This window comes from Pinus tabuliformis, chromosome X (genome assembly GCF_031772625.1).
Source record: "Pinus tabuliformis cultivar Carrire ecotype Pingquan chromosome X, CPIR1, whole genome shotgun sequence".
Taxonomy (NCBI): Eukaryota; Viridiplantae; Streptophyta; class Pinopsida; order Pinales; family Pinaceae; genus Pinus; species Pinus tabuliformis.
In genome coordinates, this window is record NC_142308.1 from 1,261,107,186 (window position 1) to 1,261,179,274 (window position 72,089).

Genomic DNA, 72,089 nt, shown 5'->3' on the forward strand with positions numbered 1-72,089 from the left:
GATCAGATTGCCAATACACAGACAATTAAATGGAAAGACAACAGAGAAATATAGTAAGAAATACAAGAACACAAGCAATTTAATAAGGAGTTCACCCCATCCTCCAGGGCTACATCTCTGGTCTAGCTTTCAGTGGTGGCCTTATTTTATTGTGTCTTTAAGCAGAGAATTACAATGCAGGAGCTCAATATGAGTCACCTGAAACAGATATGCTTGGCAGGGTGGTTCTTGGATTCCCCAAGCCACTTGAGTACACAGACTTCTTCTTCCTACCAGCTTTGTGACCTTCTGGTCTACAGTGGAAAGAGCCCAATGTGGTGCTCAGTCCGGACAGATCCTCTATGGGATGGCTTGGATCTCTCAAGCCTCTGGTGCTTGACGCTGCCTCTAGTCAGCTCGGCCCTCTGTCCTCTTCTGCTTTTGCTTCACTGTCTTCTTTCTCTGTGTTCCGTCCTCCTCTCAGGATTCTGGTCTCTCTCTATGTCTCAGAGGTTCTTTGTCCCTCTCGATAACTAAGTGACTGATTGACTGTGTATTATGTCTTTTTTCATGGCTTTTAGGCCATTCGTTTCCAAGACTGTTCGGTTCCTCTTCCACCTCTATCGATTCACCTTCTACATCTGCGCTTGGAGTTCCCTGTTCAGCGTCATCATCATCGCTCAGGGAGTGGCCACATGTCCTCCTCTAACTTGTGTCAGCCTGCTTTGTCGGTTGATTTCTTCGGTTATGTCGTGGATGAAGTCTTTCTTCCACCGTGGCGGTCAAACGGATTCCAAGTCTTTACAAATCGCGGCGTATTCCCTCATCGATTCCGCTTCCTCCTTCGGGCGCAATCTCAGCCGTCCGATCTAGGTCCCCCAGATCCAATGCCATACGCATGTTTCATGTGGTTGACTTGCTCGACCGATAGCACGCGGTCAACAGCGGTTTTCTCTCACCTCTGCTTGCCACGTGTCGATCGTTGAGTGGGATCGCTCCACTTTCATCCAAAACCGCTTACTGTTTGAGGGCACCCTGATCAATACCACCAGTTTTCCAGAGCACGGGTCCTGCCTTTGTCCTTTAGTGTTTTTCACCTTTCACCCGCGGTTCTCCGGCTCCCCATGTGTCCGGGTGCTCAGGCTTCCTCCATTTTGGCCCTGTTCGCCCAGCGCATCAAAATTCACCTCTGTTTCCCGATTCGGGCCTCCCAGGGGCTACTTTGACCTCCCGCGCAGTCTCCATGGGCCTCGATCAGCGCGCTTTGACTGAGGTCATTGTCGTTCCACGATGGCTGCCATTGCCACTGGTTCAGGGTGTTTTTTTATCATTGTTTTGGAATTCTTTGAGTTTGTCCCGACCTGATACAGTCATGGTTCCTTTGACAGTTCTTTATGGATCCAATTCGGATCACGGCCTTCCCACTGAAAAAGCTTTTGGACCACCAAAAGTTGGTTTTCAAGCATCGACTAAGTGAGGGTATTGTTTTCTCACTTGTCCAATCTCAATCCACTTTGCACTGCTTGGCTTTGAACCTTTGAGCCCAATCCTGAGGTACTCAACATCTCCCCTGTGCATTTTCCTCACCTTCCTGTCCAGCATTGTGTCTTCCTACAACTCATTAAGATATTCAGGTAGCAGGTCATCAATAGAAGGCAATTGACTCTGCTCTTCAAGGTCCTCAATCATTGAAGGTTCAAACAATCTCAGCCAGTCTGCATTTATGACTAAGTAGATGTGCATGTAAGCTAGTAGATCAAGGCAAAAAGCATTTTCACCAATCTTCTCAAGTATCCTAAAGGGACCATACCTGATAGGCTTTAGCTTTTTACCTTCACCTTGCATCTTGTCCTTGCTGATATATAGCCAGACTTGGTCTCCAACTTGAAAACTATGCTCCATCCGATGCTTTTCATGCCTAGCCTTATACTTGGCTTGGCTCTTTTCCAGATGTTCCTGTACTACCTAGTGGATCTCATGGATCTGTTCAATGAACCTAGTTTCCTTGTCCACATCACTATGTCCTTCAACCATGGTATCTTTACCAAAGACAAAATCCAAAGGAGACCTTGGTGTGAAACCAAAACAGGTCTCAAAAGGAGATCTGTGTGTAGAAGAGTGTTTTGCTCTGTTGTAAGCATGTTGCACATAACACAAGTGTTCAACCCAAAACTTAGGATGTTTGCTACAATAACCTCTCAATAACTGGATCACTGTCCTATTTACTACTTCTGTTTGGCCATCAGTTTGTGGATGAAAAGTTGTGCTTTTCTTCAATTTGGTGTCCATCAGTTACCACAGACTCGACCAAAACTTCCTCACAAATCGGGTGTCTCGATCAGATACAATGGAAGTGGGTAATCCAAAATGAACCCATACATGTTCAAAGAACAATTTTGTAGTCTGTTCAGCTGTAATATGTTTACTACAAGGTATCAAAATACACATTTTGCTGAACCTATCCACAACAACATATAAATAATCATGACCCTTCCTAGATTTAGGAAATCCTCCAACAAAATCCATGGAAACACTTTCCCAGGGGTGAGAAGGAACTAGTAATGGAGTGTACAAGCCTAGTTTTCTATTGTTGGGCTTTCTTTTAGCACACATAGCACACCCTCTTACATATCTAGAAACTGTCTCATTCATTTTCGACCAATAGTAGAACCTTTGCAGCTGTACAACTGTTTTACTTACCCCAAAGTGACCCGATATCAGAGAAGTGTGTGCTTCCCTAATTATCTTTATCCTCTCAGTTTGTGGAATGCGGAGTTTCCCACAATGGTATAAGAGTTGGTCCTTCATATGATAGTCCAATTCTTCTACTCTTTTGCCTTGACTCAGAGTTTCATATACATCTTTAAAGTATATATCCTAAGCATATTGTTCTATGTAGCTTTCATGTAGCAGAGAATTATGCTTAAGTATGGTAGATGCATTTATAATCGGTCTAGATAACATGTCTACAACCTTGTTATGTATGCCCTTTTTATATCTGATGACTAAATGAAATTGTTGTAGAAAACCCATCCATCTATAATGTCTTGATTGCTGCAACTTAGTTTGGGAGCGAAAATATTGAAGTGGTTGATGATCAATATGTATTATTGTCTCTTTGCCCATTAAATAATGTTTCCACTTTTTCACAGTCTGAACTAATGCATACAATTATTTATCATATGTAGGATAGTTAACTACTGCAGGATTAAAAGTCTCATAATGATAACATATGTGTTTATCGTGCTGTGTCAACACTGCTCCCATGGCATAGTCACTGGCATCAGTTTGGATCTCAAATGGTCTTTGCAGATCTAGCAGTGCTAGTATAGGTGTTGTACTAATATTTTCTTTCAAGGTGTCGAAGGCATTTTGATGTTTGCCTCCCCACTGAAACACCTTATTCAATCTTGTTAAAGCATGTAAGGGAGCTGCAATTGGGGAAAAGTTAGAAATGAACTTCCTCTAGTATTGTGTTGTTCCTAAGAAGCTTCTCACTTCTGTAGTAGACCTGGGTTGAGGCCAGTTCACAATGACTGCCACTTTTGAGGGATCTATTTTCAATTCACCTCCCCCTGCTATATGACCCAAGAAATTTAGAGATGTTTTGCAAATTCACATTTTGAGAGTTTAACATAAAGTTTTTCTATTTTCAAAACATCTAATGTCTTCTTAACATGCTTTAAATGTTCTTCCCATGTTTTACTAAAAATCAGAATGTCATCCAGGTACACAATAAAAAAATCATCAAGAAAATGTCTGAGTACATCATTCATTAATCTCATGAAAGTAGCAGGAGCATTAGTTAAGCCAAAAGGCATAACCAGCCATTCATACAATCCTTGCTTTGTTTTGAAAGTAGTCTTCCATGCATCTTGCTCTGCAACTCTGACCTAATGGTATCCACTGTGCAAATCTAGCTTGGTGAAATAAACGGCTTCCTTTAATTGATCTAAAATATCATCTAGGTGAGGAAGGGGATAACAATTTTTTATTGTTATCTTATTCAATGCTCGGTAATCAATGCACATTCTCCACGAGCCATCTTTCTTTCTCACCAAAACGATTGGTGACCCACATGGTGATGTGCTAGGCCTGATGAACCCTTTCTCGAGCAACTCCTGCACCTGCAACTTGATTTCAGCATTCTCTAAAGCAGACAACCTGTACATCCCAACGTTAGGCAATGGAACATCTTGCTGTAAAATAATATCATGTACTATTCCATTTTTGGGTGGCAGACCTTTAGGTCCTTGAAACAAGACATCACACTCTGAAACGACCTTTTCTATATCAACTTGTTATTCAGCATTACAGCCCTCAAATACATTGGTTTTATCAGGTTTCTTTTCCTTCACAACCATCAGTAAGAATTGTTTGCATGAATTTATCATTCTTTTCATCTACCCTGAGTTTATGAGAGTATAATTATTCTTGAGCTTATGAGCTCTTACAAAGTATTCGATTCCATCTTTAACAAGTAGATGCTTGTTCTCAACTCTATAGGAAATAGCCTTCCTATCATACAAGTAAGGGCTTCCTAAAACAATTCCACATATATCCAAAGGAATTATGTCTAACTCAACCTCATCTACAAATACTGACCCAAAATAAAACTTAAGTTTGCACTATCTAGTCACTTGTAGTTGTGCTTTATCATTCAACCATCCTAATGGGTATGGTTTCTTGTGAGGTGTAGTTGCTAATCCCAATTTCTTTACAATTGCTTCAGAAATCAAATTTACTTGTGAGCCACTATCAAACAAAGTATCAATCTTTTGATTTTTGGAAATAACTCGAATATGGAAAAGCTCATGCCTTTTTCTCTCATTTTCTTCCTCAATAACAGATTGAGCAAAATTACTAGTAGATGCTTCAGAATTATTACCTTTTATACCTGTGGCTACTATAGTTGTTTCATCTCCTGAGTCTGATCCCAAATCTTTCTGAATAGGTGCAATAGTCTTCTTCTTCTTGCCCTCGGACTTCTTAGGTCTTAGCTCTGGATGCAGAATCCAACAATGCTCATCAACATGCCCATCCTTTTTACAGTGAATGCATGAAGCTTTGCTTTTCTTTGCAGTGTTAGCCTTCCTTGCTTTCCACTTCTGCTTTCTTTTCTCCTTGCTCTTTCTTACAGTGGGTTGGGATGGTCCCCCAACTTCTGGATTTCCATTCTTTCCTCTAGCTTCTAGATGAGTAGCTTGTACAGATACCTCATCTATACTAGTGGGATTGAACATGAGGATGGTATGCCTCATGTAGCTGTGTAGACCACCAATGTACTTCAAAAAAGTCTCTAGTGAGTCTAATGAGATACCCAACATCAATGCTCTCTTTCTAAATTCGTGAGTACACCCTTGCACACTTTGCCCTTTCAACTGTCAAAGAGTTTGCCAACTGATCATGGCTTGTTACATGTAGGCCAATGGATAGAACTGCTTTTTGATTACAGAAACAAATTCACTCCAGACAGAGATGGTCTTACCATGTCTTTTCATATCATCTTGGGTTCTGCCTTCCCACCAAACGAAGGCAGTGCCTCCTAGGCATAGGCTTGCCAGTTGAATCTTACTCTTGTCTGAGTCTATGTTCTGTACCCTGCAATACACATCAATTTGTCTAATCTAATTGTCCAACTTTTCAGCATTTAGCTCTCCATCATATATAGGAAAATCAAATTGAACATATAACTTGATCAAAGATGCTTTCTTATTATGCACAGGGCTATTAGGAGGTGTGAGAAAGCTTTCCTCTTTCCCTTTTCCTTTGGAATGGTCATGGAAGTGAGACTCATCTTCTTCTTTATCTTGTTTAGAACCTGAGGAGTCTTCAACCTTATGCTTTCTAAAGTCCCTATACATTTCTTCTACCATAGACTTTATAGCTAGGAAACTTTCTATGAATTGAGGGTCTGGCCCCACAGAACCTTCCTCTGACATTGTCTTCCGAGGATAGACTCTCCCAATTTCAGAATTAGTTTCCACCAACTCTCCTTCTTCTAATTTGAGCTTTGATCTTGTGAGCATTCACAGCTAAACCAACACAAACTTGTCTAACCTTACAGCCTAGAGCTCTGATACCACTTGATCTAATAATCACCCTATGAGTGACATCAATTAAAGATTTATTGTTTAAAGGTATTATAGACTCATGTGCTGGTTTGTGTTCTATGTTATTGAAGCAACAGATTGATCAGATTGCCAATACACATACAATTAAATGGAAAGAAAGCAGAGAAATACAGTAAGCAATACAAGAACACAAGAAATTTAATAAGGAGTTCACGCTATCCTCCAGGGCTAAATCTCCATTCCAACTTTTAGTGGTGGCCTTATTTTATTGTGTCTTTAAGCAGAGAATTACAATGCAGGAGCTCAATGTGAGTCACCTGAAACAAATATGCTTAGCAGGGTGGTTCTTGGATTCCCCAAGCCACTTGAGTACACAAAATTCTTCTTCCTACCAGCTCTGTGACCTTCTGGTCTACAGTGGAAAGAGCCCAATGTGGTGCTCATTATGGACAGATCCTCTATGGGATGGCTCAGATCTCTCAAGCCTCTAGTGCTCGATGCTGCCTCTGTTCAGCTCGGCCCTCTGTCCTCTTCTGCTTTTGCTTCAATGTCTTCTTTCTCGGTGTTCCGTCCTCCTCTCGGGATTCTGGTCTCTCTCTGTCTCTCAAGGGTTCTCTGTCCCTCTCGATAAGTAAGTGACTGATAGACTATGTATTCTGTCTCTGTTCATGGCTTTTAGGCCATTCGTTTCCAAGACTGTTCGATTCCTCTTCTGCCTCTGTCGATTCACCTTCTACAGCTGCGTTGGAGTTCCATGTTCAGCGTCATCATCATTGCTCAAGGAGTGGTCACATGTCCTCCTCTAACTCGCTCCAACCTACTTCGTCGGTTGATTTCTTCAGTTACGTCGTGGATGAAGTCTTTCTTCCACCGTGGCGGTCAAACGGATTCCAAGTCTTTACAGATTGCAGCGTATTCCCTTGTCGATTCCGCTTCCTCCATCAGGCACAATCTCAGCCATCCAATCTGGGTCCCCCAGATCCAACGCCATATGCACGTTTCACGTGGTTGACTTGCTCGACTGATAGCACGCAATCAACGACGGTTTTCTCTCACCTCCGCTTGCCACGTGCGATCTTTGAGTGGGATCGCTCTGCTTTCATCCAAAACTGCTTACCGTTTGAGAGCGCCCTGATCAATACCACTGGTTTTCCAGAGCATGGGTCCCGTGTTTTTCCTTTAGTGCTTTTTGACTTTCACCCGCGATTCTTCGACTCCCCATGAGTCTGGGTGCTCGGGCTTCCTCCATTTTGGCCCTGTTTGCACAGTCTACGTGATCACGCATTAAAATTCACCTCTGTTTCCTGATCCGAGCTTCCCAGTGGCTACTTTGACCTCCCACGCAGTCTCCATGGGCCTCGGTCAGCGTGCTTTGACTGAGGTCCTTGTCGTTCCACAATGGCTGCCATTGCCACTGGTTTAGGGTGTTTTTTGATCGTTGTTTTGGAATTCTTTGAGTTTTGTCCTGACCTTATACAGTCATGGTTCCTTTGATAGTTCTTTATGGATCCAATTTGGATCAATAAGGTTGACACCACAACAATTGGAAGGAAAAAGAGCAAAAAGGCTTTGTTACAGTTGTGATAGCAAATACACTAAAGGTCATAAGTGTGCTGAGAAGAAATTATTCTACATAGATTGTGAAGAGGAAGAAGAAAAGGAGCAAGAAAGGTCAAAAGAAGAGGATATACTCCAGGAACAAAGCCTAGATAAAGAAGAAATGAATCTGACCATATCTTGTAATGCATTGGCTGGAATTACCACTCCTTAAACCATCAAGATAGAAGGACAAATCAAGAAGAAAAAGGTAATAGTGTTGATTGATTCAGGAAGTATCCACAATTTTATTCAATGTAAGGTAGCAAAAGAATTGAATTGCTTCCTATATCCAGCACCAGAGTGTCAAGTGATGGTTGCAAATGGAGGAACAATAAATTGCTCTGGAAAGTGCCATAATATCAAGCTATCCATGGGAGAATATGTATTAACTAGCCCAATGCTTTCCATTCCAATGGGAGGTGTTGATGTTGTACTAGGAGTCCAATGGCTATAATCCTTGGGTACAATAGCTTTTAATTTTCAAGAACTTTTCATGAAATTTTCCATGGAAGGAAAGGAAGTTGAATTAAGGGTTATTGCAGGGAAACTGGGAAAGATAATCAGCTCTAACAGTATGACAAAGCTTCTAAAAAAGGAACAAAGAGGTGTAATTGCACAATTATGTTCGCTAGATGTTTCCATATCGAAATCATCTATTTCTCCAGATCTCCAAAAAGTCTTGGACAATCATTCCAAGGTATTTGAGACTCTCAAAGGTCTCCCACCTATTCGTGATCATGATCATGCCATTCATCTGATTCCAGGAAGTGTTCCTCCAAACATCAGGCCGTACAGATATCCCTATGCCCAAAAGAGTGAAATTGAACGTATGGTTGCAGAAATGCTAGAGGCTGGTATAATTCAACCTAGTCAAAGTTCTTTCTCTGCTCTAGTAGTATTGGTGCACAAGAAGGATGGATCATGGTGCATGTGTCCATATTATAGGGAGCTCAACAAGCCCACTATTAAAGATAAATTTCCCATTCCTGTCATTGATGAATTACTGGATGAATTGCATGGATCAATTTACTTCACCAAGTTGGATCTTCATTCAAGATATCATCAAATTAGAATGAAGACTGAAGACATTCCAAAAATAGCATTTAGAACTCATGAGGGTCATTATGAATTTTTGGTCATGCCTTTTGGCCTTACCAATGCACCTTCTACATTTCAAGGTTTGATGAATTCCATTTTCAAACCCTTCCTTAGAAAATTTGTGTTAGTATTTTTTGATGATATACTAATCTACAGCAAGTCTTGGAAGGATCATATTGAACATGTTGACAAGGTGCTACAACTTGTTGAAAATGCAACAAGATGATGGAGCTTAGTGAAAAGGAGTCGCCTTCACTAAGTGGGCCCGTAGGCTATTTTTGGCACAAAGTCTATTTTTAGACTATGTCTATTTTTAGACATATGGATCATGGTCTATGAGTTGCAAGATGTTGTTTATGGATGATTGATCATGTTGGGAAAAATAGATGGACTTCTATTTTTGGTTCACAGCGGAGTGATCAGAGTCTATTTTTAGACTGCCGAGCTAAAAATAGAAACAGTCAAATATTATTAGCCCTTAGTAATATTTGGACTCTAAAAATTATCTTATTCTCTTGGAGCACTTCAGTTCGAGCTATGGATGTGGCACATGCAACTGACAAAAGGAATCACGTGGTTTCTTATGTTTTAGTTGAGCTATTGCATGGAGGACTTCAGTTCTGTGGAGTTGATGGAGTCGTGTTCAGTTTGACTTAGTTGAACTAGTTGTATTTAGTCTAACTAAAGAATACACTAGTGATGAGTTGTGTGAATTGATTGCTAATTAATTCACTAATTATTAACTCATAAAGAAACTGAAGAATACATCAGTTAACTAAGTGCATGGACAGTTCAACAGAGACAAGTGTTTGAGGTAAGTGAAAGGGTGAGTTGTGGTGCATGAGATTTGCACATGCATGTGATTTGAGTAATGCCAATGAGGATTGCGCAGTGTGGGCCAATATCAAGGCAATTGTAGCTTGTGCTCATGTGATTTTCACTTGGGATTGTGCAGTGGAGGCAGGCAAAGCAGCGGAGGAGATTTGAACCTGTGACTTGTTCGGATCTGTGCTAGTTTTGTGTGTAACAGGTGGAGATAGTACTGAGTACTTGTGAGGAGTATTGTACTATGTATTGTTACATGTTCTCAATCATTATAATATACAGATAGTGTGGGGTTTTCAACTGTATGCTTTCCACGGGTTACATAATGTGTTAATGTGCGCATGTGATTGATGTTTCATTGTTTTTAATGCTGCTAAATTGATGATCAATGTAGAGGAGGTTATGTATTATGAATGTATTCCGCAATAGTGTATAATCAGGATAATCTCTGTGAATAAGTGTTTATTATTCAAAATTTCTACACAACTATTAGAGGAGAAACAATTATATGCAAAAAGATCCAAATGTTTCTTTAGAGTACAAGAGGTGGAATATCTGGGTCATATTGTATCTCATGAAGGAGTTAAGGTAGACCCTAGCAAAATTAAAGCCATTAAGGAATGGAAAATCCCCACATCCATAAAGCATCTGCGAGGATTTCTCGGGTTGACAGGGTATTATCGCAAGTTTGTTAAGAATTATGGGAGTATAGCAGCACCTCGAACTTCATTATTGAAGAAAGATGCATTTTCATGGACTCCAGAAGCAACAAAGGCCTTCGAACATCTTAAAGAGGCAATGTGCCAAGCACCGGTCTTAGCTACACCGAACTTCACAAAAACCTTTATTGTGGAATGTGATGCTTCAGGAAATGGAATTAGTGCTGTTTTAATGCAAGATGAAAGACCCATTGCTTTTGAAAGTCGTCCAATCAAGGGAAATTTTTTACACAAAGCTATTTATGAGAAGGAAATGTTGGCAATACTACATGCACTTAAGAAATGGTGAGCCTACCTAATGGGAAGACACTTCAAGGTAAAAACGGATCGTGATAGCCTTAAATAATTTTTAGAACAGAGATTATCCTCTGAAATGCAACAAAAGTGGGTCACAAAGATGTTGGGTTATGACTTTGAAATCATCTACAAAAAAGGGAAGCAAAATGTGATGGCAGATGCACTCTCAAGAAAGGATGAGGATGTGGAAGCATTGTTGTGCACCATTTCTATTATCCAACCAAATTGGATAAACGAAGCAAGGGGAGAATGGAAGAATGATGAAGAAGTGTGGGCACTTATTCAAAAGTTACAACAAGATTCCAGTACATCTGATGCATTTAGTTGGAAAAATGATTTGTTATGGTACAAAGATCGCTTATACCTCTGTAAGAATTCCCAACTCAAACAAAAGATTCTTATGGAATTGCACACTTCTCCCTTAGGAGGGCACTCAGGATTTTTAAAAAATTACCACAGGGTTAAGAAGGAATTTTTTTGGGATGGCCTTAAATCAGATATTCAAAAGTTTGTGGTGGAATGTTTGGTTTGCCAACAAAATAAAGTTGAAACAATTAAGACCCCAGGTCTATTACAACCTTTATCCATTCCAAGCCAACGTTGGGAGGAGGTTTCAATGGATTTTATCACAGGTTTACCCAAGTTTGAGGGAAAGAGTGTCATAATGGTGGTAGTTAATAGACTTACCAAGTATGCACACTTTTGTGCATTATCACATCCATTTAAATCCAGTACAGTTTCTACTGCATTTATGGAAACAATTCAAAAGCAACATGGAAACCCAAAGATTATTGTAAGTGACAGAGATCCCATTTTCACTGGAAATTTTTGGACAGAATTATTTTCTTGTCTCGGTACTCAGTTAGCTCATAGCTCATCTTATCATCCTCAATCTGATGGGCAAACTAAGATAGTAAACAAATGTTTGGAAGGATATATTCATTGCTTTGTATCTGATAAACAGACACAATGGGTCAAATGGTTGCCATACAGCAACAAAAATGACCCCATTTATGGCACTTTATGGATATCAGCCACCATCCATCACATCATATTTAAGAGAAAATTCTAAGGTTCAAGCAGTGGAACATCACATCGAGCATCGACAACAAGTCCTCCAACTCTTAAAGGATAACCTTGTGTTGGCGCAGAATAGAATGAAACAACAGGCAGATCAACATCGCAGCGAAAGAAGTTTTGATGTAGGTGATTGGGTATTCCTACGGCTACAACCATATAAACAAATGTCCCTCAAGCAAGCTAAGAAGGATAATAAATCATCACCAAAGTATTATGGTATGTACAAGGTGTTGCAAAAGATTGGTACTATGGCATACAAATTGGAGCTTCCTGCAGCTTCTCGAGTGCACCTAGTTTTCCATGTTTCATGTTTAAAGAAGGTTATAGGCGACAAGCTCCCAGTTTAAACAATATTGCCAGAACTTGACGAGGAAGGAAAAATTATATTGGAACCGGAAGTAGTCACAGAAACAAGAACTCGACAGCTACGAAATCGATCAATTTCAGAGTATCTCATCAAGTGGAAGAACTTATCCACTGAAGATTCCACATGGGAGCATGAGAATTTTATACAGAAGCATCCAGAACTACTCAAGCGTTGAGGACAACACTTTTTTGAAGGAGAGGGGCATGTTAGGTCCCTATAATACGAGTGATTACCCCATTACTATTGTAGTTGTATCCCTTATTAATATTGTTGTGCCCCTATTGTCCCCATATTGTTATTACTGTGCCCCATAGAATCCCTCTATTGTTATTTTTGTCCCTTTATATTATTATTGTTAGGTCGGCTAGGTTATACTGTGACTCCTTAGACTCCTATATATAGAAAGGAGGTTTTTTCATTTGAATCTTCAAAGAATCATTCATTTGTGTAATGTAAAGGAAGTTTCCCCCTCGAAGAGGTTGAATTCTAAGGCATTGATCTATATTTTCTATATTTTTGTGAGTTGGTTTCATAACATATATTCATTCCATATGTTGTATTCAGTTCTTGGGTCCTTCATGGGCAACATTATGATCACAATAATTTGTCATCACAAACACTTCCATATTGACATCAATGACAACCTTGATTAACAGCCCTCCTATAACTAAGCTAGAATATTTCCTCATAGTTTTCCAGGAATTCATCAGGTCGAAGAGTCATTCTAAAGATTTCCTCTTTGGTGTCTTTGGACCTACAATAGTCCTTGTACTTGTTGTTAAAGGCTTGCTGCATTTAAGCCCAAGTAGTGATGCCATCCCTAGGTAGACCCATGAATGAGCGCAAGGTTGCATCCTTAAGGGTAGATGGGAACAACTTGAGCTTCTGGTCATTAGAGGTATAGTCATAAGTCCTACAGACAACAACAAACTCAAACATAAAGAAATCAGGGTCCTCAGGCGTTAAGCCATGGAAGTGAGGAAGGGTAGAAGGGCTAATATTCTTCATCCTAACATCTCCATTAGTTTCTCTAATAGGAAAAACCTCTTCATTCTTATTTTCAGCCATGGTGTGGGTATGTGGAATGGGTTCTTCTTCTTCCCCAATAGGTTCTTCAAAAATCTCAGGTTTTTCACCTAACGGGTCTTCTAACTCCACTGTAGTGAGAGAGGGAAGTTGACAGTCACCAAAGAAGAGTGAAGGTTGACTGTTTGATGGTGTGGGGGTGTTTGGCAAGAATTTTCCTAGAGTGTCTCTACTCCTACGAGACATGAAAGAAAACTTTTTCTTCCTTTATATGATTTTTTTCAAAATTACATACAAAACAAAAAGAAAATCAGAAATAACATCTACCTAGACACCTCCCCAACAACTGCGCCAAAAAGTGGTCAGCCCTGGTATTGCACCAAGAGTGTTGCAACTCCCAGAGGCTCCTCAACTCTATTTACCAACCCAGGGTCTGGACAAACTTCGAGGTGATAGTGTTATATACACTATAGATGGAATTCTACTCATGCCATCCTCAACTAGGTCATTTGATCATTAGGGATACAAGACCATTCTTCTACTGAACTAGGGGAGATTAACCATTAAAAGCATTGTTCAAAAGTTAGTCCAAGTGCATAAAAAGTAAATGTTGTTCAAATCTAACTTGTAAATGTTGTCAACTTGTAAATTCTACTCAACCAATCCATGAGAGAACACAAGAATTATGCTAACTGCAGAAAGGAAAGATACACTAATTACAATCAATCATCTAGATATAAAATTCACTTGAAAACATAAGATTATTATGCCAATTCACAACTCAAGAATTCATGCATCATTCATCTATTTCACACTTGCAGATTAAGTAATGCCCTGTTTTCCAAATCTGTGATGAAGGAACTAATGTTATTTTCCCTTGCATTGAAGGAAAAGGAATGGAGGGAATGGCCTATGTGGTACCTCTAATAATGGAGTCCAATCCGAGGGGGTTAACCTACTCCTATACTAAGCTACACTAACATTACAGGTCAAAACAGGGGCAAAATAGGTTGCTACAGGTGTGCTACAGGAAGTTGCTACAGGAAGTCCTAAAATGCTATAGGAAGTTTGTCGAGAGGGTTTGGAGGGTACAAATGATGGGATAAATTGATGGTAAGATGGATGAAGGTTGTGGGAAATGTATGGAAGGTTACCAACACACCTAGTCAAACCCAACACTTTAGGAAGGCCAGCTCTAGGTTAATAGGGTTGCTCATGGTGACCTAAAAACAGAGATCAAGAACATTGGTTGTAATTAATCAAAAGGGAGTGGAGAAGCCCTAGATGGAGGTCGTGAAGATATCCCTTACCTGCAGATCCAACAATCCTGCAACATCACATGCACCTATTCTTCTTTTCATTTGCAAACTATTACAAACAATGGTGGAAAAGATGAGTTGAATTACTGATGCTAAGAACTTGATATATGCAATGAATTAAATTCTAATCTACGATAATCATATGTAAAGCAAGACAAAAAATGTAGAATTTTCCAAGAAATCACACAATTTTTTTTTGGTTGTGATGGTGGAGTCCTCTAATCATGCTCCCATGAGAGAGATGAGATAGAGGCCACAGTCACAGACTTTTTGAGGAACTATTCTCTACTGAAATGCAACAACTAATCAAACATTATAAGCTAAAAGAAGTATAAATACATAAGAGGGACCTAGGCTACTTGGGTTAGGCCCAAACCTAAGAACTTCAGCCCTTTGGACTATCTCAGTGACGGATCAAAACAAAACTTCTCATTATCGTTCCAGAAATGTCAAATACATCATCAAAAATAGTAGCACAAGTGCTTGAGCTCAATAACCTCTTAGCTACAACAAAAATTTGAATCCTAATGAGTTCCTTAGCATGTTTATTTATACTAAAGGGTAGCTACCAACAAATACCTAGAAAATAGATATGTTTGTCTCCCAAAATCGAGAAAGGTGGATCTAGATCTTCCTTGAACTGCACTCGCTTGGCTGCTAATGACCTCGGCCTACTTGGTTACCAATGACCTCGAGATGATGAGAGATAGAGTGGTGATATTTGACTGATTAGAGGAGTTAAGGAGGTGGAAAACCTCCTAGAATTTCTCCTTGTTATCTACTCCGAGCTCCTGCACTCAAATTATCTCAAAATTGTTCCAATTCCTGCATTTAAGACATATTAGGCCACATGACATAGCAACACATATTTTACTCCTCACATTAAGAATAATATAACAAAAGTTGTAAATAAATGTGAAAAAGAGATTATTTTAAAGTTGGAGGATGGCATTGTGACCCTTATGATATACCTATTAATGAGCCTCATCACTAGGGTCGTGTCTTAATGTGAACCACCAATACATATCCAACACATTTGGGTAAAAAACACTTGGTTATAGTCTTTTGGGAAAACATAAGGCTCCATAGCTTCATGCCACGTATTTCTAGAGTTGACAAATATTAGCCCACTATCGTGATCTTCCTTTACATTATTCCAATCAAAGGTTACCCACCACTTGCATCTAAAAATATAACATTGGAATGAAGAGAAGTCCACTTGAATGATCTCTTGTATCTATCCAATGTAATGTAATATCCCCTACATTAGGTTTTGATCACGGTGGATAGCGCGACTAGATTGGTCGAACTCGACTTCCACTCCACAGTCTTGTGTCATGCATCCATCATCAACATCCTCCATGAAAAACTTACGTCCATATGTACACATGGATGGGAACAAATGCACTAATAAAAAAGTGAAAAAATCACCATGTCATGTGTTTAATAACCCGAACATAATTAAAAATAATATATATATTACAATTCAAAGGTGTAGTATGAAGTTAAAATTGTACAAAAAGAGATTATAATTACTGAGTTGCTGCATCTAATCCCTATGTTTAGAGCATCCTCCTCAGCACTTAGGTAATGGCCAAATGCATTGTATTTCTCTCTGACTTGATCAGCAACCCAACTATTAGGGCACGTCATTGGCATATTTTCTTTTAAATTATCAGGATAAGGCATGCTTCTACCATTCATCCATTTGAATTATTTCATGTCACTGTCCCATTTCCTCCTCTTCTCTTTGTATAATGCGACCCATAGTCGTGTCACTTCCAAATTGTAAAAAATGAATTTGTTGATGGATTCAAATTCTAAATTCGTTGATGAAATCAAACCAACTTATATATATATATATATATATATATATATATATATATATATATATATATATATATATATATATATATAGTGTGATATCAAAATATGCATTAATATCAGTGTGAATATTTATTGTGTATTAATTTGACAAATGATAAGCATGCACTTAATCTTTATCATGCGCCTCATTCCATTCGTTTTGAGAAGCTCCCCTTCTCCTTTGTCTCCATCCCTTTCCTCGTCCCAAATCATTAGACCTAGTGAGTTTTCGATCTGCTTGATGTACTCACTAGAATAATAGAAATACTCATATGATATATACCCCTCTGCCATAGGCTCCTCGGGTTTTTCCATTTGTTGAACAAAACATTTCAATTTCTTCATGCACCTCTCTAGGAAGAACATCCAACGACAAGAAACAACCCTAACTAATTCAACCTCATCTACTAGATGAATTATAAGATGAACCTGCAAGTCCAAGAAACTCGTTGGTAGTTCCTTCTCAAACATATAAACAATCTTAGTTATCTCTTGACGCCACTATGGAATTCTAGCCATATGAATCTCCTTTGATGTGATCCAACGTATAAATACAGATAATTCAGATATAACACATCGTAGATATTGGTGGAAGTTAGGGTTCACACATCCATGCACGAGCAAAGGATAATGACACTTCACAGTAAATAGTACATTATACAAAACTTAATTATAAAATATCCCATTACATAATAATAATAATAATAATAATAAATGTTTTTGACGTACGTATTCTTAGAAGGTTCAATTGGCCATGCGATTTAAACCTCGACAAACAACCTTCCACAGTGAAGCAATGTCATAGTGAAGACCCATATAAAGAAGGCACCCTCACACTCATTATTACTTCCTTTGCCAAAGAAATATCATCTTTCTTTAAAATCCATGTGACATCACCTTCTTTGAAAGACCAAGAGGGACCAACCTCTCCTCGAGTTTTTTGTCTTGGCTAATGTTTCTTTTAGTTTTTGAAGAAATAAGATCTCTCCTAACAACCAATGTGTCAATTTATTTTGATGATATATGCCTCCATAAAGAAGATGAAACATTCTTAAATATATGCATGGGATCTAGTAAGTGGGTAATCTTAAGATGCTCCCAATATGGGATCTCATAAAAGATAGTTTTTCATCCCAATGGGAAATTTCTCAACATAGGTGTCGAAAAATTCTGGATCATCGAACATAGGCTTTGCATTTGAATCGAAATTTTCTACAAACTCCCTCTCCTTCTCTCTCATATGTTGTAAGCCATTCAACTGGTGTCATTATTGCATGTCTTAATTGAGTTATCTCTGGTTTACCATTGAAAGTGGATGTTTCTCTTTTTTAAGGGTGTTCTTCTAGGAGGAATACCCTAGAGTAATCATACACTGGATTTCGTAGGTGTTCAAACCACCTAGCCTTCAAAGAAGGTCCAAAACATTTACATCCATGATACCCTTTTGTTACAAGACTTGTGAATTACTGTATACAAGCTGACATGTTAGCAACCATAAAGATATGAAAAATTGCAGTGAAATAAATTAATATGTGAAACAATATTGTTGTGTATATAAACAAATCAATAAAAATGTAATTTACCAGAGCAAACTCCTAATCTTGGATAATCATGTATGGTGTAAGAACATATGTCACACAAACTCCTCTTTATTGTGATGGGTCTTGATACATCGTACACATGTATCCCTCCCATAATTCCTTCAATTCATCTTCTAATGGTTGTAAATAGACATGCATATTCTTCACTTGTCTTCTACCAGGGGCTATGAGAGCTAACATAAGATGTTCATTCTTCACATACAACCATGGGGGTATATTTTTATTGATCACTACTACAGGCCAAACATAATAGTTGGTGTTTTGGAGGGAATATGGGTTTACGCCATCCATGGCTATGCTGATTCGTATACTTTGTTCTTCATCTTTGAATTTTTCAGGCCATGAATCCTTTATATGCTTCATGGATATTGAATATGTTGGGATTCACATATCTCCTAAGTCGCTTATGTGTGAGGCACGTCATCCCTGTAACATAGCTGATTATTTGGAACGAAAGAGTATTTGAATCATTGGGATTATAGGCATGTGCCTCGATATCTTGAGAGGAGGAGCATGTGATTTACACTTTTTTTTTTTAATTATGATACCTGTCATGCCCACATTTTAGACATATCTCTTTATCTACATATTTTCCTCTATATAGAATACAATCATTCAGACATGCATCACAATCACTCAACACCCAACATTTTCAAAAACTACTTTGCCACTTCACAGCTACATGGAAAGACATTATCGCTTGGAAGAACCTTATCTTTGAATATCCTACAGTTGGTGGGGAATATAATTCTACAATGTCAATATCTAACATTCATAAAATTGACCATTTTTTATTTTGATTTTGTGACCAAATATAAGGAACTTGATCAATCATGCAAGTCAATTACTTCAATATTATCAAGAAACATGCATTTGACATGCCAAACTTTGCTTTCACATTGTATAGCAACATCATTGTCCCGAACTGAGTAGACTTTGACTTGCTGCCAGGTCCAAAGAGAAGAGTGGTGGAAACATATTTTAGGCTTTCAAATAAGGTATCAGTGATATGAACACCATCCCCTAGCTCATCATTCCAGAATGCATACATTTCCTCCATGACAGTCGTATCCTGTAAGTAATCATCCATACCAATGTTTATTTTATTGCCTCCATTGCCTACTTGTGATGAAGAACTACTATTGTTGTAGTCATTCCTAATTGATGAATCTAGAAGTAGTGGGAATTGAATAGGTGGTTGATTCAACCATTCTTTGTATGCTTCCTCTCTCAATCTTTCTCTTAGTGCAACCTTCTCTTGAGTTGACATTGTAGTGGGGTGCACGGAGGATGGTAGGTGAGTCGCTCATCATCACTAGAATCCTAATTTCAAAAAATATTGAACGTCATTAATACAATATCAATGATATTAGTAAGCACGTCAATGCAATTGGTTTATTGAAATTAAAGTATACCAAAAAATTATTACTATCATTGAACGAGGATTGTCGTTGGAAGATGTCATGTTCCAATTAGTAGGGTGAAGAGGTTGTTCATTTTCATATACCAACTGCTTTCGATATGTTGTTCCTTCCAACATTTTTGAAATGGAGGAATATTTTATGCATCTCACATTAGGGGAATTTTGAGGTCTAAAATGGGTTTCCTAAGGAAATTATAAAATAATAGTGGAAAAATCAAATAAGATTAGATTACAACATCAAATTTTAGAGAGAAAAAATAAAAAACTATTTTTCAACTCGTATTTTCAACTTATCTCCCTATGGGTTTTCTCAAATTTCAAGCGGAAACACTCATTGAATGCAGAATTTGATTCCTCATGCAAGGAGTACCCATGTTGCATACTTTCGATGGATCCTGCTACATGAAAAATGAGAAATACATGAAAAAATGTGATTGCAATAACGTTTTTTCATGTATTTCTCATTTTTCGTGTAGTAGTGTCCATCGATTGTTTGCAACATGGGTATTTCTTGGATGAGGAATTAAATTTTGCATCCAACAAGTACTCCCACTCGAAATTTGAGCAAAAGCTTAGGGAGATAAGTTGAAAATATGAGTTGGAAAAGTAGTTTTATTATTTTATTACTTTTTAATCTTTTTACATTTTTACTCCAAAAATGTTGAATCATCCCTCATGGTTGACATAATCATCTTGAATTATATTGATTCTTATAAAGTTTATTTTGGTTGTACATTTTTCTTAGGAGGCCCATTTTAGACATCAAAATTCCCCTAATGACTCAATTCTGAATCAGGATCTTGTAAATTTGGATACATTTTTATTCAAATTGACACGGATTCAAAAAAATAAAATCAATTAGATAATCAAAATATAAATAAAATATGATTACTAGAAATGGAAAGGGAGAACTCCGTGAAGGACTTTGATCTACAGTATAGAACAAGCTAGAATTTGAAAAATTAGCCATTTGAGAGATTTTGTCCCTGCATTTGAGAAAAATCATAAAGAAAATTTTGTATGCATATCTAAAATTAATCTCGAAAACCATATAACCACAATTTGAATTTCAATATAGTTTTCAAATCATTTTTCAAGAATAAGGCGACTTTAAGAAGAAAACATATACTATGAACTATTGTAATTCATGTGGATGCATCCTAAAGGATAATTTGAGATTAATATGTCATTTTATGTGAAAATAAAATTTCAGATAGCTTTTAAACCTAAGCGGAGTGCTTATCAGAACAAAGCGCACCAATGCGCTTAAAAAATAATAACATCAGGACTTTCAAATAATACCCGCACTGCTTTCAACAACGTAAACTTTGAAACGGGAACTGGTACTGTTACCCGTTTCATAAAGATAGCAAAAAAGTGACCCGATTTTGAAAAGGAGTGATGCAGAACACATATTTTTTTAGAGCATAGTTTTTGGCACTTTAAATAACCAATATGATTACCCGTTTCGTAGAGGTAGCAAAAAAGTGACCTGATTTTGAAAAGTGGAGATGCAGAATACACTTCTTCTTTTTCGGAGCACATTTTCGACACTTTAAATTTTCTTGTGTATCAAATATAAATATTTGTTTTTAAATGTTAGTGATTTTCATGCTGACTTTGAAACATGTTGATGCAACACATTTTTTTTTAGAGGGCTTATTTTTTACACTTTAAAATTTATTATGTCCAATTTTTTTGAAACCATAATTACTTAACGAATTTTCAAGTTGTTTTGTTTTTCTCTTTTTAAATGTTGATTACTTTAAAAAATAAATATAAAAATATATATATAAATATATATATATATATATATATATATATATATATATATATATATAGATATATATATATATATATATATATAAACCATAAAAAAAATTGGAAAAAAAAAAAACAAAAAACAAAAAACAAAACAAAATTAAAAAAAACTAAAAAATTAAATAAGTAAAAATAGAAAAAAAAAAAAAAAAAAAAAACATTAACAAAATTTAGAAAAATAAAAAAATAAAAAATTTAATAAAATTAAAAATAAACTACACTAAAAAAAATTAACAAAAAAAATTAATAAACTACTAAAATTAAGGTTAAAAACATTTTAAAAAAAATGAAAATTTAACATACATATATATATATATATATATATCAAATTAAAAAAACAAAATAAAACAAAATAAAACTATTTAGAAATTTTATTTAAAAAAACAAAAACATTTCAAAACCATTTTAAAAAAATATAATTTTTTTCAAGGCCCGCTGCCTCGTCGCCGGTGTTGGCGCGGCCATGGGCGAAGGAGGTTGCATGCAGCATCTCCGCCCATGGCCGCACCACCACGGGCGGCCAGGAGAGTCGATTTTTTTTTTGTTTGCTAAATAAAAACAAAATTGTTAAAAAATTAATTTTAAAGTTTATTTAAAAAAAATCATAATTTGTTTATTTTATTTTAAATGAAAAACTATTTTTTTTAAATGCTTTTGAAATGTTTTTTTTTTTTAATAAAATTTCTAAATAGTTTTATTTTTTTAAAACAAAAAATATATATTTTGTTTTAAATTTAAATTGTTTTTTTTTTTTTTTTTTTTTTAATTTGAAAATGCATATATATATATATATATATATATATATTTTTTAATTGTTTTTGTTTTTTTTGTTTTTTTAATTTGAGTGTATTTTTGTTTTTTAATGTTTTTAATCTTAATTTTAGTATATTTTTTTGGTTAATTTTCAAAAAAAAAAAAAAAATTAAATCTAGTTTGTTTTTAATTTTCCTTTTTTTTAGATTTTTGTTAATGTTTTTTTTTTTTTTATTTTTACTTACTTAATTTTATAGTTTTTTTATTTTTTATTTTTTTCCATTTTTTTCATGGTTTACAAGATTTATTTATTTTTTACATTTTTTCAAATATGTTTTTCTCATTATTTATTTGTTTATATTTTTTAAATTCTTTTTAGTTTTTTAATTCTTATCTTTTTATAGGTCAGTTTTTGTTTTTTTTTTTTAACATTTTTATGATTTTTTTTTTTTTTTTTTTGTTTTATATTTGATGTTTTTTGTATATATATATATATATATATATATATATATATATATATATATATATATATATATATAAATTTTATGTGTTAATTTACTTTTTGTTATTTGAAAAAAAAAAAAAAATTGTTTTGTGTTTTTTCATTGTTTTAATTTTTTATTTTTATTTTTATGTTTTCATTATTCTTTTGAAATTTCAATGTTTTTTGCAGTCATGATAAAAAAATTTACGACATTATTTTGAAATGTTGAAAATTTTCCCTTGAAAAAAAAAGGTGTTATTCGAGCATCAACACTTTTCGTTTTGAGGGTTTTTTTTGCACAAAATCTATTATTAAAAAAAAAAGTGTTATTTGAACATCAACACTTTTCGTTTTGAGGGTGTTTTTTGGACAATTTTTGCACAAAAAATTGGTTTTCACCGCCATTTTTAAAACATGTTGAAAATTTTACATTGTTTTTCCAGAATTCTGAAAAAGTGTTATCATATCAGTGCTCTTCTATAAAAACACATTGATGCAATTAAGTAAAAAACAACACTGCTACACACCTGTTTCTATATTTTAAAAAATAAAAATTAATTTGTTATAGCAGCTACAACCGCCCTCCAAAATTTTTCCTTAACTTCGTGTTGCGATGGAGTCCCCTGGATCAGTTCTGGGCTTAAGATAACCCAAGTTTTGTTGTAATTTTTGTAAATTCTTCGCGATTGGTGGATGTGGAGCGCGTAGATGGTTAGGAATAAAAGGGGTTTTAGCATCTTGTTGTAAAATTTGAGTCAGTTTTGAGATCCACCCATGGTCCACGGACCATGGGATTGTATGTAAAAAGCTATAAATAGGCGTGTCTTAGAGAGTCTAAGTCATGTCTATGAGAATGATCTCAATGATGGGTCGATAGAAGAGAAGTCTTGGCGCGGAGAAGTGGGTCAGATCAGAGAGAGGCTCTGCAGCTGATTGCGTAGAGGCCTAGGTAGAGTCCACAGCTGAGTGCAGACACCTACAGCTGAGTGCGCAGGGAAGTTTTGAATCTGTATTTTGAACTGGAAATCAATAAAGAGTTGTTTTGGAGAAATCTTGTGTAATGATGTTTAATTTTGTCTATGACATATGTTTTTGATGAATAATATGTTTATGGAATATTGATCTAATGATGCGCGATTCTATTGAATAACTGTTAGATGATGTACGCAAGCATGTTTATGTAATTCCGCGAAGACCTTGATGAATTATCTAATGTTTAGTAATAACACAAGCTTATCTACGCGAGCCCTAATCTAGAGTTATTCTATGATGTGCATAAGTGGATAAATCAACTGATAAGGGTCCGCAAAAGCCGATCGTAGACCTTCGCAAAGGTATGGAGGCTGCTTTAGTAGAGTTGCAGTACTGAGCCCTAAGGGCTTATAGATCTGTGCGAAGGCATATCTAGGGCAGTAAAAGTCATCACACTGATCTCTGGATGCGGAAACTTAGTTCCAGCATCCCCCAATACTGCTTCGAGTGAGACTGCAGCCTGCACTACATGGGTTTTTCCCAAAAGGACCAGTAGTGTAGGGTTTTGTTGGTTTGCGCAACTAACTCTGAACCTGGGTCAGGACCCCCCAAGCCAACAAATGGTTTCGTTGTCGGGACCGGGATCTAGTTGAAGGAGATGTGTGATGTTGCATCATTGGAATCTGATGAAGAAAGAAATTGAAAAGTGGCAGGATAGAAAAATTCACGAATTCGTAGCGCAGGAAAACAGGAATCCGCACATGTCAAAGGAACAGTGGTTGGATAGGTATTTGTATATGTAGATACATGAAATTTTCTTCTGAACGTTCCCGATCGAATTATAGGAGTGGTTATCTAAGTTGGCAGATGGTCAAGGAACGTGGAAGCTTGACGGTCCAATATTGTGGACTCCAGAATTGGTATGATGATTAGAAGCCTCTGAATACAAAATCGTGCAGGTTGTCAATCACTGGCTCGATTGAATTACAGGAGGATTTGATACAGAATTCGCAGTTGATACCTCAGTCAGCTACAACGAAGCAGAGCCGAGATTTTTCAAGGGGCCACGAGGTAACTATTTAAGATCTATGAATACCTAGATTAAAATATTGTTATGTGAAAAACAGGTTATGTCATTGCCTTGATGTTTCGAGCTATGTGAAATGGAAAACTCTTTAGGGATCAAGAGAAATTAGGTCGAGAATATAGCCCATTGATCGAACCTCCTTCGAGCGATGACGAGGGAGCGGTACAGGCCTCACTATGGAGTGTTGTCCAGATGATAAGACAAGGTTTTCTGCGGACACATCATCCATCCACGCCACCTCCACCTCCACCTCCACCGCATACACCTTCGCCCACACCTCCGCCACCACCACCGTTTAACATGTCAAACACAATGAAGCTGCCAATTTTCAAAGGCATAGGGAGCGAAGATACGGATTAGTTTTGGTTTGTTGCAAATGTTGTGTGGATAGCGCAGTAGATTACTAATAACAATATAAAGAAGGTGCAGCTAGTTATCACTTTGCAGGATCGCGCGCTAACTTGGTATATTAAGTATTGTGCTGATAATCATCTGGCATCACTAGTAGATACTAAGTATGCTTTAAACCAGGAGTTTAGTAAGCCTAAGTCTGACTCACAGTCAGTAGTTGGATTTAAGGAGATCACGGTGAGGGTTGATGAGACACCGTGGGAATTAGATGAAAGGTTGAAATGTGTGATTCGAGAAGCTAACATGCAGCACATAGATGGTCATCATCGCGAGTAGTTTATAGTTTCTCTTCTGCCCCACCTGAGGATTGCTCTGTCGCATCAAAAGATATGAACTCAGGTAGAAGCCCTGGAAATCATGATGAGGTTTCATGAAACACCCATTCAGGATGCGACCTTAGGGGTACAACAGATTCATTCTCAGTTACAGAGCCTCTGCTTATAATTCTGAAGCTTGAAGAAAGACAAGGAGACTAAACAAAAGGTGTGCGTGGAAGTATGGTGTCTAAATTGTAAGGGCCAGGGGCATGATAAATACCATTGTCTCGTATTCGCAAATTATATCACAGGAGGGGGACCAATTCCCCTAAGGCCAGAAGCTCCAGCAAGACCGAGTGTAGGGGTCGCGCTATGGTGCACTATTTGTTAGGGTGCTGACAACATGTGACGGATAATTGTCATTTGCTTCAAAAGTTAGTCTAGGCACCGTAGCAGTTGTTTTATAAATTTTGCGCCACCATTGCAATTATGACCTGATGATGGAAAGATCACCTACCTACTGGATGCAAGCAGAAACTCGGCCTCTAGATCAGGGCGTCGAAGGAGCGCGCAGAGGATATTAGGGATGAGGACGAGGCTGAGGAGGAGGAGGAGGACCTAGTAGAGGTCGCGGTCAGATCATCTGTTACAACTTTGGAACGCCAAGGCACTATGTGCGAGACTGTCAGAATCAGACGCACCCGTTGTGTCAATACTGCAGCCAGTTTGATCATACCATAAAAGAATGCCCAGTGTTGATAGCTAAGATGTAGGAGAAAAAGGTGCAGCCCCAGCAACCTACGCAGAACCTATAGATGATGAGAGTTGAGCCCTGCAAGGAGGATCAGAGCGTGAATGTAGTGCTGAGAAGCGAAATAACAACTGGCGAGGATAAAGGAAAATAGCCTGAAGAGGATGGCCAGGTTCGTAAAGCCCTAGAAAAGAAAGTTGGTTTTGATCTAAAGCGTGATAAGGAGACTTATATGGAAGCCTAGAAAAGCTTCACTGAGGCATCCATCTCAGGAAGTCAGGATAAGCTGCAAGAAACTAGCGCACCTATAGAGGTTGATCCTTCTATTCTTACTACGTTTTTGGAAACCTGCATAAAGCTGTTGCATGATAGAAAATTCGTGGAGGGTCTGTAGGAGTTCATAAACAAATGTGCCAGTAAGTAGAAGGCCATTGATGGGCACTGCGTAGTTAGGAACATTGGTAAATACAAGGCTAGAACAGGGCGTGAAATGAGGCTCATGGCACAGATAGGAGATTATGAGATGGACCAGGTCATCTTGGATCTGGGGTCCGATGTGAACGTTTTTCCAAAACAAACATGGGAAAGAATGGGGAGACCTATGCTATAGTGGTCTCTGATCCAGCTTAGAATGGAAAACCAACAGAAGATCATCCCTATGGGATGATTATATGGAGTAACTGTTGACATCGAAGGTACGAGCGCGATGGCTAATTTTGAGGTGATAGAGATCATTGATGACAGTAATCCATACCTTGCGCTCCTGGGAATTGACTAGGCCATTTACATGAATGGGTTGATCAACTTGAAGAAGCGGACAATCTCGTTTGAAACGAAATCACTTTGAGTTGTAGTGCTTTGGACCCTGTAGAAGGGGCGCGCTACACTGAACCGATCAACGATTATGAAGAAAGTGAGGATGAGCTAGATCATATTTACAAGATAACAACATGAGACCAAGATTGGATCAATCCAACAGCAGATGGATGGATTGCATCGGAATAGGAGAGTTCTTGCACCTTTGATTCAGATGAAGAGTTGGAGGATTGGCATAATCGACTGCATGAAGTATCTACACTGCGTTGCAATATGATGACTAAATCGTTGCATTGTGTTTCATTGGAGGTAAGGAACATAACTTATTTTTATGGTTTAACTGACATAGACGAGTTTTTGGATGCGTTTGAGCATGAAGTCCCGGAGAATCACCGCTTTTAAGCATTAGATTTGGCACTGCGCGCTACACCCGCACAATGGTGGGGTACGCACAAGGATAGCTTTGATGGATGGTGGGACTACAGAAGAATGATGAGATTGCAATTTGGGTGTCCTAACATTTAATTGGCCAAAAAATATGATGGGAGGGATGATCCACGTGATCACCTAGCAAAATGGACTAAAGCGTATGGAACGGAGCCATAGCCAGAATGGGTACACTTATTTTGCCATACTTTGGATATAATCCCCATGAACTGGTATTTGGAAACAGAGCTTCGCCATGGGCACTGTGGAGTAGGATATATTAAGGGAAGGATTTGTATTAACCTTCATCTTTGAAGATGGTTTCGAGAGAATTGATGAAGCTCTGCAGCAGGTTAAGGCAGTTATCTTCAGAACGCCACAAGAACCCCTGGAATGGGTCTAGCCAAATTGGGGCACCCAGCTGCACCATGCGTTGGAATGTTATAATGTGACCACTGAAGAGGAGGATGACAATCCAAGAAATATCAACATTCCAGAGGTTGAAGTACATCACGAAGTCAAGGGCCCACAAATAGACAACCCGGACATCACCGCATTGTTGAAGACAAGGCAAGTAAACATTGGAACTGAAGCATAACTGAAGTTTGCAAAGATTGGTGATTATTGGGATGATGCCATTGCAGATAAGGTTGTTGAATTACTCCATGAATATCAGGATTTGTTCCCTACCAAGTTTTAGAACTTAAAAGGCATAATTGGTGACTTGGGCATTATGAAGATCACTCTGAATCTAGACATGAAGCTTGTTAAGCAGAGGTCGTATTGCCTAAATCCTAAGTATAAGGAAAAGGTTTGTTTGGAGTTGGATAAGATGCTAGAAGTAGGCATCATAGAACCAGTGGAAGAATCTGATTGGGTGAGCCTGATGGTGGTTCAGGAAAAGAAGTAGAAGGGTGAGATAAGGATTTATGTAGATATTAGGAAGCTTAATCATGCATGTGTCCATGATCCCTTCCCGACGTCATTCACCGATGAGGTATTAGACAATGTTGGAGGGCAGGAAGCCTATTCGTTTACTGACAAGTTTTCGGGGTATCATCAGATTAAGATCACGCCTAAGGATAGAAGCAAAATGACCTTCAAGATGGAATGGGGATGTTTTAATACACTGTAATGTCGTTTGGACTAAAAAATGCGCCTGCAATATTTTCTCACGTAGTCATTGCAACATTTAAAGAGTTCATTCATAAGTTCTTGGAAGTATACTTTGATGACTGGATAGTTTTCGGATTAGTGAAGCGCCATGTAGCAAGTCTGCCCTTGATGTTGGATACATGTCACAGATAGCAGATCGCGTTGAACATGAAGAAATGTGTATTTTGTGTTCCCTTCGGGATCTTGCTGGGTCATGTGATGTGCAAGCAAGGGTTGATGGTGGACCCTGCTAAGATTGCAGTGATAGTGAATCTGGAGGACCTAAGGAACGTAAACCAGTTGCACGCAACATTGGGACATACGGGATATTACAGAAAGTTTATCAAAGCATATGCTCAAATTACCATGCCTATGGAAAAGCTACTAAAGAAAGATGCAACATTTTGTTGGAATGACGAATGTCAACACAACTTAGATGTTCTGAAAGAAACGATGGTCACTACGCCAATCTTTGTATTCCCGGATTGGAAGAAGGAATTTCACGTGCATGTTAATGCCTCTTGCATTGCATTAGGTGCAGTGTTAACGCAAGCCAGTGAAGGAGAAATGGACCACCCTATAGCCTTCGCTAGTGGGAAATTATCGAAGGCCAAGAAGAATTACTCAACAACAGAGTGCGAAGGATTGTCCAGGGTACATGCATTGCAGAAGTTCAAGAACTATATGTTAAGAGGGCATTTCAAGATGGACACAGATCATTCTGCCTTGAAATACCTAGAACATAAGCCTGTGTTGGGGGGGAAGATCTGCAGATGGTTGCTACTATTCCAGGAGTATGAAATTGAGATCATTATTAAGCCAGGGAGGTTGAATGCAGGACCTTACCATCTCTCGCGGATCGAAACAGGAGAGGATCCTAGTAATTTAGAGGAAGGGTTGCCAGATGCGCAGCTCTTCGTGGTGCGTGTAGTGGATAATCATTTTGCAAATAGTATTCACTTTTTTTACTACGGGGATGGCACCAAAAGGGTATACAAGTCAGCAAAAGAAGGAGCTAGTAGTGCACGCGACAGACTTTTCAGTGATTGCGGGACATCTGTATAAGATGGGTGCAAATGAGATATTGCGAAGATATGTCCCACATTTTGAGAGGAGTAGCATTCTCGTTGAAGCTCATGGAGGGGTTGCTGGAGGAAATTATGCAAGAAAGGCGATTGCACGGAATATTTTGCGCGCAGGTCTATGGTGGCCAACATTGCAAAAGGACTCCAAAGCGTATTATAAGGCATGCGATGCATGTTAGAGAACTGGCAGACCATCGCGAAGGGATGAATTGCTATTACAGCATCAAGTATCCTTGCAGCCATTTGAAAAATGTGTGATTGGTTTTGTTGGGCAAATTAAACCCCCAGGAAAGAAGACAGGTGCGCACTATATCATCACCGCAATGGAGTATCTGACCAGATGGACAGATGCATAGTTGGTTAAGGATTGTACACGAGCTACAGCCGCAAAGTTTTTGTTTGAGTATGTCTTAACTAGATTTGGCTGCCTGAAAGTGTTGATAATCGACAGAGGTACACACTTTCTAACGAAATGATTAGCGCACTAATAGAGGAATTCCAGGTCTACCATCAGAAGAGTACAACATATCACCCACGGGCCAATGGAACTGTGGAATCATTCAATGAGATTTTGGAAAACACACTAACGAAGATCTACAATGCGCAGCAAAATGACTGGGATGTGCACGTACCTGCAGTACTATGGGCGTATAGGACTACTGGATAGGACAAACACCGTTCAGATTGGTCGATGGCGTAAAATTTGTGATGCCTATGGAATATATTGTGCCTAGTCTGTGCATAGCAGCTCTCATAGGTATGACAGATCGCGAAGCCTTGGACGAAAGGCTTGCACAGCTGATGGAGCTTAAAGAAGACTGATTCTTCGCTAGATTCCATCATCAAGTTCAAAAGGAACGTGAAAAAGCTTGGCACGATCGTCACATCAAGCTTTGCACGTTCAAGGTAAATGATCTTTTCTTGTTGTATGATAGCATATTCATTAAGTTTCAAGGAAATTTCAGATGCATTGGTTGGGGCCATATATTATCAAAGAAATTATAGATGGAGGCATAGTTCATATTGTGAAGTTGAATGGAGAACATTTTTCCAGGAAGAGTGAACAGAAGCTGAATGAAGCTATATATAGGGGATTTTGCACAATGACTAATGGCAGCAGGATAATCTTAGTGCTCCAGGCAGTTGCAAGGGAGTGACAGACTATAAACTACACTGCCAGGGTCAGAGGACTACGCAGTAGGCAGGGTGCGCGGAAGATGGTGAAGTTGCAATATATGAATTTGCGCTATGAAGGGAGGTATTGCAGCACAGCTAAAAAGTGACAGTTAGAGTCACTATTCATGACTTGACAGCCATAAAACAATTAAGGGGAGTAGTCTCGCGTCATTTAAGGCATAAATCTTTCAAGATCTACCACCAAAAAATCATGAATTGTCAGAATTGGGGGGAACATCGTATTTGAATTCAAAAACCCTTATAAATTACGTGTGTCAGTCCAACAGAGAACACTCTTCACACTTGGAGTTTTTGTTGAAATTTTCACACTTGTGAGCTGAGCGTTTTGGGAGGAATTTATGGAGAGGATGACTGCTACCAACCCCACTGAGGCTTTGAGTTTAGAAGCACTTGTATATGACGCCTGAGGACCTGAAATATCTAGTGTTAAAGCTACGCCTACGGTGCCCATGGCCCCAAGTTTTCCAAGGCCAAAACAATCCATGGCGAAAGAAAAGAAACCTATAACACAGGAAAAGCAAAAAAAGTTGGTGTAGGTCTGTGCTTCCCAAGGAAGCATACCGTGACACCAACACAGAAGAAGGACAAGCATCCATCAAAAGGAAAACAGAAGGTTGTAGACCTAGAGGAGGAAGAAGGCCAAGGAACGGAGGATATTGACACTGAAGGCACAGAGGCCATAACAAAGCTCCCTGGATATATCCCTCCGAGAAAGGGGAAGGTAAAGATCACCAAAAACCCCGACTCGGATAAATTCACCATCTCCACACCCCTACTACCTGAGCAGGTGCCTTTTGAAGGTCCGCATCTTGTGCGAGTCCCGTTATTGAAGATGGAGGACTGGGACCTAGCAGATCATGCTAAGTTCCCATACTTAGCGACAGACAAATTCATGAAGCGCATGTATTATGAAGAAACAGGTGTGATAGCGCTGGAAACGGAGGAATGGGCCCGTGGTGTTGAGCAATTCGGGTTGCTCAACTTGTTTTGGGTGCCACATTACCACCGCACCCCCATTAACACAATCTGCATACGCCAGCTACTCACTTTGGTGCATGATGGGTGTTTATGGCTAGTAGGGCCTATACCCATCACATATCTGCTTATTCACATGATTACACACCTATTGCGTGAAGGTTTGAACCCGGCTAGGGAGTTTGGTGGAAATACGGGGGAGAAGGAGCTTGCAGAGTGAATGAAGAAAGATTATGAACTGGTAAATATGTTGCATTGGTACTCCATTTTGTTTATCTCAAACCCCGTAATTTAGTTGGCCGCACAGATATTGGTAGGAAAGGTGATGAGGAAGTGCTATGCAAATGAAGTTTCGGCGCCCATAGTGTCCCTCATTGCTCAGTGCATGAAGGGCGTTTTGTTCAACTGGTCCAGGTACTTGTGCCAAAACCCAGGATGAAACCAAATTGTTTCATTACACTTGGTTACTTCTGTCCATTGTATTAGTTTCATGGGAACTGCCAGAGGATACCTAGATTCCTCTGCTGGAAGAAGGATTACTGGAGGCAACATAGTTCACCTATTTGTGGGCTACGAAGGACCCCACACAGATCACAGAAACAAAAATATTTTGGGTCCTGATGGAATCCAGTCTCCGCATGGTGATTAACCATGGCCCAAGGTTGTCCCCAACCTTGTACATGTAGTTGTTAGCCTACGCAACCTTCAAGGCTGACTTTCACAGAGTATATATCCAGGTGCGAAAGGATCCAGCACAGGCATGGAATAACTTGCCATACTTGGTAACAGAGACTGATGTGTAGGAGGTAGTGGCACGCTGGCCATCCAAGTGGTGCACTGGCCAACCAAGTGGCGCGCCCCTTCAAATTTAGTTGTTGGGCTAAGCACAGGTGCAGAGAGTGCGGCCACAAAGAAAAGGAAGGAGGCAGCTAAGCAGGTTGTGAAGAAAAAGAAGGATGTTGTAGAGAAGGCTCGGGTCTAGAAGGAATGTGCTGCCAAGGATAAAGCATAGCAGGAGCAGCGTGAGACTAAAAAAGGTGATAAGTCACATTTTCCAGCAACAGAAACAAAAACAAGGCAAGGTGACGAAGGTGAGGAAGGGTAGTGCACCCTCTTCATTTTGAAAAGATGAGAATTGGAACAAGAATTTGGATCGAGGAAGAATCGGAAGGCTCAGGAAACACAGGTTGATCCCCTGGTGCTCACCGAAAGTGATCTGGATGAGATCGGTGATAAAGTCAGGGACGTCGCCACAAAAGTACTACAGCAGTTGGAGCAGCAGTACATACAAACATTGGGAGGAGTCTAGAAGGATCTTCGAGAGTTGCAACTCCAAGCAGATGTCAGGAAAGTGAGCGATGCAGCAAGAATTTCGGCGCGACGTCAAAGTATAGGTGCAGAGATAATCTCGTGGCCGTCGCAGGATGTACGAGTCTTCCCCTTGCCTACAGGTTCAGTCTACGCCAACACCGAGGAACAACGCACTCTCCTTGATAGAATCCCAAAGATGGGACTGAACCTTGCCACGATGCAACTGGAGTCGTAACATGAACTATTACAGGGAGTCGAGGAGGAAATTTGCTTCCAGGAACAATAAGCACTCAGTGTTGTTAGTGAAATCAAGGTTAATAATTAGCAGTTGTTCATCGAGAAGACGTAGGTTCTACAGGAAAAGGAGGCACTCCATGCACACAGTTCACGACTAGAGTTAGTAGTCGTAGAGGCATGAAAAATAGTACCTGAGCTTCATATTGCCAAGGACACACAGCCAGAAGCGAAGATCATGAAGTTAGTTGCTGTTGTGCGTGAAGCAAAGGCAGAGGTTGGCCGAGTTCAAATTGAACTCAACATGAAAATAACTGAGCTGCAGTTACAGTTGCAACCCATGACTCCACTCGAGGTCTAGGAGTAGCGTGGAGACGCAATAAATGAAGGATTTCTCACCATGGATGCCACAGTTGCAAACTACATAGCAGTATTTGAATAGGCCATGGAGTTGGTAACCAATCTGCAGGAAGATCCAAACCTACAAATATTGAGTACTAAGATCAGGGAGCTATAGCAGCAGTATGATGAGTTTAGGGTAATGGTGCACTCTATTCCACCAGCGCAGCGCTTAGCCAAATTACTCGAGGGGAAGATGCTCCTCATGCAGGTAGAAGTAGCACAGAATAAGGAGGCCTTGCTTAAGGCCAAGCTGGAGCCTTGGTTAGAAGAATCTTATCAGATCATGACTACCGTTTAGGATAAGCTCAAGGGCTTGTAGCAGATGCAACAAACAATGAGGTTAACCATAGAAGGACCAGCTACAAACAAATTAGTCGAAGAGGTCAAGCAGACAGCTACAAAGAGCACTACTGAATTATTGTAGTTCAGGTGGAGTTGGGGGATCTTCACAGCAAGATCACCGTGCCAACCGAGTGATTCAAGGGCGAGTCACGATCTTTGTGTTGGGGGGTTGTTGGGATGGGGACCCCTGGATCATTTCTGGGCTTAAGATAACCCAAGTTTTGATGTAATTTTTGTAAAGTCTCCATGATTGGTGGATGCGAAGTGCATAGATGGTTAGGAGTCAAAGGGGTTTTAGCCCCTTGTTTATGTAAAAGTTGAGTCGGTTTTGAGATCCACCCATGGTCTGCGGACCATGGGATTTCATGTAAAAAACTATAAATAGGTGTGTCTTAGAGAGTCTATGGCATGTCTATGAGAATGATGCCAATGATGGGTCGATAGAAGAGAAGTCTTAGTGCAGAGAAGTGGGTCAAATAGGAGAGAGAGGCTTTGCAGCTAAGTGTGTAGAGGCCTAGGTAGAGTCTGCAGTTGAGTGAGAAAACCCCTACAGCTGAGTGCGCAAGGAAGTTTTGAGTCTGTATTCTGAACTGGAAATCAATAAAGAGTTGTTTTGGAGAAATCTTGTGTATTGTTGTTTAATTCTATTTATGACATATGCTATTGATGAATAATATGTTTATGGAATATTGTTCTAATGATGTGTGATTCTATTGAATAATTGTTAGATGATGTACACAAGCATGTTTATGTAATTATGCGAAGACCTTGATGAATTATCTAATGTTTAGTAATAACACAAGCTTATCTATGTGAGCCCTAATCTAGAGTTGTTCTTTGATGCGCGTAAGTGGATAAATCAACTTATAAGGATCCACAAAAGCTTATCGCTTACCTTCGCAAAGGTCTAGAGGCTGTTTCAGTAGAGTTGTAGTATCGAGCCCTGAGGGATTATAGATCTGTGTGAAGGCAGATCTAGGGCAGTAAAAGGCATCGCACTGATCTCTGGATGCGGAAACTTGGTTCCAGCATCCCCCCATACTGCTTCGGGTGAGACTGTAGCTTGCACTACGCGGATTGTTGCTGAAAGGGTTAGTAGTGTATGGTTTTGTTGGTTGGCGCAACTAACTCTGAACCTGGATCAAGACCCCCTAAGCCAACACTTCGTTTTGGAACCTCCCTACTGACCATCCTTAACAACATGTATTGCACTATCAAGCACATTAGCTTCAATTGTTTCATAGATTCTTGTCAGCCTGTGCATGCAAGTTTGTTTCACCCCCATTCACAGGTTGCGTTCAGACTTAGTATCAGTTGTTGGCTGAGCAGCTCCCTCTCGGAATTGCGCGATTCTAGAGGGGAGCCATCCTTCCCTCTGGAAATTGCGCAAACCCAACTGGACACCCAGTTGGGCTCTAGAATTGCACAATTTTTCCTGACATTCTTCCTCACAAAAATTGCGCAATTCATCCCAGGACAATTGCTCATCCCAGAAATTACGCAATTATGGACAACAGTCACCTGTTGCTCCCAGAAATTGCACAATCCCTTTGGGATAGCCAGCCTAGCAGCTAGCAAAAATTGTGCAAATCCAGCCAAGTAGCCTGTTGGGCTTAGAAATTGCGCAATACAGTGAGACAGGCTTCCTTGGGAAAATTACGAGGTTTGACCCAGGACAACTACTCAGCTCAGAAATTGCGAGATACAGTCAGAAAAGCTTCCTTAAGAAAATTGCAAGGTATGACCTAGGACAACTTCTCAGCTTAGAAATTGCGAGATACAGTCAGACAAACTTCCTTCAGAAAATTGAGAGGTCTGACCCAGGACAGTTGCTCAGCCCAAAAATTGTGCAATCCTGGGAGACAGTCACCTGTTCCTCTTAGAAATTATGCAATCCCTCTGGGATATCCATCTCTGCTCAGCCCAGAAATTGCACAGATTATTCATCCCAAGTTCGCAGACGATGAATGTGCCTTGAGGTTGACCAGTTCTCTCTGAGATCAAGCAAAACTGATTTGCATGCATGAATGCTTCTACCAAGGCAGCATGCAAAGGCATCCATTGATTCAGGGATATGTTTTTAGCAGCTGGAGGTTACATGCAAGGATCATTTCATAAACCTCCCACCAAGTTTCTCTTTTCCTAGATTTATGGCATGTGTGTCACAACCTCAATTTTATCAAAACTCATCAACCAGGCACTACAAAGCTCATTCCTCACATCAACCTTGCAACTCTGACATCCCACATTGCATCTAAGAGTCGTCAGCACATTCAAATCAGTTGTCTCGAGGTAAGCCCGCTTCACATGTGTCGTGTTGTGTTTCTATCGCTTTCTATTTACCTTTTACTATAAGGAAGAAATGTAATTTTTTCACATGACAAGAAATAATATTATTGATATTACATTATGTTTAATTCATTCTATGTTCCATTTACATGTGATATTTAAAACAAAAAATATTCTAGTGTCAATTGTAAGTAAAATATTTCAATGTCCTTATTAAATAACATAATTTTATAGATACTTTATATAGAGAAAAATAAAGTAATTTAAATTAAATTTTTTCTTCTATTTTCACTTTAGTGAAAAAGAATGAGAGAATTCTTATTCCATCAAAAAATAAGTAAAAAATATCTTAAGTGAAAGGGAAGGTTGCCCTCCCATATCTTACCACATGTAATCTATCTAAAGCCATGCAAAATTGTCACAAAAAATGTTAGACCATCTAATGAAACGTGGCACCTAAATCAAATAATCAACATAATACAAAAGAGGGAAACTAACGCACTGCCCATCACTACTAGAGTGTGCAATGGTGGTGACTAATAACGAGAGTCATCTAACCTCCTTTATAGTAAAAGAAGAAATTTGTCATTGTTCACCACGAACCTGAAATTCTGATGGACGGACTGCATGAGGCTCGACATATATCCGAGTGTAGGCAAGCTGAGTCTCGGCTGCAACCGCATGGGAGACATCAGGGAACTGGGGAAAATCCTCCCCTCTCAAGATAGGCAAGTGATAAATTATATGTCCTCCTTAGTGGGCCTATACCACACCCTAGGACCGACATGGGAAGCCTACTCTTGGGCACTCCATCGGTGGATCAGATGCGCCAATAAGACTGAGTGTGCCTTTAAGGATGTAGCCTCCTCATAGTACTTGATGAGGCCTACATTCATTAAGAGCACTCGGGTCACTGTAGTAATAAGGTGAGGATATAAATCCCTCTCCCTCTCTCTCGCCTCCCATGGTCAGACCATATTGTATGGGTCCACCTGTTGCTACATGATTGACATATAGAATACATCAACCTCATACATAAAATACATTTATTTATTTATTAAATGAAATATGTATTTATTAATATGGAAACATAACTTTCAATTTAAAAAAAAAACGTTGGTGCACTCAAAACGCAGTCATGCACTGGCTCCGATGCACTTTCAACTATAACTACACCAATATCGATGTGCACATAAGTATGACACATTTTTCTTGGTTCAAAAATTTTAATTTCCACATTGGTGCATCACACTTGTGCTCCGATGTGTACATATAACCTTTTCACACTGGTACATAATGTTCAAGTTATCGAGCGCATCGAGCTATAGCTATATTTTTAAATATTATTTTGTAATGCATTTGGTAAATATGAATGCACTGGGAGTGACGCACCAATGAAAAATTTATCTCTTTCTAGTTGCATTTTCATTTACAAAATGCACTGCAACAACCATGGTGCATTATGTTCATGCACCAAAATGTTGTGCACCCTGTAAATTTACATGGCACAATGCTATCATTGCAAGGAAAACATATCGAGCGCACCACGCAAGGAATTTTTGTTTTTTTTTCCAAAAAGTGTAAAATCTAACCTAGCTTGCACTTCTAATTAGTTAAAAAGTCAAACTATATAGAAACATAGACATTACTTGAACATTTGGTCATCGGGGAGGCATTGTGGACACGTAATGGAGAAAAACAATTTTTAACACAATTTGAAAAAATTGGAAAGTCAAACAGTGAGCACGGTATGGAAGGATGGTGAGCAAGAGAAGCATTGATGTTAGGGTGCTTGCATGAGGCAAGAATGGCACCGGTGCTTCAGATCTCTCCAACAATGTAGATGGTAAAAATGAAATTTATTGCTGAGAGTATTTATTTTATTTTTTATTTAACCCTCTTCTAGAATGTTTCACTAACCGCACCAGTGTTGAATAGATCCAAGAGCACCATGTTTTTTTTTAATTAAAAAATCTATCACGGTTCTTTTCTTGAGACGTCCCGGGGTGTTCTAATATAGGTACCACAATGTTTCTTTGTTTGACTATTGTACCGCTCTATTTTAGAAGAAGTCTCGGGGCATTTTAGTACATTTTCTGCATCGATGTGTTATTGGAAAATAACACTGCATTTTTCTAAAATTTAAAACTATAACGATGCTCCTTAGTGGTATGCACCAGGTTGTTTTACTACATGAAGGGCACCAGTGCTATCAACTATTCAAGCATCGATGCATTGTGTTATTTAGCGTACCATGTTTTTTTTTATTTATAAAAATAAATTCCACGGTGCACCATATGGATAGTAAAGCACCGATGCGTTTGTATATTTTAGATACACTATCCAAAAATCATTCGCTAAAACATCTACCCACCTACCTCCACTAGTGAACTCCACTGCAAAAGGATTTTTGGGCTATTTTAATAGGGGCTTCCGCAAAAACCTCCGCTAGAAGGTCTTTTCCTTGTAGTGAGCATATTCTCCATGTGTCATGCACTATGGCCAAGAATAACAACCGTAAGACTAGTGAAGGAACTGGTAGGGAGAATGGAGGATTGGATAAACATCTAGGACTGATATTCCTTGAGGATTGAGAATCCAAGACAGGAGTAGTCCCAAGGACCTATTCCCTTTGAGGATATGGTAGGGTATCCAAGATAAGAGTAGTCCTAAGGATGAGAGATATTCTTTGAGGATTTGGAATCCAAGATAAGAATAGTCCTATAAGGACATATCTGGTGAACATCAAGATGGGGTATGTTCCTTAAGAGACAATGGTGGTTTTCAAATGTATGCCTCCCAGCGTTGTGCTCTGATCTAGTTGAGAGTTAGAGCTTGTCAGTACGACCTTGCCATTTTGGAATTGACATTGTTGGTTCTGATGATGATGCTTATCAATTTGAACTCTTCTTATGAGAATATTTCAATTCGAGAGTATCCTTGTATTCAAGTGTGTAATTATGAATACCTCCATAGTTAAGAGGGAGTGTTGAAAAAGTAACTAGGTTTGGTCTTCATAATTATCTTTGTGCTTGTATCAATATGTATTTCATGTAAAAGAAAAAGAAGAAAAATAGTTTATTATTATTGTTATTATTAAGTCAATATGATGGGAAGAAGGTGAATATGTGGTTGGTTATTTACCATTGAAAAATTGAAAATTAAAGCTAACATACCACTAAGTGGGGAAGGGAACAATGAAGATAATAGAAGTTTGATATCTTATAAAAGAATAGTTAAGTATATTTTGGATAGTGTATTATGGTTTATTATATTCCACAAATTATTTAGTGTCTATTTATGTTTTACAAACATTTTGGAGGCCAAATATGTAATAGTTTTCTAACTTTAATGCTTCTTTTTAGCTCTAGTTATTAGTAGAGTAGAGGAAGAGACAATACAAGAGAACCATTAAGCTTTAAGTAGCCCCATGTATGTGAAACTTGCAACCTTACAACAAAGTCACGATTACAAATTTAAGTGTCAATTTTTAAGATGTTATTGGTTCTTCCTTCTACTATCATGTATAAAATAATGTTTGAAACATAAAAGAAGAGACATTATTGGCCCCTCCCTATCATAACTACTTTGCATGTTGGGGTGTGTGATATTGAATCAAAACTAACTTTGGATCCAACATATGCCAACATGCAAAGAATTTAAAACTTTATAGTAGGGTTTTTATTACTCACTAGTCAATAACCTAATATGCCTAGTGACACACACATTTTTCTTGCCATCTAGACAAATTATTTTTTCAATTGAAAAAAAGATAATTAGGTTTAAGTATATTATATTGAAATAATACTTGATAGCAGATTTGAAGTGGATTCCTTAGAAATTTTTCTTTAAATCAACTTAGATGTAAAGAATTCATCATAATTTCAACTCATAGAAATCCTCAAATCTAGCAAAAACCACAATTCTTTCTTGAGAAATGATATGTATAGTCTTTTGTGGAAGTGTATTTTGGGAGACTCCATAAGTATCATGTCTTTTTGAAGAGTATCACTATAGGGGGTACTTTTACTTGGAATACCTTACATCTCGAGACATTAGTTTGTCATTAGATTTGGATAGCCTACAAATAGTTGGATATGGACTCTTTCTTTCTAAGCACACATTGCATTTATGGGTTAACTTATTCTTCTCAAAGATCATTGGAATTTGCATGAGATATGTGCATTAAGTGATCACTCTACCAACAAGCCATATGCTTCCTTCAAGCATTAATTTGTCTTAAATAACCACAAAATTAAGGATCCCCACTCATATATCATATTATCTTAAGCATGCAAAAGTATACCACATGGTCATTTATATGTGAATGAATGAAACAATATAATCTAAAGTTGTATGATTCCTATCATTTTTAACTAATCTCCAATGAACGAGATAGAAAATGAACCTTTAATAAATTAGATAGAAAAAAGGAAAGAAAAAACAAAATGAAGAATTAAAAAAATGATAATCATATTGAAAAAATAAAAGTACCCATTATTATTTTTATTTATTTTAATTTGCAACTTCTTAAATTAGTAAAAAAATATCATATAATATAGTTTGAATTTATATGATTTATATTATTTTTAACTTATATCTAATAATGCCTTCTATGGGCAGGTTCATCCTACAAAGACATGTGGCAATCCTGGTAGAATTCTGCAAATCCCAACAAATTAAGAAATCTCCCCCTTATCATAAATTGGGGAATCTGGCTCATGAGGAATTGTGTGATTTTCCAAGATAAATAAATATGTCTAGATAGGGTCGTCGCTCAGGTAATGGCTATAGATGAACTAATTCATGCGGATGAAACCAATCATAGGGTGAGTTTTATTGTTGAAGAACAGGTAAATAGATCACACCCATGAGTGTATTTTGATGGCTCCTCCCAAGCTGGAGGGATCTGTGGGGGCAGTGAAATCTTATTCTAGAAATAAAATCACTCTTTCAAACTCAAAAGAAGATTGTGTTGGAAATACAAAGAGGGGATGGATCATTATTTCCCTTTCTTTTTACAATTAGCTAGATTAATTCATTTATTCAAAGCATTAATCAAACATAAAACATCATCATCACGTCACATAGAAAGTAGACAATATATTTGCCGTTGAACAAGTGCTTTGGTTATGTATGATGTACATACAAAGTTTACTAGTTGAACTCAAACACTAGTACAAAATGAGAGATTAGTGACTACGCGACTAAAACAATTAGTCACCACAATTATTTCAAGTGAATTACTACTAAATTTGACCAATTTTAAGTGACCCAACTAGAAACGACTAACTTAAATGACTAATTTAGTCTAGGGATAAAATATATGACTAGATATTAAGTGACTCAACTAAAAACGACTAACTTAAATGACTAATTTAGTCTAGGACTAAAATATATGATTAGATAATAAGTGACAAAATTAAAAATGATTAATATGAATTAACAATGACTAATGCTTTACTTGTAAGGACACGATATCATATTTTTATTTGTTCATGTTGGATTTGACATATCTAGGTAACATATATATGGCATAGTAAACACTCTTAAGCTTCACATGAGTACATGAATGCATGAAGCACCTTGATATTTAAGCTATTTAATTATAATTGAAAAGGTTTTACAAATTTGCATCATGGTCAAATTTTGTTATTGATACATTTATTTCTTACATTTTTTGAACACATTTGACATTTCAACCACACCCTTACGCAAATCAATGCATGAGAACGTAAAATGACTTGGTTCATAAGCCTAATAATTCACTATTTTTAAGATTCTCTTAACAGTTTACTTGCTTACGTTTTTGTAGATGTATGATCACTTTCTAATTTTAAATGCCACATCCTATCACATATAACGAGATAGTGATCGATGCCCAATAGTGCCCCTATTTGTGTACCCTGCACACAATTTAGACAATCCACACAATTCTTAAATATTTGATGTTGACATATGGAATTTCTTGTTGTTTAGGGGTGTTTTAAAACTTACATTGATCTCTAGTCTTAATGGAAATTTGATCTAAATACACAGTTGTTAATGTTTTCACACACTAATTGTATTGCTCATGGTTCATTAGTTGTAATTACACACTTTGAATGTTACAAATACATCTTTTGGGTCACAATTCTATGGTTACAAACTACCCAATTATAAATGGTGATAAATTGATGATAAATGGATGACATTTGAATGTTACAAATTTGTAAGTGGTCCACATTCAACTTTGTTGTCTTCATTTTTCTTAGTAATAATGACAAGTTTGATCCTTTATTTATCATTGCAAACACATAAACTCTTTGTCATTCCAAACATAGTTAATACTGTTGGTGTATGATCTCTTAATTGTGGAATGGTCTCTTGATGATGATAACTCCAATGCTCATGAATACAATGAATGAATGATCTAATGCCTTACTTGTATGGACACAATTTATGATTCATTTTCTATTTTTACTATGTGATTGTATATATGCTTCACTAACATCTCATGTTATATGGTTAATTGAACAAGTTTTATCTTTCATTTTTCAAGTATAATTTCATTGCATGAATAAGCATAGATGTCTAATTAAAATCATTCATTTTTTTTCATAATTCATGGTTTGTTTGATTATTCGCACACGTATCCCTTGCCTTTTACTTTGAGAGTGAGTAGTGGCAAATCACTAGTCTTCGTTAACAGACTTCTCTTCATTACTCAATGACCTCACTTAGCTCAATCTTTAAGGATTCCCCTCTTGACAACGATATCTTTCAATGTAGTCTAAAGAGTGAGAGAAGGTCACCAAGGTGACATTGGGTGGCTTGCTTCACAATTTCCTTTTAGGCATTCTAAGTGGGGTTAAGACTTTTTTTTCCAATGAAAGTGTTTGAGTGATGACACAATTTAGAAAATTCTCATAAGAAACTTAGTTTCCCTTATTGCCATCACCTAAACTACCTCCAATAAAATCATGTGCTTTTAATAACATCTAATTTTGATAAATATTTAATTCAATAAAATTAAAAAAAATAATATTATTATTATTGTTTTTAATTTTTATATATGGCAGAATCAACAACTATAGCGAGCTTGTACTTACGTGACAACGAATCATTCTATCTACTACCAAATTCACCTCAAGTGTACCCACATTGTTTCATAAGTGGCACACTAAACTAATTGTAGTTTAAGCCAATAACATCATAAGAAATACCTTAACAACCCATTTTATCATCAAATGATCTACACCATGGAGCAAATTAAAACTAATTTCTAATATTAAAAATTATAGCCATTCTATTTTATTTGAAAATCAATTTTAATTAAGTATCCGGATGGTAAACAGACTACGAACATTGATGTGTGGAGACATGCTTGTGTTTGGCTCTTGGAGTCCCTCCTTTTTTTTGTCGGTAGGTCTCGGCGGAGGTGAAAAAAGACGCTCAGAAAATTGCTGCTAAAGGGAAATTTAGGGTCGTTAGAATGATAAGCTCTAGATCCCCGATCACTAATGTGAGGATGGCCTATAAAATGACTACCGTCCTTAATTTAGCAGTCTGTTCGGAATCAAAGAAGCTATAGAGCATTACGGGGCTTGCGATCTTTTATTAGTGTAGCGTTTGTCGGGTATTTGGGCAACATGGAATTAGCTACCATTTCCAATATTTATTGTGGCTCTGGACTTGGAAGCTTTTCAGGTGGGTTTTCTGGTCAAATTTTTTTAAAATCCAGCAGCAATTTATTGAAATCACAAGCTTGATGGGTAATCCCTGTACAATCAAAAAGTCCTAGAGTTTTTCAGGGTGCTGAATGCAAATATGCAATTAAAAAACCAGTTTAAATAACACAAATCAAATCAAGATTTAACCTCAAATTTTTCTTTTGGATTCTGACCCCTGAAAGTCCAAAAAATCGCACCAAAAACAATTATGTTTGTTAGTATTCACTGTACTCTTTTTTTAATTACTTTCTTTAATAAAACCTTTCCTGGTTCATAATTTCACCTTTTTTTCTTTCCTTTCCTATTTCATAATTTCACTGACCTTCCATGCTTCATATCTTGTTATTTGACACAAGTTATGTGGGAAACCTACAGAGTACAGATGTTTTAGTTTTTTTTTAACAAAAAAACTAAAAAAAATTGGTCCTCAACAAACTTGATGATGAGATTATTAACGTGTGCAATATTTATCTTGTAAATCTCACTGTAAATTGCATTATTGAAAAAAATAAAGATATCCCTCTCATATAGAAATATTAAAGGTTTGGTTAGTTCATTATAAAAATGTTATATTCCGTGGAATTTCTCACATGCTTTACAAAGAAAGGCCAACTATGGTTAATGATATTTGTGTTGTTTTGGTTCATTTTCAAAATTTAAAAGTTAGTGTTGATTTTTAGATTTATTTAAAATCATGAAATGTGTGGACTAATGGATTAATATGGTTTATGATATTTTAGGAATGGTTAAATATTTTATTTTAATATAGAATTTTTTCATAATTGTTTTTATTTTAATGATATTAATTAATTTATTTTTATATTTCTTTAAATTATAAAGAAAATAGATTAAATTTATTTTTTAATAGTATTTTAATTATTTTTATCTTATTTAAAAATTATTGTTGATTTTTTGAATTATTTAAAATTATGAAATATGTGGATAAATATGATTCCTAATATTTTAGGAATTGTTCAACAATTTTATTTTATTATATAAGTTTTTTGCCTTAACAATTCAGTTCTCATTTGTTCAACATTTTATTTTATTATATAATTTTTTATAATAGTTCTCATTTTAACAATATTAATTTTCATTTTTATATTAAATTAAATTAAAAAGAAAAATAGATTAAATTTGTTCATATTTTTATAGTATTTTAACTATTTTCTTTAAATTCAGTTTTTCCTAAATTTAAATAAATAATATCCTTAATATTATTATTAAATATATATACTATCAATATCTTTTTTGTGTCTCATGTATCCTCATGTCAAAATATGCTCTCGACGTTTGATCTCTCAAGGTATGCTCTACTTACCTCTTCAAGCAATGGCCAAGGATCCACGAGTAGGTTTTTTATTGGCTTGTTTGTTGAACAATAATTTCGATGTGAATGTGTCAATAATGGGTGCATTTATAGGTGACTGTTTGTGATTTACTTAGATTAGTTGTCCAAATGCGTAGAAATATTTTTTCAAACTATGCATCTAAATTCCTGAGATCAAATGAATGTTAATGTACTCCTTGTCAAGCATGAGGTTGAGTTTACTTGCAACAATTTTTGTACTTGTTCAATTACGTACAAGTTAATGTGTATTTTTATGTATAAATATTGTTTGGCTGATGATTTCATCCTTCAGATGGATGATTATTATGTTTAGTATGCCTTCAATAGAAAGCTATGTTTACTGGTTGACTAATGATTTCATTCTTGAGACATAAATGTTTATTATGCTTAATATGCCTTCAACAGAAAGGTTTGTTTATTAGTTGGCTAATGATTTCATTCTTGAGACATAGATGATTATTATGCTCAATATGCCTTCGACAGAAAGGTCTCTTGAACTCGTTGACTCTTGTACTCTAAATTATTTTGAAATTGCTTACAAAGTTGTGGTTTATACAAGTTGTTTTCAAGATTTTATGGGCTTCTAATTGGTTGATTGTGGTCCTACATGACCTGTTTGGTCTTGTTTCTTGCAGATGTTGTGGAAAAATTGTGTAGTCAAAGGTAAATGGGTTCTTTACGATTTGTCTTTGTGTTTGGACTTGTAGGAAAAATTCCACTTATGCTTGTGTTCAAGGCATATCTTGAGCATCAAAGGAAAGCATCAGAAGAAATAGGAAGAAAAGAGAGAGATCATTTTGGGTCATTGGTATGTTTATTCTTATTGGTGTGGTTCATGCTCCCTTATGAGTATAAACTATCAAAATATTAACTTTTCATTAGACATATTCTCTAAACACTTCCATGTCTTATTACAGAATTCAGTAGCCTCAAAAGAAATTCATTCATTGAACAATGTAATAAAGTTCATTGGAGTGCATAAATGTGAATCACAGATGCCTACCAAAGATCTTGAAAAATGTGTGGCTCAATTACAGAAAGACATGGAAGATAGGAAAACATTTGCAGAAACCATTAGGAATTAGAATAAATGGGACCATCTTAACAGTGATAATGGTGGTGGTGGTGTTGGTCATGCTGGTACTATTGTTGGTTCACTGTTCCCTAAACCCTCCCCTCCGAGTGCCTTTTCTCTTCCCAATTCTTCTTCCCTGCTCCCTAAAACTACCCCTCCTAGTACCTTTTCCCTTTCCAATTCTTATTCGTTTCTCCCTACTAAACCTTCTTGTCCCAATTCCTTTGCCCCTTTCCCTCCTCCCTAAAACTACCCCTCCTAGTACCTTTTCCCTTTCTAATTCTTATTTGTTTCTCCCTACTAAACCTTCCTGTCCCAGTTCCTTTGCCCCTTCCAATTTTTTTGACTTACAACATCCTGCTCCAATGGTCAGTATCCCATCTTACAATTTACCTGGTTAGGGTGTATATGACAAGGGAAGCCAAGCCATATCCAGTATCTTGTCTTACAATTTACCTGGTTAGGGTGTATATGACAAGGGAAGCCAAGACATATCCAGTATCTTGTCTTACAATTTACCTGGTCATGATGTATATGGCAAGGGAAGCCAAGACATATATCGATCGACCTATGATGTTGAAAGCAACTCATCATATTTTTCTAAATCTCATTTATATCCATCAGAAAGTCTACAATCGTCTTTGTATGGGGTTGGCTCCTATCATGGATCAACCAGTTATGGAAGTTATAATATTGGTAGTGGTGTTCCTCCATTAACTTTTTACCAATATTCATATTTACAATAGGTCTACTTTATTTGGTATTTTGGAAGCCACGTCTTCAGCTACTGATGCAGACTGAACTTCCTACTAAATGAACTTTGAAGTAATCACTTTTTAGTTATAGGTCTAGGAAGCATAACGTTTTCAACAAATCCAAATGTAATTTTATTATTTTGGTCATGGGATCGTCCAAATAGTTTTTCTAAATTGTTTCCAAGTTACTCTTCTTAGCTATATTTGGATGCAACGATTTTCCCTTGAAAAATTACCTGCCTGATTTGTCCTAGTGGACTATGTAATTGCTAAATATGCTTTGAATTTCTTTTAAAATATTTCACTAAATTTTCATAACACGTCGGATGCTACGGTTAAATATCGGCATTTTGATTATGGAATGCAATGAACATGGGGCTCATATGAAACAAACAAACGCTTCACATTGGATTGATTGCAACACATGCATGTGAGATCAATAAGTGTCTCCCATTTACAAAATTCTACCACCCATCATTCAACCATCTTCCCATGTCTGCCTGGATCTTCTATTTTTACACTTTAAATTGTTGGGATTCGAAGGTATTTTTCACTCTCCTTGTTTTTCTCTTTTTCACAATTCAATTTTCTTGCTTTATTTTTGAGCTCTTCCTCTACTTTTATTTTCTCATCGAAATTTCATCTCTCATTGAGAAATTTTTGTCGCCATGGTATAACTACGTGGACTGGATTGGATCAATTACCAAGGAAAAAAATGATTAAATTGTAGAGGTAGTAAATTTGGGGTTTTGGGTGCTTTGGTGGTAAACCCTACGGGTTACAGATCGTAGATCCTTCCTTCATAATTGGCATTGTTTTACAACTTGGCACTATATTTGCAATGGTAGCACTGATCCAAATCTATATGGTGGTGTTGGATTTTCGAAGGTGCCCCTGAAAGCACGACATCCAAACCACCTAAGTGATTTCATATTCTATCGGTGCTTATAATGGAAATTGAACTAGTGATTTTCTTATTCTTGATTCTAGATTTTCTTATTCATCTTACAGTGGTTCTTGTCATGCATTTTAGAGTCGAAGAGACCGTATCTTTCATATTTGTGTGTGGGAATCATTTATCCCACCCTACATGTATCATTGGGTTCCTGTTACATAAATATGAACTTTACCATGTCGGAGTGGAGACAATTCATTTGTTACATAGCCTATTTTCCGCGTCCCATTACAGAAAAAAGGATGCAATCAGAACATAAAATCCGCAATATGGGTAATGTGGATCTTTCTTCTTCCCCACCCACTATCTCTTCTTTTTAAAGTCAGATTACGACACTTCTCCTCTGCACATTAGTCTACACATATCTTCATTTTTCTTTCTTCACTAGTTTGCTTTACTTTCTCATCATCCACTGCTTTATTATTAGTTTCAAAAACAATGTTTCTTATTTCGTGGATAAAATTAAATTTCGTAGAAAATTGAATAGGATACCGTGTGTTTGCCATTAACGATTTTCTTATTCCTAGCGATTTTCTTGTACCAATGATAGGGTTTCCCTTTCTCTAGTGGAGATCTTGGAACTTCCCCGAATAAATTTGATTAGAAACATCTAGAACTCATGACACGTGGCTGGATAGAGGGATTGAGGGACAAATGTTCTAGTAGCCCAGAGAGTTGGTGGGATCGGGGCTTTCCCTTTCAGAGATATTTCATTTCACTGCCAGATTGCTATGGCCTTGGGGAGATCGATTCTTGTTGGGACATCATAAATAAAGTTTCATTTGGATGGATGGCATATTGGATGTATAAATGAATGGATCGAGGGACGTATATGACAATAGAGAAGAATGAAATGAGGTGCTCTCAGTCAACCACTTTCCTAATGACAAATGCGCGACAGATACCCTTTGAGGAATTCATACTCAAACCATGCCAACATGCCTTTGATAGCTCTCAAATCACATTTAAGGTGCTTTTCCTAATTATACTTCCAGCCAACATGGTCTCGATTGCTTGACCAAACAAGAGAGGGGGCATGCAATATTTGGAATTATCCTTCCCACACTATTACAATGTACTTTGTTTCTTTACATAAAGTAACAAGTGAATAGATCAAGGCAAGCTTTGGAATTGTACACTATCTAATGTGTAAAGGTCCTTTCATGGAAGAGGATATTATACAAATGTTACGTTATGGTTAGTATGTTGGTTTATAGGAAGTAATTATGAGTGACTTAGTGAGGATTTTTTTTATATATGAAGTTTGAAATATTAAAGCTATTGATTCATGTTTGAGATTTTATAAATGTATAAGGTTTTAGGTTAAAAAATAATGCATTTAAGTAAAGTTTTTAAATTTCAGTTTGTATTATTTGTACTTATTTTCTATCTTTAAATTTTTTAAATTTTAAAACATGTGGTATAAATTACATATTTACTTTTTTTTATCTTTAAATTTTAAATTATGTTGTATAAATTACATACTTCACATTGATTACATATTCAATTTTTTATGCATTCTTTATAAATTGTATCTTTCAATTAGATTATAGTTTCCATTTAAAGCCATAATATACATGCCCTCATTTGAGGCTAATGAGAAATGGTTGTAATTGACAACTTTGAAGGTTATGATTTTAATTTTAAAATTGGGTCATTATATAAGGAGAATTATTTTTGTGATGTAAGATGTGAGGCTAGTCCTATTGATTTAAGTTGATGATATTAGGAACTTAAATTGGAAATTTATCATTCAAACATGGTAATATATTTATTTAATTGTGGGATATGGTGAGAAATTCCTTAAAATGCATTATGTAAGATGGACCTTAATATCTAACTATAGGAGTTATGGTTAAATTTTGATCTCTATTTGACTTTATGACATCAAGTTGTCTATGATGACCCATGCAAGAAACAGGTACCAAGAATGAGAGTGAGAAATCTCATTTACCAAGAACATTATTCCAAGCAAACAATGTTAGCCAAGAATGTGAAATCCCAATGTCATTGCCAAAGAGCCCTGAAACAAATCAATTTCTCAAATATCCAGGCAAACAATGTTAGCCAAGATCGAGAAATCCCAATTTCATTGGCATGCTCACTGGTTTGACCATGAATATGAACCTGCATGCATGCCTGCAGAAGCTTGATTCTCACTGCCCTTGAGCTCTAGGATTGAGGGTCATGTATAGTAAGAGGGGAGCATATATGCAGGATTTCATGGAATAAGGAAATGCATCTACCAATGAGGAGCATATCTTGATACATAACATCCTTCTGACTATTGTGGCCAGATAAAATTTTGTGGCAGGAAACAATGTTCCATTATTATTTTCTATCATCTCCTATTTTTGAGTTAGCATGCTTCTATTGTACTAGTTCATTATGCTTATGCCATGTAAAGATCGAGTTGAGTGGGTTTTACATTTGATTTCCACTATAGCAAACAAATGAATATATTTGTTTTCCCTGTGTAGGTTGGATGATGGGACGACACACTTAGAAATAGGGGAAATATAAAAACAACACTCCCAAGAGCAAGAGGCTGAAAATAACATTTGCTTATTTAATTCAATGGATGGAGCTATAGGTAACTTTGTTACCTATTTTTTTGAATGCATGTTGAAAGAGTCTATGGGAAAGAAGTATGGAAATCTTCAAAAGGCTCTTAAATCATACTTAGGTTTGTATTTTGTCCTCCTTTAAGTTATTAAAAACAATTTGCTTATTGGTAACATATTGTCTATTCAATGGTATCAGTGTCTATATGCATTTCAATCTTATTTTTTCAGTCTGTTTGTTGAAACTGTATCTGATTTTCCATTTAAAGTGTGTAATATGTTGTTGAAGTTTACCAAAGATAAGTGCCATATAGCAGATAGTCCTGAAAGAAGTATAAAAACTTACTATAATCTTTGATACAAACACTGAGAGAGTTTGTGACACCAAGGTTTTTTTTGTAAGTTCTTTGAGATCAGTGCTATATCTTGTTTCAATTAATTTTTAAGTGGCAATTAAAAACGATTTGAGCATAGGTTGTCCATCGATGTTTTTAATGTAGTGATTCTTTCACCTCATGGTTATTTTGAGAAAGAAAATGTTTTAGGAATGTCTGACAAGACATCGATGGACATGTAAACAATTTTTTTATAATTGCAATGTTCATTCCATGATATACTCTCTTTATTGTTTGATTGTATTTTGAACATTTCTTTTTATTTTGCTTTGTATTTTGTAGAAATTCTGACTGTAGATTGCCCTGATAATGCAATATAACTAAAGCAAAATACTTTAATCTACTTCTACAATCAAACTTGTGGAAGCTTAATAGATTTGAGCAAGATCAAGCAGAACACATATAACCAGAAGAAGAATCAATGCACATGAACACAGAAGAATACTCAAGGGAAAGCCTCAGCAAAAAACCCCACTATCTGTATTATCATACAAGTGGAAATATATCAAGATTACACAAGGCTTTAGCTCTCACAGCTAGCCAGCTCTCAGTACAATCCCTCACAGATGCTCACAGACAAAATAGACTGATCATAAGCCTTCTCTGCTTCCCTCCAAGCTCCTATTTCCTTGCGTTGTTTCTCCTAGGTGATCCAACTGTTACCAAGTGTAACACTGATCTCACACCCTGTAAAACTACGCAGTACTCAAGGAATGAATTCTTTCTGAATGCATGAGTTTTGTTTATAGTAAAACTCATGCAACTGATAATACAATGTCCCTGTCTTTAATCTCAAATGGGTCTTTCTCTGAATAGACATGCATGAGTTACTGATGAGAGAATCTTCAATTATCTGGAGTACACTAGTTGGATGCATGCATGCATTAACTGACTGAACTCACAATTAGTTCCTCAAATAATTTGGAACTAATTTAACTAGAATTAACTCAGTAAACTGATCTAACTAATTACAACTCAAATATAACTCAATATTATCTCCTTAATTAAGGGATAATCTCCTTAATTTAAGGGATAACTGTTGCATGACTTCAGAAAGACTTCTAGCTTGAATTTCTCCAACTAATTAACTCAAGATGAATTAATTAATTATTTTTCAAGCAGCTGGTGAGACTAAATTTGAATTTTAATTGTCAATTTCAATTCAAGGACAAATTAAAATTGGAATATTATTGTTGCCACATTTCAACACTCCCTCTCAACAAGAAAGTGATTATCTGCCACCCCGATCCTATCGCTATGGAACTCGAATTTACACTTTGACAATGCCTTTGTCAAAATGTCAACATCTTGCTCCTCGGTCGAAATATACTGCAACAACATGATCCTCTTTGCTACACAGTCTCTGAGATGATGATACCGGATGTCGATGTGCTTGGACCTATCATGAAATACTAGATTCTCAGAGAGTTTGATACAACTTTGATTATCACAATAGATCACAGTTGGATCCATCCTCTGATCAAACAAACCAACTAGAATTTTCCACATCCAAATGGCCTCACATGCTACCTGACTAGCAGCCATGTATTCAGCCTCTACTGAGCTGAGTGCAACCAACCTCTGTTTCCTACTGTACCAAGAAACTGTAGCTGACCCAAGGTTGAAAATTCCTCCTGATGTGCTCTTCCGATTTGATGGACTCCCTGCCCAATCTGCATCAGTGAAGCCCTGTAGCTTCACTCCCTCTATCCGTCTGTACCATAATCCATACTGAGATGTGCCTCTCAGGTATCTCAATGCATGCTTTGCTGCCTTCCAAAACATCTTGGTAGGATGAACCATCGCTTGACTCAGCTGGTTCACTGCATAGCACAAATCTGGTCATGTGTTCACTAAGTACATTAGTGAACCCACAAGCAGTCTATACACAGTAACCTCTACTACTTCTCCTGAAGCAGCATCCTCCTCCCTCCAATTACTTGCTAGAGGAGTTTGCATGGGCTTGCACTTCTCCATGTGGAATCTCCTGAGTATCTCGTTGGCACACTTGCCCTGAGACACAAACAACTCTCCATCCTTCTGCCATACTTCCATGCCAAGGAAGTAATGCATGAGACCCATGTCTTTCATCTTGAATTGTCTTGCAAGGTCCTCCTTGCAAGACATGATCAAATGATCATCACCTGTCAATATGAGATCATCAACATAAAGTACAATGATCAACTGCTTACCTTTCACCATGGTGTGGTACAGGTTCACATTCGCTTCACTCTTTGTGAAGCCCAACCCAGTGAAGTAGTTGTCTATCCTAGTGTACTAAGCACAAGGTGCTTGCTTCAACCCGTACAAAGCTCTCTTGAGTCGACACACATGCGAATCATGATTGAAGGTCTCAAAAACTTTCGGTTTCTCTATGTACACCTCTTCCTTAATCTTTCCATTGAGGAATGCAGTCTTCACATCCATTTGATGGATATTCCAACCCATGTATGCTGATAGTGCCAACATCGATCTAATAGATGAGTACCTTGCGACAGGAGCAAAAGTCTCATCATAGTCAATCCCCTCGACCTGTGAGAAACCACGAGAAACAAATCTTGCCTTATGTTTCTTCACACTACCATCAGCAGCTTGCTTTACCTTATAAAGCCAACGGGAACTCACAATTGACTTGTTGTCAGATCTCGGAACCACGTTCCAAACACTATTATGAACTATGGAATCATACTCCTCCACCATAGCATCAACCCAAATCGACTGCTACACTGCTTCCTCAAAGGAAGATGGCTCAGTCTCAACACATTCCCCAACAAGGGCCATGTATCCAGTGTTCCTCTCAGGTGACCTCCTTTGTCTGCACTGAGAAGATGGTTCTCCCACATTCTCTCTCGCATTCGACAACAATCTGTCAACTTCTCTTGTGCACTTCCGTCCATCTTTGGAAGACTCTGAGTGGATGTCTCCACTCTTAGATCCTCTACATACAGCTGCTCCACATCAGTTTGAGGCTCCTCCTTAGGAACGCAAATTTCCTCCACAACCTCTAGTTGGAGCTCCCTCTCAAGGAAACTCGCATGGCCTTCTGCTCATCAAACTTGAGATCTCTACGAACCACTGTCCTCCGACTGGTAGGCAGATACACCCGATAGTTGTGATGTGTATCAGTGTACCCCACAAGTATCCCAAACTCTGCTGTCAGCTCAAGATTCTTTTGTGCATCCTTTGTCACATGGCAATATACCGATGAGCTAAAGATCCTGAAGTGACCCACATTTATTCTCTTACCAGAGAAAGCTTCCTCTAGTGTCTTCATCCCAAGTATGCAATGTGGGCTTCTATTCTGCAAATAGACCGCTGTGTTACATGCCTCAGCCCACAAATGAAGTGGTAGGCCTTGGTCATGTAGCATCACCTGAGTTACCCCTACAATCATTTTGTTCTTCCTTTTGGCCACCCCATTCTGCTATGGGTTATGAGGTGTCGTCAACTCTCGTTAATTCCTTTCGTTGCACAGAAGTCCTTAAACTATTAAGAGACATATTCTCCACCGTTGTCACTTCTCAAGGCCTTGATCTCCTTCCCTGACTCTTTCGCGACCAAAGCTTTGAAATCACAAAACTTTGAGAAGGTTTGGTCCTTCTTTTGCATGAAATAAATCCACCATTTACGAGAATAATAATCAATGAAAATCACATAATACCTTTGCTTCGTTGTGGATGCCATCGATAATGGTCCACACAAATCAGTATGAACTCGCTCTAAGATTGCTTCTGCTAGACTGTCTCGATCATGAAAGGAAGACTTGATGTACTTTCCTAAGGTACAACCTTTGCATGTGTCAACTTGCTCAAGTTTACTTTTGGGAAGTCCTGTAGATATCTGCTGCATTATCTTCAAGGCCCCATGATGAAAATGGCCCAACCACCTTTGCCATAATTGCCAATGTATTGGCTTTGCACCAATTCTACTTTCAAACCCAATGCTGCATAATCATCTACCTCTAGTTTAAAGAGATTCTTCACTCGAATCCCAATCCTCTTGGTCTGACCCATGGCTATGTATCTTAGGAATGCCTTTCCTTTACTGAAGACAACATCATAGCCTTTGTCCTCCAACATAGCGACCGATACCAAGTTCTTCTTCAGTCGAGGCACATACTTCACATCTATCAAGGTGAGAGGAGCTTCGTGCTCCCTCTGAAAAGCAACCGTGCCCACTCCTGAAACATTGTACTTTCTGTCGTCACCCATCTCTATGCACATCTTGAGGTATTTCTCCTCCAAGGTACTGAATAAAATTTTATCGCTGGTCATGTGGAATGAAGCTCCACTGTCAAGATACCAAACACAACCCACCATCGATGACACCATGCATGCGATGAGGGTAAAGTCCATTTCGAACTAAGAGGTTAATGCCTCTCCTTCCGATCCTTTTGAGGATCCCTTCTTGGACTTCTTCAATGGGCAATTAGTTGCATAATGTCCCATCTCGTGACAATTAAAGCATCTCACTTTAGACTTGTCACCCTTCTTCCCTCCATCAGAAGAATTCAATTTAGAATGGGAAGCCTTCCCCTTCCCTTTCCTTGCCTTGTTAAGGCCAAATTTTCTTCATCATCATTCTTTGATGAAGAACCATCTCGTGTGCTCCTCCTCATCTCCTCCTGCATCATATCTGACCATGGTCGTTCCCAATCCAACAGTTTCTCCCTTCCATTCACAGAGTCCTGGTAGCTATTCCAACTCTTTGGAAGGCTGAGGAGAGCGAGGCTCACCATATCATCATCGACAGTAGTTATTCCCACACTGCTAAGCTCATCTCTGCAGGTGGTGAGCTTGTTCAGATATGTGGAAATAGTATCACCCTTCTCTATCTTGATTCTTCGAAGCTTACCCTTGAGCACCAATTTCCTCTGGTCGCTACTGTTCTGGTAGAGGTCCTTCAATGTCTTCCACATTGAAAATGAAGTATCCTTACCATGGAGACTCGAGACAATATGGTCTCAAACTCCCTCAAGGATGATTCGTCTCGCATTCATCACGCACTTCTTCCACACAGCCAACTCTTGTGCATTAGTTGAAGCTGGCCTTTGGATTTCTTGATCAATGAATTCCTTCAAGCCGTTGTCTTCTAATACAACCTCCATGCGATCTTTCCATGCTTGTTGATTCGAGCTACCATCCAAGGCATACTCAAGTCTCAAGCCATTGAACGCCATTGGCCAACCTTGAAGTATGATAAGAATTCGACTTTTCACTTGCAACCCTGAACTTCAAACTTTGAATTCTCTTCTCAGTATACTGCTCACAACTCTGATAACCTTTACTCTGATACCATGTAGAAATTCTGACTGTAGATTAACCTGATAATGCAATATAACTAAAGCAAAATAATTTAATCTACTTCTACAATCAAACTTGCAGAAGCTTAATGTATTTGAGCAGGATCAAGCGGAACACATATAACCAGAAGAAGAATCAATGCACATGAAACACAAAAGAATACTCAGGGAAAAGCCTCAGCTAAAAACCCCACTATCTATATTATCATATAAGTGGAAATATATCAGGATTACACAAAGCTTTAGCTCTCACAGCTAGCCAGCTCTCAGTATAATCCCTCATAGATGCTCACAGACAAAATAGACTGTTCATAAGCCTTCTCCTCTGCCCTCCAAGCTCGTATTTCCTTGTGTTGTTTCTTCTGGGTGATCCTACTGTTACCAAGTGTAACACTGATCTCACACCCTGTAAAACTACGCAATACTCAAGGAATGAATTCCTTCTGCATGCATGAGTTTTGTTTATAGGAAAACTCATGCAACTGATAATACACTTTCCCTGTCTTTAATCTCAACTGGGTCTTTCTCTGAATAGACATGCATGAGTTACTGATGAGAGAATATTCAGTTATTTAGAGTACACTAGTTGGATGAATACATGCATTAACTGACTGAACTCACAATTAGTTCCTCAAACAGTTTGAAACTAATTTAATTGGACTTAACTCAGTGAACTGAGCTAACTAATTACAACTCAAATATAACTCAATCTTATCTCCTTAATTAAGGGATAATCTCCTTAATTTAAGGGATAACTGTTGCATGACTTCCGAAAGACTTCTAGCTTGAATTTCTCTAACTAATTAACTCAAGATGAATTAATTAATTTTTTTCAAGCAGCTGGTGAGACTAAATTTGAATTTTAATTCTCAATTTTAATACAAGGACAAATTAAAATTGAGATATTCTTGTTGCCACATTTCAACATGTTTTAACTATGAAATTGAAAAGACTTGGTATCATGTGCATTTAAGCAACAACCAAAGCTTGAATATGAAATCAGTATTACATGATATTGATTGAAATCCTTTTAACTTTTTTGTGTTGAAATATTTTCATGGCTATTAGAAAAGTTTACTTTCATGTTGTTATTTGAGAACACGTTGTTTATATACGACCAAGTTGATGCATTAGAGAAAGAAATGTTGTTGCGAATAAAACGATAAGGATTAAACATCACACCTCAGATTATTTGTTTTCACAAGTTATTTACAGCTTGAGATTTTTAGCTTGTAACTTAGATGACATGATTGTGCCTATGTTTTTCCTTAAGGTTGAATACTAAGTTATGAAGGTGTTTATTTCTATGGTGACGTTTTATTTGCTTTGTTCATATAGGTCACTTGGCCACATAGTGGCCACTATCACTCAACTAAAGAAAACTTGTTCAAGTTTGTTGATTTTATGGGGGGAAATGGATTTAACATTGTTGATGTTGAGGTATATGTCATAAAAATCCTTTATAGTATGCTTTAGTTTATATTCTAGTGTTCCTCATCTTTCATGTCTTATACTCTGCAGTGTATCTTCTTCTTCTTCTTCTTCTTCTTCTTCTTCTCAGAAAAGTAACTGAGTATTGATGGTAAACAATATGATTTGAAGAACGAGGAGAACAATAACACAGGAGTGATAAATGCAAAAATAGAGAGAAGAGAACCAATCTAGTAATACCCTTAAAGCCAATATCCCGCATAAGACACAGACATAGAGATTGATGGTCAAGTCTTCATAGTTGGTGAATTCACCTGCAATGCTTTGGTAACACAATGATATTGTTTTGTAGTGATGAAACAACATTTCATGTGTAAATTAGAGTCCAACCAATATTAAGTTGGAAACTCATATTGTAATACTTGACATTCCATATAATATAATTTGTGTGGTTGAAATTATTTATAGTTCCACTTGGTATTGTTTAGTATTGTAATTAACATATGTAACTTTTCGTTTTCATATTAGATGAACCACTGCACATTGTCTGAATTTTTTTAATTTAGTTGCAAAATCATACTAATTAATTTATGTTGATTAATGATGAACACATAAAATCAATCTAAAACTACTAAATTAGTAGTTTATATTTACTCGTTTATAATGATTATTAATTAAAATAAATGAAATGAATATAAACTACTAAATTAGTCATTTATATAATGAATATGAAACTATTTAAAAAATATAAATGACTACTGTAAATGATAAATTTGTGACAAATGACAACTAAATTTGCATATATACGACTATTAGTAGCTAATTTACAGTATCTTATAACACGACGAAAATTAAGTCATATTTCTTTAGTCATTAATTGGTTTCAAATGATGACTAAAATTTGCATATATATGACTGTCAGTAGCTAATTTACTGTATATTATAACATTACAAACATTTTGGTCATATTTATTTGGTCATTAATTAGTTTTCTCATATGATCATATAGTAATATATTTTGTTGTATATTGGGTCATTAATTTGTGGCAATTAATGACCAAATTAATGACTAAATATACTACTAGACGATAAAGTTGAGACAGCTAATTAATGACTAAGCTAAAAACGACTAAAAGTTAGTCACGTTATAAGATACTATAAATTAGCTAATGCTAGTCACCGACTAAAAAATGGTCATTTATATGCAAATTTTAGTCGTTGATTTAGTGACTAATTAGCCATTTTGTACTAGTGGAAGGATGCATAGACTCCCCAAAGGGATTTACCAGCAAAGATGGAAGGAAGCAAATGCTCATTGAAAAATGTTTTGGGCTCCCTTACTAGGGATAATGGCCCAATTACAATTGTCCCCTCTCAATGCCATTATTTCCCCTACTACTCCAACAACCTGCTACTGCCACTGCTCCTACTGCTACCACTTACTGGTGTTGTTACCACTACTACTATTACTACTCACTACTACCGCACTTCCACTGCTACCATATATTTCACTGCTATGCATAACATCATCACAATTGTCATGGTGACATTGTCATAATGAGAACACTTCACAAGTCATGTCATACATTGACATCATAACATCTTATCACTACATAAATCATTTGGTTACTTCCACAGTAGGTCAATGCCGTAATAATTGTCACTATTCCTGTTGAAAATGGTAACAAGAAATTATATAAATAGCATTTCAGGTACCAGTGTTGAACACAGCAGCAAGGAATGAAAAGTGGAAGTGCTAAAAATAGCATTGCTATAAATAGCATTTTGGGGTAGATTCCAATTTTAGTTAGTCCCTGAACTAAAATTAAGAAGTAAAATTTGAATTTGATCTTAGCAGTTGTTTGTAAAATAATTAATTAATTCATCTTGAGTTAATTAGTTGTGGGAAATCAAGCATGAAGTCTATGTGAAGACATACAACAGTTTCTCCATTTATTGAGGAAGTTATTCCTTGATTAAAGGAGATCAGGATGATTTGTACTTTGAGTTGTAATTAGTTAGCTCAGTTAACTGAGTTAAGTCCAGTTAGATTAGTTCAAATAGTTTTTTGTACTAATTGTGAATTCAATTAGTTAATGCATGCATGCATGTAACTGCTACACTTCAAATAACTGAATATTCTCTCATAAATAACTCATGCATGTTAGTTCAGTCAGAGACCCAGTTGAGATTAGAGGAAGGGACAGTGTACTATCAGTTGGAGGATTTTTCCTACATAATAAACTCATCCATGCAGTTACTTCTGAGTTTTGGTGAGTTGTAAGAGGTGAATTCACATAGGTGGCAACATTGGACCCCAAGAGAAACTGCGCAAGGAAATAGGAGGCTTGGAGGGCAGAGGAGAAGGTTTGTGAGAAGCCTTTGACGGTCTGTGAGCAGCAGAGGGATTGTACTGAGATCTAGATAGATTGTGAGCTAAAGGTTTGTGTAATCCGGACATATTTCCACTTGTATAATAATACAAATATTTGGGTTTTTAGCTGAGGCTTTCCCCAAAGTATTATTCTGTGTTCATGTGTGATTTTTTTCTCATCCTCAATTATATGTGTTCTATTTGATCTTGCTCATAATCAATTAAGCTTCCGCAAGTTTGTTGTAGAAGTAGATCTTGTATTTTACTTTAGTATATTGCATAATCTATTGATCTACAGTGGGAATTTCTACATGGTATTAGAGCAAAGGTGATCAAAGTGAAAAGCAATACACAAAGAAGGGAGAAGTTCGAAGTTTCAAGTTCCTGATTATAGAATCCGAATTCTGATCACATCTCAAATTTCCCCAATGGTGTTCAACATTTTAAGACTCGAGTATGCCCTTGATGGCAGCTTGAATTATATAGCTTGGAAGGATCGCATGGAAGCATTATTAGAGGACAACGGTCTAAAGGATTTCATTGATCAAGAAGTCCCCAAGATGGCAATAGCTAATGCTATAAAATTGGCGGAATGGAAGAAATGTGTGGCTAAAGCGAGGAGAATCCTTCTGGAGGGAGTTAGATATCAAATAGTCTCGAGTCTCCATGGGAAGGAGACGTCGTTTTCAATGTGGAAAACACTGAAAGATCTATATCAGAACAACAACGATCAGAGGAAGCTGGCGCTGAAAGACAAGCTTCAGAAAATCAAGTGTCAAAAGGGTGACACAATCTCTACATATTTGAACAAGCTCACCACCTGCAGGGATGAGCTTGGAAGTGTAGGGATCACAAAAGCCGATGATGACATGGTGAGTCTTGCTCTCCTCGGTCTTCCTAAGAGTTGGCATAGCTACCAAGACTCGGTAAATGGAAGAGAGAAACTCCCAGATTGGGAACGACTTTGGTCGGATCTAATGCAGGAGGAGATAAGGAGAAGCACCAGAGATGGTTCTTCATCCAAGGAGGATGAAGAAAATTGCACCTTAGCGATTAAGGCAAAGAAAGGGAAGGAGAAGGATTCTCATCTCAAATCGAGTTCTTCCTATGGTGGGAAGAAGTTTGAAAAATCGAAAGTGTGATGCTTTCATTGTCATGAGGTAGGCCATTTTGCTACAAATTGTCCATTAAAGAAATCTAAGAAGGGATCCAAGGAAGGATCAAAAGGTGAGGCACTGGCCTCACAGTTCGAGTTTGATTTCACCCCCATCGCATGCATGGTTTCATCCATGGTGGGATGTGGTTGGTTTCTTGACAGTGGAGCTTCATTCCACATGACCGACGATAAAATTTTGTCAGTACCATAGAGGAGAAAGATCTCCAGATACTCATAGAGTTGGGTAATGATGAAAAGTATAGTGTCTCAGGAGTAGGCACAATTTTTTTTAGAGGGATCATGGAGCTCGCATTACCTTGAAAGATGTGAAGTATGTGCCAGGATTGAGGAAAAACTTGGTATTGATCGCAATGCAAAAAGACAAAGGCTATGATGCAGTCTTAAGTAAGGGAAAGGTTTTCCTTAGACATGTCACCATGAGACAGGTGAAGCAGATCAGTTCATGAGTAAAGAACCTGTATGCACTTGAGGTACAAGATGCATGCAAAGCCTTGAGGAGCAAGGCAAAGGTTAGATACTTGGTGGTTGAGAGGGAGAGTAAATTACCTCTCAACATGCAGCACTAGAAGAAGTCTCAGATAATTGTGGAGAAGCCACAATTGATGAAGCAACTTCAGGAGGTTGTGGAGCAACCACAACTGGAGAAGCTGAGAGGAAACCGAGTGGAGGCATCCACTCATGCAGATACAACCAGTAGGGGGAAATTTCGAACCAAGTGGGTAGAGGGATCACATGCATCCATACCTCCAAGTCGGAGGTGGGGCAATGTGGAGTGACAGTCCCAAGAAGGCTGAAATGGGGGTAGGATCTTTGAGGCACCCAACCTCTTTGATTAGACCTTGCTACGGGAGCCTCAACGAGGAGTAGAAGGACTGACTGAGTGGGTAGAGACAAATGCAGATGGAGCGGCAGAGAGAGCTACAGTGCAGGAATCCTAAGACAGTGCAAAGCTAGCAAGATGCAACAATGCGAGAGGCACAAGAGTGTTGCACCAGTGCAGGATGGCACAGAGAGGTGTGCAACGGTGTGAGATGCATGGAGTGTTGCAGCAACTTAGATGTCATAGAGGGAGCACTTGTTAGCGGCAGAGGGAGCTTCAGTATCAGAGGGTGTTTCTAGCCCAACAGGGAGATCAGTTGGGAGATTTTTTTTATTTCTAGAGTTGTTGTATCAATAACACTTAGGAGAAGTGTTTCATGCAGAACATTACAAAGGTTCAGGATCAAGTTCAAGTTGAATTCCTTTCTTGTTGAGAGGGAGTGTTTAAAATTGCAACAAGAAATTCTAAAAATAGAAATGGCTATAAATATAATTTTAGTTACCAGCGTTGGACATAGCAGCAAGGAATGAAAATTGGAAGTGCTAAAAATATCATTGTTATAAATACCATTTCGGGATAGATTCCAATTTTAGTTAGTCCCTGAACTAAAATTGAGAAGTAAAATTTGAATTTGATCTTAGCAGCTATTTGTAAAATAATTAATTAATTCATCTTCAGTTAATTAGTTGTAGGAAATCAAACATGAAGTCTATGTGAAGACATGCAACAGTTTCTCCATTGAATGAGGAAGTTATCCCTTCATTAAAGGAGATCAGGATGAGTTGTACTTTGAGTTGTAATTAGTTAGCTCAGTTAACTGAGTTAAGTCCAGTTAGATTATTTCAAATAGTTTGTTGAACTAATTGTTAGTTCAGTTAGTTAATGCATGCATGCATGTAACTGTTGCACTTCAGATAGCTGAATATTCTCTCATAAATAACTCATGCATGTCAGTTTAGTCAGAGACCAAGTTGAGATTAGAGGAAGGGAGAGTGTACTATCAGTTGGAGGATTTTTCCTATATAGGAAACTCATCCATGCAAAAGGAACTATCTCCTTCAGGATTGCACAGTTACTTCTGAGTTGTAAGAGGTGAATTCAGACAGGTGGCAGTGTTAGACCCCAGGAGAAACTGCACAAGGAAAAAGGAATCTTGGAGGGAAGAGGAGAAGGTTTGTAAGAAGCCTTTGACTATCTATGAGCAGCAAAGGGATTGTACTGAGAGCTGGAGAGCTTGTGAGCTAAAAATTTATGTAATCCAGACATATTTCCACTTGTATGATAATATATAGATCGGGGTTTTTAGCTGAGGCTTTCCCCAGAGTATTATTCTGTGTTCATGTGTGATTGTTTTCTCATTCTCAGTTATATGTTTACTATTTGATCTTGCTCATAATCGATTAAGCTTCTGCAATTTTGTTGTAGAAGTAGATCTTGTATTTTGCTTTAGTATATTGCATAATCTATTGATCTACAGTGGGAATTTCTACAATTCCAACCTTGTTTCAGGTCTCAATTTAAAAATATTTCTATTAGCCTCTCTCAGCCCTTCAATTCTTTGCAACATAAACTCTTTGTCAAGGATGTCAAGGTCAAGAATTTATGTAGCTAGATTCACTGCCATGTCAAAACAATTATCATTGCATACTTTAGTACTGTTGTCATTTTTGTTGTCACATCATTATAGATACATGTCATCTACCAAGGTCACTTTTCATGCCAAGAATACAAAGGTCACAGCCATCACTATTTTTATCAAGGTCATCACTATCATACAAACATGAGGGCATCTGCTCCACAAGAGATCTTCCAACACAACCATGTCATACATCAAGGTCATTTGAAGAAAACTGCCATATATATGAAGATATTACAAGTGTCATAGTGTCATCATCATCAAAGTCATTACTATTATCAAGGGTCTATCACATAAGGTTTCTGTCATACTGCCACACTATTGTTGCTATTTATCAAAGTCAAGGCTATCATCAAGGTTTGTATTGTCAAATAATCAATCAAAACCTAGCAAGACTTCTCTATACAACCATTGTTCGACATCTTCCACGATCACTTAAGGAAACAAATTTAGGATTTAATAACAATGATTGGTATTTTGTAGTCCATAATAAATATTGATTCTAAAGAGTGGATGCATACTAAACATTGGTAAGGGTTTCTTTGAAGATTTAATAATATATACAACCAAAGATCTGGTAGAGACTTCTTCAAACCTACAACCATAAAATTTGATTACATCAAGATCAACATTTTTTCTGCTTTACTTCAGGATTGCTAGTAAACTTCAAGATTAAACTGAGCATGGAACAAAGCTGTAATGGATCCTAGCAAAAAAGTCACCTTCAATGTTGCTCAAAATTACTTGCCAAGGTGATTCAAAATCACTTTCACCCGCACAGTAAGTGACATGCCTGCACATCTTGGTTCTAGTCGGCAGTGGCATCAGAAAGTTAAGGTCCTTATTAAACAACTACATGTATCAAGATCATTCCACATCAGACCTATAGATAGACCGCAGATGATACACTACAAGATTCACTACCATTCATGCTTCTACTTGTGATATCCTTGTTGACACAACCTGAACATATTCCAAACTTGTCACTGAAGAGGGAACTATTCACAAATTCATATTACAACTATCACAACGGAGAGAACTCTTAGAGAGCCAAAGGCTATTCAACTTAAGACATGTACCCATATTCACAGATCCAAAATTCTCCTCAAGACAGGGTTAGTATTCTTGTTTTAAGAACAAATAAAATTGTATCCCATTCACCATAGATTCAAGTTGCAAATTTCTTCTATAGGTTCATGAAATTTCAAATTGACTTCACGCGTTGATATGTTGTAGGACTAGGGTTGGACAATCTTCAGGTGAAGGTTGCGGTGGAATATCAAATGCAGATCATAGTTAACATTGAGCCAAAATAACTACTTAAAATCACAGTAATCCACTTGTAATAAAACCAAAAAAATCCCATCCAAATATTAAGAACAAAATAAAACCCTTCTAAAATTCTTCAAAGTTGCAGAACTATTACATAGCTTCTCCAAAGGTCCATGATAAATTTAAGAGGACTACATACTTCTATCACATGCCAAAGTGAATGAGGAGTCACACCTTTATATAGGTCAAGATACATCTTTTGAGGTGTAGACTGACATTTAAAATATGTGAATTTAAAATTTAAATCCCTCAACTATGGGACAACTTTAATGAGGGAGGGAATATTAAAAATCAAAATTTGTATTTTAATCCACAAACCCCTCACTAGCTACTAATTCCAAAATAAATATTGATGCCACCTTCAAATAACCTCTAACCTTTTATCATAATAGACTTTAATTGAATCCCTTTAAAATTTATTTTTAAATCCCCTTAACATCATTTTTAATAAAGTTACCATGTGTGCGATAGTGTGTCGCGACAATAATAATCAATGAAACATTATTCATGCTTGGAGGCAAAGAGAATCATCAACTTTGGGTCACATCATCTAGCCAATACTATGATGCCACATCACTATCCTTTGAGCCAAAATGAATCTACCACATCATCAACCCTTGGGGTTTTGGACCACTAGTTGGGGTTTGCAATTTTGACCAAACATATCTCTCCAACTGTGAGGCCACTTGAGACGCTCCACATATCAACAGAATCATCACAATGAGAAGAATCCACTAGAAATGGTCTCCAAGGAAAAATTGATGATATCATGCTTCAAGTGATTCAAAAACCTCCAACAAGTGTAGGGTATATCCATCGACCAGGAAATCCAAACCCTAGAGATAAGGTTTCATCAGTTTGCATCATCCTTGACATCAATGAAGATATCTACACTCACTCTACATCATGCACCTACTCGACATCCATCGTCTACTCAACATCTTTTACCTTCTTGATATATTGTACCTACTTGAGATCCTTCACATGCTTGATATCCTGCACCTACTTCTTCTTTGACATCAATGAAGACATACTCACTGATATCCCCCTTTGTGATTGATGTCAACACACCTAGCACGACAAGGCACGTTGCATCATGCATCTCTCTCTCTCCCCTAATTCTTCCTAGATTCTCTCCCCCTTTCACATCAATGGAAAAGGGTGGGTGACATGTCCTTCATAATTCTTCAAGTTATGTGACTCCCCCTAGCAACATGCTTACCTACTGCATCATCTCTATAAGCTCCCCCTGACTAAGTGATTTTCGGCTACATCATTTGTTCTAGGCTCCCCTTGACAATGAAATTTTCATTTGCATCATCTCTTCTAATACATAGGTTCCCCCTAACAATATGCTCTCCTACAAACTCCCCTTGTATCAATGCATCTACCAATTGTGTAATAATTTATTGTGAAGCATGTTTTCTCTGCTAGACCCTGGTGGTCTTATCTTCTTACCTGGTGAATGCTTTTCCTTCCTAGTTTTGTGAAGTCCATGTCAAGCCACTTCTACAATCTCATGCAAAATAGCCAAAATTACGACATAGGTAACACTCTAAATGTGGTCTGAGTAATGGGGAAAATTTGTTGTAGCTTCTGTTGTCATGGGCATATGGAATTTTGTTTTTTATTTCGAAAAATATCCCTCTAGGGCTTTGATAAAACCCTCTATAAATACTCATGTTATATCCCCTGCAATATCGAGCTCTATGTCCATAGTGAGAGAATGTGTGACAATGACCATGAAATGCACTTGCATACTTCTGTGTATAGGGTGATGATCTCCTAAAGGTGTATTTCCCTTAATAGTATCCAAGTATTTGTTGATCTCCATTATTTCTATGATTTGGCTTCTTGAATGCATCATCTTGATTTCGTGACGTATTGGTCTTCCAACTTTCGGTGTTGGTTGATTTTTGTAGGACTTTGACTTTGGGATTCTCTCCATTTTTGGCATGAGGCTTCCTTTCTTGAGACATTTTTTCTTCCTTGACATGTGGTTGCTCTTCATCTTTGGGATGATGTCTCTCTTCATGTAGATGCTCTTCATCATTTGGGTGATGCTTTTATTCTTTTTGGATCATGAGGACTCACCAACATATCCAAGACCTCTCCTGATAAGTGGTGATCTATGAAAATTGATAATGTCATCCAAGACCCGTGAACTCCTCAATTTTTGTTTCAACTTGTCCACTTCTTCTCTCAATGTGACAATTTCTTGTTCATGTTTCATGAAATATTATTCCTTCTACTTCATTTGGCTCCTTACAACTTCCTCAATCCTTCTGGCTTCTTAATGTTCCCTCTTCAAGGTGGTGATTTTCTTTCCAAGTTCTTTATCCTGCTTGTTCTATTTATTTGGATTTTCCTTTTCTTTGAGTTGGCTTGTCAAGGTGCTTTCCTTCTTGTTTGCTTCTTCTAACATGCTTTTGAGAGTATCCACTTCCTTCTTTGCTTCATCAAGCTCAAGATCCTTTTCTAGTGTTTGTTGTTTATTTATTTGATATTGAATCTGGGTGATTTCAAGTACAAACCATCTCTAGTTTTCGTAATACCTTGTCTTCTCAGTCTTCAACTCTTTAATTTCCTCACAAACACTCTATACTAGCCTTTAACCAAATCCTTATCACATTCCAATTTAAATATTTTATCTTTGAGGGATTTAACATCTTCTTCGGGACCATCAACCATCTTATCTTCAACTGCAGGTTCCATTAGTTAACTATGAATGCTACAAATCTGCCTTTAAGCGGTTAAGATTCAAAGGAGGACCTACTCTGATACCAATTTTTGGAAATATCAAGAGGTAGGTGAATCAATATTTCCCTTTCTGTTATCTCAAAATCAGATCCTGATAGGCTGCTGGTCAGGTTGACTCTAAGTAACTATTTCAACCTACTTTAGGCTGAGGCTTAGCCTCCTCAACCTGAGAGGGCTCTCTCTTGATGGATTAATGATTTTGATTAGAGATAAGATGGCTAACTCTTATAGAACAACTGTGAAAAATATGAATGGTGGAAACACATTAAACAAAACTATACATTGGGCTTATGGAGTCAACAACACCTCAATATAACAATGAACTCAACCCTACATGGAAGTCAGGGCATTCAGCATTTAAACATTCAGAACATAAACTCATATGGGACCACACAGTTTATAAATGTATACAGGAAGTCAGAGCACATTCAGTGAATTCTGAGTGATTATACATCCATACCACTGTAAGAATTAAGAAAAGGACAACATCACATATTCTGAACATAAAAAATCCTTCATGAATCCTGAGAAGTAAAGTCAAGCATGTATTACTGAAAATGAGTCTTACATAGGCCAAATACAAGCTTTTCCATAAAATTTTCCAACCTCGATTACATTGTTGTTTCAGCTATATATAGAGCTCTTATTCTAACTGATCGAGATTCCTCCTCAAGCATGAGGGGAATTCAAAAACTACTTCTATTACTGACAACTCTTAAACTCTAACTACTTAATAAATACAACAAAGTGTTGACTGGAGTTTTTTAGAGATCTAAATCAACTATGATTCTAACTCCATATTACATGCATGATGGCTTTAATTAAGATGATTCCTTTCTATGACATCTGGTTCTCTTTCAGTTTGGCTGAGATGGGTGTTTAATGCTCCATGTTAACCTTGGATGTTGTATCTTCTTCACTGTCCAGAAAAATTAGGAGACTATCCTTGCTTCTCGGCTGTATGATCTTCGAATATTCATAAGTCGGTTTTTTAATTGTTGTCCCTCAAAATATGACGGTGGCCACGTTTTGATGTGCTTTCCGCTGTTATGAAACCTGATTTGATGATGTGTCGTCCACTGTTTCGAAAACAAAAAGGAAAACTTATTCAAGTTGTCTGATACATGCTTCAATTTCCTTATGATATGACAAAATGCCACTTTTTGATTCAAACTATTTATTTCCACTTGTGCTAGTCTGATTGGCTGTTGTAACTTCAGGTGTTCTCGTTGTATACAACTGTCCTTCAAAATTTTCCCACTTCAACTTCAAAACTGGTTGATTTATGTTGAAATCATCACTTTCAGCAGTTTCGTAGCGCGCTACGAAACTGCTGAGTTATTTAAAACAGCTTGTTTTTAACCTGAGACCTTTATTAACCGAGTGCTTGATTGCCAAAAACTTCTTTAGACTTTCCAAAGGCCGAATAGGAATTTAGATTTCTTCAGAAAGATAAGATCAAGCAAACTTATCAAAATTTTGAAATAGAATCTTACTTGAAATGAAAACTCATTTAGCAGGTCCTTTAAGCTGGCTTAGTTGTGCCTTCAGATCTTCAATTTGTTTCTTCATAATCTTATTCCCAGCTCTCAGTTGCATATTGATCCTTCTGATGTACTTGGCTTCTTTGATTTTTGGTACTGTCCAGGTGTGAAATTGTGAATGGGCATCAACCACTGAATTCAACTGGGCTTCTACAGTTGCATTCCCTTTCCATAGATTTTTATAATAGTTTGCTTGTATGACTGCATGTCTTCTAGCAGATTTCTTCAATTTGGCGATCTCATGCTTAGCTGATTCTAATTGGCTCTTCAGGTCTGCTATATTATCTTCTTTAGATGTGATGACTGTTTTGCCTATGTTTTTCTTTTGCCAACGTTGTGTCCCTTCCCCTGTTTCCTCTGTTCTTGACAGTGCTTCCTGTACTTGCTGGAATCTCCTTGTCATAGGTCTTCTAGGTTTAAAAACAAACTCTTCAGCTGGCTCATCAAATTTAAGCCTTTTTGAGGCCTTGGCTTTCTTGGTGCTTTCTTGTTCTGACTGTATCAACTCAATTTGAACTGGTAGAGACTGCTCAAAGTCAATAGCCTGTAATAAGGCATTTAAACTTCCCTTGGACACTGGACTTTCTTCGACTGCTACAGCTTTACCTTTTTCCTTATTCATCTGGCTTCTTGTTCTTATCCTTGAGACTACTTCAAATGTGCTTGTTTCAGGTACAGTCTTTTTACCATGAGCTTTTTCCTTAGTTGATTGTTGAGGTTGATCTTGGATGATGAGTGGCTTCGCTTGTTTTCTTACTTGTGAATTTGGAACTCTTTTAGCTCTTGCTTCTGTTTGGAGCTGAGCTATTGTAGAATCTCTAGCAGGTAGAGGAGTGAGGCCAGTCTGGCTTTTGAAGCCAGCCATAAAAATGAATGAATTCCAATCTCTGTCTACCTTTTGGAGCCCATCTAAAACCAGTAGTTTGATCAAACCATGATGAAACAAAGAGGTTTCACAATCCTCTTTCCTCAGCTGTACCTTATCACACATCTTACTCAAACTACGGAAAAGATAAAAAGGTAAGTCTATGGAGACCTTCCCGGTGAAATGCAAAAGGAGTTTAAAATGGTAAGAGTAAACCTTGTTATACCTTCCTTCACAAGTCAGATATTTCTGTATGCAGGTGAGTAAATGAGCATAATATTCTTTGACATAACTCCTGGGCACTGCCTTACTTAAATCTTCATTTACAAATTCATCCTTCAAAAACTCCTTGCAAGGATTCATGTCAAACTTGAAATTTTTAAACCATTGCTCTTGTCCTCGTGGGATCTCTGTCACATTAGATATCACTTCTGGCGAAACCTGCAATTCTATCATGGCTACTTTTGAATTCAAGCCTGTGAAGTTAAGTGCAAATTCTTTAGTTACCTGTGCGTGCCCTCCTTGTAACTTTTTGCAAAAATTCCAGCACCCGGCCTTTTTAAATGCTTTCTCCACCTCTTTATTTCTCAGCGTTATATCTAAGCCTTCAGGCTCAGTCCTTAGACATTTTCCAGATCTGTGCTCCTTTTTCTCCATTGATTCTTCCAAATCTTCACAAACAATGACTACCAGCTCCGGTTGGAATTGTGATTCAGCTTCTATTTGAATTCAGCCTCGCTTGATTATCAGCCTCGCTTGATTATCTTTGCAGTTGAATTTTAAATTTTGCCGTTTAAAATCTTTCAAGTTGTAATATTGAAGATTTGTCATTTCATGCAAGACTTACGACCATCATTAAGTTTTATGCACGGTGGTCTTTCTTGGAAATGATGATTCATGCGTATCAACAGATCTAGTGGTGGTGATAGTGGCAATGAGTGGCGAAATGTGATAAGAGGGGTACATGAGCTGACATGAGAAGACACGGCCTATGACTCACCTAACGGATTTGAAATTTTGGTAAAGATTCGCTGCGAAATGTACGAATCCATGATTTCGCAGCGCTGTCAGTTTTAAATTTGAATGATGCGCTGCGAAACTGCCTAATCAGGATTGCGCTGCGAAATTACAAAAAGGCACGGTGACTGACATAAGATAACAGGTGGCTATAAAACAATGGTAGATGGAGGGGAACCAATGGGAGCTGAGAATAACTTGACTCAAAAACTCTTCAAAACTTCAGATTCTAAGGGAAGAAAATTAAAACAAAAATAAACTAGCACTGACCTTTGTCATCGGGCTAGGATGAAAAGTTACATATATCAATTTTAGTTCTAAGTGATAACACTTTCTTTTTACAATTGGTTAGATTAATTCATTTATTTAGAGCATTAATCAAACATAAAACATCAACATCGCGTCACATAGAAAGTACACAAAATATTTGTCGCTCAACAATTGATTTGGTTATGCATGATGTACAATAAAAGTTTACCATTTTAATTGGAAGGAAGTGAAATACTTCCTATATGGTTTTACCAGCAAATTTGGAAGGAAGAGAATGTTCCCTGAAAAAGGTTTTGGTCTCCTATACCAGGGATAATGTCTCAATTACAACTGTCCCCTTTCAATGCCACTACTGCCACTACTACTCTAATAGTATGTTGTTGCCACTGCTCCTACTATTGCCACTTACTGTTGTTGTTGTCACTACTACTACTACTGCTACTCACTGCTCCTATGCTTCAACTACTGCCATACATTTCACTGTTATGCACCATATCATCACAACTTTCATGGAGACGTTGTCACAATGAGAACACTTGCAAGTCATGTCATGCATTGACATCATAACATCTTATCATTGCATACATCAATAGGTCACTTCCATAGTAGGTCAATGCCTCAATCATTGTCACTACAACCCTATTTCAAATCTCAATGTAAATATCTTTATGTCAACCTCCCCTAGCCCTTCAGTTCTTTACAACATAAACTCT